Consider the following 72089-nt stretch of genomic DNA (forward strand, 5'->3'; position numbering starts at 1 on the left):
CCAAACGGGGAGAACATGGACATGTTTGGTTTTGGTTTCCGTGCTGGGAGCAGAGACTATGCAGTGAACCAAGGGAGCAGAGACTTTCTTATATCTATTAAAATCTAGTGAGAAATCCCTACATACCCGCTGGTTAACCTTTCACACATGTTTTGTTTCTTAAGCATCCACAAGCATGCTCTCTTTCAAGCAGTAGGGCATATTTTAGTAACATATGTCATTATGGTTTTGGGGCCTTGAGCCAGGGAGCGGATTAGAATTTAGAAGCACACATGCATCACTTTTTTGCATGGACTTTCACTTCATTTGTTTAGTTGCACGCATTAGCGTGTTGCGTTCCAAAGTTAATCCACTGTTGCTTACTTTCTCATCAATTAGAGTAATTTCCATCCCTGTAGACATGCAAGATTTCTTTTTTTCATGTAATTGGCTCAACAGGGAATTAGGACGATCATTACGGTGCATGCATCTATTAGGTAATCTAGCTTCAGAAACCCACTCAGCAGTGGCATGTTTAATTTGCTCTGAACACACGCCATCACAGAAGGAAGAGGACTTTGTTTTCCCTGAAATAATTAAAAATTAATCTGCCTGTACAATTATAAGTCGGTTGGGGTAAGCAATGAGGGGCCAACAATTACATTTTAAGCATGAGAACGGGAAAAGTTTTATCCTTTTTTCTGTTATTCTATAAGAAGGAAGCATTTTCTTTCCTCCATGATAAATGTATGTTAGGGCTGAAAATGGGTTGGCTATTATCCAACTATATGCAGATAGGTATTCATTAATTTTTTAGATATGGATCTGGATCCGAATTAAAAAAATTTAAGGAAAAAAATTCTAAATATTGTCTCTTGTAAGAACAATTATTTCGTTAAAAGCATCTATCAGGTGCCCTAACTTCATAGCCCTCTCAATAGTGGCATCTTTGGCTCTAAATAAATGATATTTCAATTCTGAATACATGCCATATAGAAGGAAGAGGGCTTTGTTTTCTACCTAGGGGTGGCAATCAGGCCGGTTTGGTCATAATTAAATAGGTCAGGTTAGATGTGAGTTAGATCAGAAAATCATAAATCTGAATCCGACCTATTCATTAAACAGGTCAAAATTTATAATCTAAACCTGACATGTTTGATAAACAAATAATCTAATCCAACCTATTTAATCTATTTATTAAATGGATAATCTGTTAACCCAATCCGATCTAACCTATTTAACCTATTTAATAAAATCTAACCTATTTAATCTATTTATTAAATGGATAATCTGTTAACCCAATCCGATCTAACCTATTTAACCTATTTAATAAATAGATAATTTATTAGTCCAACCCGATCCAACCTGTTTAACCTATTTAAAATAAAACTTTTTAGTCCAACCCAACCCGACCCGACCCAATCCAACCTATTTAATATATCAAATAGTAAAAAGAAAGGTAGAAATCTGAATTAGAGGCTTCACTACCTTTCAATTTATTACTCATTTTCTATTTTACACTTACTAATTCATCTTTTCACACTTCATATTGCATTTCCTATTCTGAGGTCAATGTTCTCCCCAACTCCATATGTATAATTTTAAAATCTTTAAAAAATTTTGAAAGTTACAAATTACTATATATAATCAGTTTGCTAGCAAACAATATAAGAAAAACATAACAGCTAATACTGCCTATTGCTAAGAAGAAGTTAAAGAGTGGATGATCCGAAGCTAGAATAAGATGACTACTTTAAAAATTACAAGAGCATCCAAAAAGATACTGATATAAAAAAATAAAAAATCTTCTTAAAAACCTATTAAAAAGGGGGCTTTTTTAATGGGGTATAAGAATCTAGAACTTCCCTACACACACTCACCCCCAAAAGCAACAATCCCAAAAAAGGAAAAAGAAATCAAATATATTAGCAAAAAATTATAGGAATTAATACTAATCTTCAATGTAAGGATTATAATCCTAAAGTGAAGAAAATGACACAAAAAAAATCAAAAAATTTAGGGAGAAAATGATAGCTGGATTGAAATAGAGAGGAGAAAAGAGAGGGAATGAGCATTTTAAATCTTTTATGGTTCTTGATCTCTGACAGATTGATGGAGATTAGAGAGTAGATTAGAATCAAGATTGGATAGATTCTGACTACCGTAGAGTGAGAGGGGGAAGAACAAAGCATTAGGATTGCCGAAGATATTGAGAGTTGAGAAAGAGGTTTGGTTGGGGCGCCGCTTGGTTGGGGCGCCGCTTAGTTGGCGAAGAGCAAAAGAAAGAAAACGACAAAATTAAAAGAAGGGAGCTTAAGGTTAGGGAAAGAAAGCAACCTAATCAATCATGATGGCTGATGAGGTAATTAGAGGGATCGATCGAAATAGTGGCTCACGTGGCAGAGTTTCAGATGTTTAGGTCATGATTCGCAAATAGAAGCTAAGAAGTATCGATTTTGAATTTTAAATAGGCCGTCCCAAGATTTATTCTTCTAGAAAACCATACATTGGTCAAACAAGTTATCCAACCTAATCCGATCCAATCCAAAAATTATACAAATTAAATAGGTTAGACACCTGAAACTTAAACCTAATCCAAATAGTAAAGAGGTTAAATAGATCAACCCATTTATGATTCAAACTCATTTAGCTCAAATTCAAACTTATTTATGGTGGATCGAATATAGGTCAGATTGATAAGTTGGGTTATATTTTGCCACCCCATTTTCTACTAGTAGAAATAGATTTTGTTGAAATAATTAAAATTTAATTTACTTGTTTGTACAATTAAGAGCAAGTTGGGGGCTGGCAAGTATCCTATATATTATTCATATCAAATTTAGATAACAAATTTCAAATCCAATCGTATTTGATAGATGTTCATTAGTTTTTCAAGGTATGGATCCAAATCCAGATATTTAAAATTTAAGAAAAATGATAAAATACCATCTCTCCTTAGAACAATCATTTTATTGAAAGCATCTGTTCGAAGATCTAACTTTATAGCCCTCTCATTTGCGGCATGTTTAACTTTGCATAAATGCCATTATAGAGAAAGAAGAGAACTTTGTTTTGAATCAAAAAAAAGGGATTTTGCTAAAATAACTAAAGGTTAATTTATCTGTCTACACAATTATGGGAAAGTTGGGGAGGGACAGAAGGAGAGAGAGAGAGAAATGATGGGGGACTAGTAGTTTACCTTTTAAGCATAGAAAATGAAAAACTTTTATTTTTTTCTATAATTAGGACTGAAAATAGGTTGGCTATTATCTGTCTATATCTAATGAATTCTGGATGTGGATTTTAAAAATTTTAAAAAAAAATTTCTAAAATACAACAAAGTAGGATTAAATATGCACTCTCCAGCTTCGCTACCAAACACTCAACCATGAAGGCAACTTTAATACTTCTATACATACTAATATTTTATTATACTTGTTTTCTATTCACATCATAGAAATAATATATATTGTATGTCATTGATTAACTTTTTTTATAAAAGTAAACCTTTACACAATGATAAAAAATGAACTATTTCAATTTTCTTGATGATATTTCAAAACTATATTGTTTAAAATATTCAAAAATATTGATGCATATAATATATTCCTATGTCATTAATACATAATATTTTTACAAGTTCTCTATAAAACAGATAACCTTTAACTACTTTATAGTATATATTTTTTATTTAAAATTTAATCCAAATAAACTTTTGATATAATCCAATGAAAAATTGTACCAATGATCAAAATTCTTGGTTGAATTGGTCTCCATGTGACTTTAATAACTATGATTTAGACCCTTACAAGTTAGTTGTGCATCATGTGCAATCTTGATATTAGAACCATATTCATCCTTTACAAATGTATTAGTATGTTGCTTTTTATTATCAAAATCTACTCAAAATTCAAGTTATATTTGAATAATATCCAATTTGCATCCATGTCTATTTATAACATAAATATGGATATAATAAATATATCTGATTTGTATCCACATCTATTTAGAACAAATATGGATATTAATCTTGATATCCACATCCATACCTGTATTCATATCTAAAATATGGATATGGATATAGATATATTAATATCCAATCCATATCTTTTCCATTTTCAGCCCTATGTATCAATGGTAGACTCTTGAAATAAACATACAGAGTATAAGTTGCAATCTATGATTTTCAAAGAATAACTTTCAAGGACAGTTGAAATTTTAGTGTTTCATAATAGAATAGATCTTTATCTTGAAAATTGCCTAAATAATTGATTAGCTTGTCCTATATTGAGGTAGAAAAGAGAAAAGAAATCCTTTGTTAGAGATGTACTAACTCACAATGACAACATTCAAGTGCCCCATTTATTAGCTGCATGGCACTACAAAAAAATTGAGATACACATACATGAAAGATATATGGATAAAGGTCTAAAAAATGTAAGGATATGCCTACACCTATGTTGGTACACATGTTTGGTTAGACATAGGTATATTCGGTATAGGTATAGCTTATACCCACATTCTTTCTTTCCGTGTATATATCCTCTACTTTACCTACATAACATAGAATGTAGGTGAGAGTATATACGTGTGTATAGACCTAGTATACACCTTTCTTTATTAAATGTGGGTAACTAAATATATGAGTCAGAATTCGTAAGAGTTATCAAAGCATGGGTATAAATGGATCTCTACCATCAATAATAAAATGTAGATATATAATCAACTTTTAGATGTTACTGCCTTGTCTAATTTCAAAGTATAGATCATCTGTAATAATAAATAAAAATAGAAATGGTGCATTAGTAACTTATTTAAGCATCCTGTATTACTGAATAATATATAAAGACTAGTAGCTTCAAAGAGATGAAACAACTACAAATAAGATAATCTTCATCATTGTATTAAAGAGAACTGAATATACATAGTGGTAGTCTCAACAAAATTATCCCAATAACCTTTTTAGATTCATCAAAATCTAAAAAATAGAGCCATACACTATCGGATTTCTAAATATAAAAGAAAGTAAACACTAGAACTAAAAATATGAAATAAATAAGTTCTAGCTGATCTTCTACATTTTATAGATAAATTCTAAGCTTACTTTTGCTATACCAAAAAGAAAATAAAATAAACTTGAATTGATGATACCAAAAAATTAACTTTACAAAATCTAAAAATTCATCAACTTATTAAGTCATCAGCAAGACAATCCCTATCTTTCTTTGGCACCATCCATCATATCCCTGACCTGAATCTATGAAAGAAAGAAAACATAAATATATATATATATATATATATATATGAAGCCAGGAGTCTTGCTCTCAGCTCCTCTGCCACTGCATCGATGAACTCCTCAGTGTTCAGCCATTGATCCGAATCACCCTGCAAGAGATGAAAAGGCTCACAAAACATCATCTATTGTTTGATGGTTTAAAATAGAAGAAAGTTGCCATTTAGAAATATAGTAGTGACATGAGAGTCAGGTGGTACTTTGGCCCATGAATGAGGTGGACAAGATCTTTGGTCATCTTTTTAGACTCCACAATTCCAACACAAGCTGCTTCCAGCTTCTCAGTAAAATCAAGTAGTCTAGGATTGTCATCTAGCTTTGTTCTGTTGAAAACCAAATATATTGTGGGATTCAGAATTTTCATCTAAATGATGTAGGGCTGAAACCTAGGCAACCATGGTACTCATGAAGTAGAATACTGTTATTTAATTGGATGACTCTTAAAATTATTGATATGCAGATAGTTTGCCTAGCACAGACAAACAAAACATGAAGACCTTACAAAGTCTTGAAATACATATAATGAAAAATAAATAAACCAATTCTTGAAATACAAATTAGGTAAAAGAACTAAAAAGAAATCTCTCTAATTTTCACTTGCAACTACAACCAGCACATTAATAAAAAGGAAAGCCAAAGATACCTATGTGCAAGCCCTCGTGACCAGGCAAAGATTGAAGCAATGCTATTTGTACTGATTTCACCTCCTTTTTGGTGAACCCTGTAATGACGGGTTACTGTGCCAAGTGTAGCTTCAGCTTCAATAGTTTTTTCATCACGGCATACCTAAAAGAGAGAAGAGTTTCCATCATACTCTAGGTTAGCATCACTTCACACAAAACTAATCCTGAGCATGACATGTTTCTGCATAACCACCACATAGAAGACATGAAATGCACAAATTGTCCAATTCATGGAAAGTTTGATATTATCAGGTTCATTATGTTTCAAAAGACCAAGGCATCTGGATCACTTTGGGGATAATTCGGTTTACAAAAATGACTAACTCCACGAGATGCCTCCTAAACGTAGAAGTCACCCCCCAAATGAAGTCAGGTAAATCAGTAATCCAGAACTCTATCAAGGCCCAACTGAAATTGCTTCTTCAATCAAATAAACATTAGATATGAACAACATAGACTATACAACGATGGTATCTGCATAGAGAAGATAGCAGTTCCAGAAATAAAGACTTAAAATAGTAAACAGATAAGGAATAACATAAACCAGTGATAGAGAAGTTGTGATAAAAACTATCACAAAAGTTAATAACTATGCATTGATGTCCTGAATTCAGAATGCATGATTTCATTTCAATCAAAAAAAGGCATCATGTTTTCTTCTTTACAACCCTCTAGAACCCTCAATATATTAAAGAAGCATAGTTTGCAATCCATATTCTAAAACCACCCATCATGCTATTCCCACCATGAATAGATTCAAATAAAACCAAGATCCATACAAAAATATAAAGATATATTTTCCACAGACAAGCAACCAGATTTGCTAGAAGACTGCATATCAGTACTGATGTCATCAGGCCAAGGGATCCAAAACTTGGAAATACAGGGGAAAAGAATCTGGTGATTAAGACAAACTAATCCCCAGCTTTGATTTGCAAAAGCCAACAGCAAATAGTTTATAAAAACTATTTTTCACTTTTGCATTAAGAACACATTCTTTGTAAAACAGAAGTGCCTAATATGATGGATGGTGAAAAAGTTCAAACCTTGAGCCAAGAAATCACTCTGTACGTCTCCATCATAATTCTTGCAAGCCCATACATAGCCACCTTCACTCTTAAGTGCATAGGCAACCATGTCATCAATGTGGCGATGTTCATACCTGTTAAATATCGCATACCATAACATACAAACTACATGGATTTGAATGTACCAATAACACTAAGCATTTAGAGACAGCTCACCAAATTCCTGCAGCCTCAAACTTGGATTTCCATTCAGCTACATATAGCTCCTGGAATATGTCCTTAAACCTGCAGGATGGAATAAATATGCAACAAAAACGGTAAGCACCAATAACTGGTACAGATTTAGAAGATGATAAACAATAAGGCTAACAGTTGGATGATCCTTTAATAAACACGTCAAGAGATGCTCACTATGATCTGTACCTTCCACCATATTTTTTCAAAATGGTATTTTTGGTGCTAAGATAAAGTGGCCACTTTTTCTGGTAAGCAGTAACCATTGAAGATTCAATAAAGGCATGAATTGACTGTATGAAACATGTGATAGAGAATAAATATCAGCAGCAACAAGATAGTACTTAGTTAATATCATCAGTGAATAAAATGTTACATGTTCACCTTATCAATATTATACATGGATAAGGCAACTCCTCCAGCACTGGTAAAGTTGAACACCTCTAGTTCAACATCCTCATCTTTTCCCTCTAAAAGAGCACAAATAGGATAAAAGAGTTACTGAAAATAATAAAGGGTAGTAAAAGAAGCACTCGCCCCTCCTCCTGTCAATTGGCAAGAGAAGCCCATCCTATCGGACCTTCCCACTTCTCGTTCGAAACCCCTATCGAGTGCGTCGTCGCATACGCCGCGCAATCAGCCGACCACCTATTAGCAAGTTCGGCCCGATGGATGATGATCTGGAGTGAGTTGCTGCACTTCTCATCAATGGAGGAGCGCCGGCCGGAGATTCGCCAGCCATATGGCATCAGGTTCGTTGTCGTGTCATCATCGGTGGTCTTGCTGTCTCGCGATGGCTTGCCTCCACCACCATAAGAGGGAGGGTTGGGGTCCGATCGAGGGACAAGAAGGACATCTTTGGGGTTGACACGGATGCAATAAAGGGAACAGGTGGAGTGGGCATCGAGCTAGGTGTGGACATACTCGACGTGGAAGGTGTGGTGGCACTTGGGGAGGAGTCGGAGCACCTCCACCAGCTCGAACCAGTTCAAGCATACCGCAGATGGAGAAGATCGGGTAGAATGTGCCACAAAGAGATGGAAGGTAGGGGAGGGATTTGGGGAAGGAGCACAAGAAGGAGTAGACGGGATTTTGGTGAGAGAGGAGGGAGTGGGATTGGGATTGGGATTGGAGGGGTTTGGAGAGGCAGAGGCGGTGGTTGGGGGGGTGGGGAGGTGAGAACTTACCACAAAAAATAGAAGAGGAAAAGGAGGGCGACGGAAAAAGAAGGGTCTTGTAGAGCTTACTAAAAAAATAATAATAAAAAATATAAAATATAGATCACCATTGGAAGGGACCAAAATTTACATAGATGGGCTACTTAAATTTTACCAAGAATCTACAGGGCCACAAGCCCAAATAATTTTAAATAAAAATCATAAGCAAGTTAAACAGGTTGGACAAGCTGAGAAATTTAAACACAAATTCGATCTATTTAATAAACAGATTAAATGGATCAATCTGTTTATGACCTAAATTCATTTAGATCAAACCCAAATCATTTTATGACCGATCAAATATGGATCGGGTTGATGGGTCGAATCACTTTTTGCCACCCCTAACGTTTATCCATTATCAGATTTGATTTATCCACGTTTAATTATTAAAACATAAGTTAAAAATTAATTATAGTATTTTTCACCTTTGACAAATATGGGTATATGCAACTTTTTTTTTTTAGAATTTGATCTTTTATCCACATATGTACTTTACGTGACTAAAAAGCATAGGTGCATGTGACTTTTCTTATAGTATGGAGATATTGATTCACTGTCTCAGGCATCAAAAAATAGCGAGCAGATAAGTGACCTCATCTCACTAGTGGTTGCAATGTTTCAAACCTTTTACATGTGCTAACGTACATTGACTTCTTGGATGGGAAGGATTCAAAATAGATACCAGAGAAAAAACATGTTGCATCAATCCATTATTCTAGTTTCAATTTTTTGTATTTGGCAATTCATGATAAATTCATATTTGCACCACAACTTGTGAAAGTATGATGAGAGAAATGGTTTCCAGTGCAATGAGAAAATACTATAATAAATGTTCATGATGTATATATGATTGCTTATTCAGTACCACACATAATAAAGTGGCAACATTGATTGATCAAACTCCTAACTAGACCACCCCATGTAACGTAGAGAGAGTTCTATAAGTTTTCTACCAATAAAATTATGACTCTACTACAAGAAAATAAATAAATAGATAAAGTCAAAACATTAAACTAAAAAAAATGAAATTTATGAACTATTTGTTAGTTACACTTATTGATGTTCATAAAATCCAACTACTTTTCTTTTTCCAGGTAATGTAATTTGCATAGCTCTTGCTTGGCAATGAAGAAATGAACCGAGCAACAATTCTCTCCTTCATTTTCTATCAAGAAATAAATGATGTAAACAAAATGTGATACCTAGCCCAATTAAGTGGCATGAATCTTAGAGTAGCGAAAAAAATACCCGACACCAAGTTTAAAGCATTAAAATATTATGAGTCTCTTTCCTCCCAAAATCACTGGAGAAGTCTGACGCCGAGGAGAACCGGGACTCCTCTCTCCATCCCATTTAAAGGGTATCAAGCCCCCCTTCGAATGTAAGCAGCGATAGCTACTAGCCATCACCATAAGGTATCCATCTTCCTTTCTTCTTCTGGAAGTGTTCCACCTTGTTTTTTGGAAATTGGGACCCAACCACCGACAGAAAGATGAGTAAGATTTCAAGAACTTTAATTAACCCTCTCCTCCCTCTTCTTAAGACTTTAGATATTTTATTTCGATCGACAATTGCTAGAAAACTTTTCAAAAAAATAAACTATATTTTTTATAGTCTTTCTATTTGATTTTTAGTGCCATTCATCACTGTTGATCATCTGGAAGGGAAGCACCGGCTGTCGCTACCAACCCCAGCTACATCGGTCGTGGTCTCCATTTCGAAGAAAAAATGAGGAACATCGATCCCCTATTCCACCAAGGACAAAAAAAAACAGTGAGAGGAAAAAAAAAAGAAGAAAAAGAGAAGAAAAAGAAAAGAAAAGAGAAGAAAAGAGAGAGAAGAAAGTTCTCTCTCCCCTTCCCTCTCTACATTCTCTTCCCTCTTTTCTCTCCCTAGTTTTTTTCTTCCATTTCTTTCTCTAATTTCTTTCTATAATTTTTTTTCTCTAGATTGTTTCTCTCTCTTAGGATTATCTAGATATTTGAAAAGATTCTTAATGAGTTAGAATGACCATAGTGAAAGGATCTTAATCCATCGTCACCGAATAGCATACCAGCATCCATCTTAGCCGGATCATATACCACTAAATTTGATCTCCATGATTTTTATTAAACTATCTATATATTTATTTAATTATGATTTGATTAAATCACCTTGATCAAACCAATCAGATTGTCAGATAGTGTCATCTGATTAGTCCTATTCCATCTTGTTAATTTCTCTCTCTTTTGATGTTTTCTTTCTACATGATTTATGAATCTAATGAACTAGTTCTGTAGCTTTAAATCTAAGTTGACCTAATAGAGAGACTTTAAACCATCCTATTGGTTAGGTAATATATACACACCACCTGAATTCTTATCGAGCATCGAAAAGGTCTGATCTTTATTGAGTCATTATATCTTAAATGATCTTGATCAATTAAATAAAGCTATTTAATTAAATTGATCCCTAATCACCAAATAATATATTGGCCTCTAGTCTAGTTCTTTTCAGACACTACTAGATTTGATCATCCTTGATATTTGTTAAACCATCAATATTTTAGTCCAAACATGATCAGATAAAATAATTTTAATTAGGTCGATTGCGATGTTGGGTGCTAGTGCTTTGCCAGCCCAATGAGGGTGTCAAAACTTATATTTTTTAGTTTTAATTAGTTATGGCTTAACATACAAGAATATATTTTGAACAATAGGTTCTGAAGGACTATCTTGTAATTGATTGAATATGTCCGTTCGTTGTTTCTATGGAGGTAAGCAATGAACTATCTTTTTGAGATATATCATAATTTATTTTGAAAGTAAATAATTAGTCTTTGATTTATATATAATTCATGAAATTATATTTGAATCGAGAGTGATTTGCAAATATTGAGCTTTTTAGAAAATTATAATTTATTTATTTATCATGAAATATGCATATATTGATTGGAATAATGACATATATATTACCTTGCAAAAATATTTTCATTTATGCATCAAATTTAAAGTCTCGACCAAACTATGTTCAGTAGATTCTACTAATGGAGGTTATACATTGGTGTTCAGTAGACTTTATCAATAGAAGTTATATATTGGTATTTAGTGGACCCCTTGCTAATGGAGATTATATATTGGCATTTAGTAGAACCTATCAATCGGGGTTATGTGTTGGCACTCTGATTATTTTTTACTTTAGCCCATCACAAGGTATAAGTGTGGTTATAGTCAAAGGATGCCAACCCAATAAGTGAGTACATCACTTTAGCACCATCAAAATCTGGTGGACCAACCATTTAATCGAAGCCCCAGCATCCGTCATGACTCAAACCCGAGTCACGTGCATGGAAGCCAAGTTCCATTCCGCCAGGCCACTCCCTTCATGGCATGTATATGAATATTTGAAAGAATTTGATTTATACTAATTAGCATGGAATATATTCTTATATTTATTCATGGCATTGAATTTTGCATATCATATCTTATAATAGTATCTGAAATATCTAGTTGAGATATTTATTATTTATTAGGCTATCAAGTTCATTACCTCATGTTTCTTTTCAATTTCAGATTCTTAACTATGAATGTAGGTACTGCTTGAGAGCGAGTTTAGACGTGAGAGTCAACGATATCAATCGAGTTTAGATAAATTTATTATTATATTTTATAAGATTATTATTTAAAATTTAATTGATGTGAGATCTTTTGAATATCATTGAAATTTTGTAAGAGGTTCAAGTTGATTTTAATTAGTTAAATTTTGAACTTAATTTATTAATTTTACTATAATGTATTGATATTGTGTCTGAAATATCTTGTGAAGAGAGTTCTCTATGTATACGGTGATTGCTATGATCTTTAGGCTCGTGATCTCATATCAGAGATATGACACAAAGCTTAGCATGTCTTAGAATGTAAATATGTGCTATCTAAATCTGAAATCTGTCATCCATCTTTGAGAAAAAGAAAACAAACAACAACGATGGCTCCATATTCAGATGCATATTGTAGATGATTTTCACACACGTGCTCCCAACAAATTTCATGCAATAATAGGCTGAATCATAGTCAGTCATTAGAAAAATGGTATCATCTTTTCTTGGATCATCCTTTTCTGTCAAGGAGTCTCAATGCTACCACTGCCATTGTGATAAAGTTCTTCACACACTCTGCTTCCTGTGGCTCACAATCATCAACGATGCCCTGCAGTGAAAAGGTCAACAATGACTTTAGAAGCTTAGAAAGGAAAGGAAGTTTAGCTGATTGATTAAGGGTTGATTGAAAGTGCTTAGAAGAATGGGCTTTTTGACGAAAATAGGCTTAGATTTTTACATGTTTCAGTACACCTCATAAGCAATAGGCCTACATCTTTGTTTTTGAGCAGGAAATTCATATCTTAGACTAGTTTTACTAGGCTTTTGCCTGCTATCTGTGCAGCCTACTTTGACAAAAGCTAATTAGCTTTCTAAAGTTAGAATTATGCCTTCAAGTTGTTTGTATTGTCCCAAATGATGAAGAAAGAAAAGAAAGAACAAAAATGCAAGAACTGTTGCAATTAGTAATATCGGAAAGCTGCTTTGCCTGAGATTGTTATACCACCATTACATAATCAAAAAAACAGCTCAATCATTTGTCATTATCTTTGGACGAAGCCATAATTTACCAAGAAAAAGAGAGGACTATTTTTGTTAATTATAAACTCGAATTATTAGAATGCACAAGTTGTAAGTTCGAACATGTTCGAAATGAAGCATATCTCTTTTTACTGTTCAGATAATGAAGCGTATCTTCAAAGCCTATAATATGCCATATTACCAGCTAGATCCCTTCTTAAGGTTCCCCACTTGTATTTTATTAGTCTCTTTCTTGTTGCCGAAGAGGTTTCACCAAAACCACTGGCTCTCACAATATAATATAGAGAAACCTGCATCGAAAAACCCAGATGGTTCACAGAATCTCTTAGCCTCCATTGAAGTGTTTAACATAATAATAAGACTAAAAGGTGTTGGAAACTAGGACGATTCTATTAGCATCCATATTTGATAATGTTTAGTCATACTTTAAGCTTCTAGAATTTTTGATGCTAATCTCATGATGAGAACAGGTATTCAGTGAGCAAGACTTTGACGATTAGTGAACCATGTACAATCTCGAGTTCTGGCATGTGAACTAAAGTTTCTTTTTTTTTTTTTTTTTTTATGGTTACAAACTAAAGTTTATCATAGACAATAAGACTAAATATTATGGCTGCTTCTGTGATTTCTTTCTGTTTATACAATTAAAAAACATTTATTCTGGGAGATGAAGGTAGCTGGACTAATATCAACAGCACATCACTACCCATTAATTTGAGTCTTGGTTGAGATATTGTTATAAAACATGATAATAGGAAAAAAAAATCGAAGAAAGAAAGAGAAAGGATGAAATCTCTGTATATTGAATTGTGTGTTGACAACAGTATGATCACCGGCCGCTCTAGATAGCCTATGTAGCTAACAAAGGAAAGTAAATCCATACACAATGAATACATTAGACCTGACCTAGCAAATCTCAGCTAATGTTATGTTAACTAGAAATCCCAGCTAATATTATGTGAACACCCTATCTCCCTCAAACTCAAGATGGAATCTAGCTTGAGTTTGGAAACTAAGTCTTGAAAATATCTGAATGGATGACCTTAGTGATGATATCTGCAATCCGATCAGTGAAGGAAATAGAAGGCAGCTATACAATACCATAATGAATGTGTTGTAAAAAAAAATGGCTGATATTATGTGTACACCACACCCCCTTCCCCTCAAACTTAAGATGGAAGCCAACTTGAGTTTCACTGCAAGAAAAAGGGTTTTCTGCGGTGTTAAGAAAAACGTCGCGCTAGCTGCATCGCTAATGGTCCTTTACGATGTTCGCCCCAAAACATCACGAAAAGGACGTCAAAAATATGATGTATTACCAAACATCATAAAATATAGATTGCTTAAGCGACGTTTTAGTAAGCGACGTTTCAGTAACATCGTGGAACAAAGATCTTTCGCGATGTTTCCTAACTGTCACAGAATGAGGATATGTCGTGATGTTTCCCAAATGTCATGGATCATTAATGATTGCACGACATTTTACCAACATCACAGAGCGAGGATCTTTCGCGATGTTTCCCTAACGTTGTGAAACAATTTTGCTAACATTGTGAAATAAGAATGTTTTACGATGGTCATATTTTACTTCATTGACAGTTCAATTATAACCTCCATAAAATATTATACTTTATGATATATATATTCAAATATCAACTGAATCATCCATTTTCAGTCAACGAATCATTCAACTACTAAAGCATGAACTCATATGCAATTCATAACCAAGATAAATCCATACACAAAGTTTATAATCCAAAAATTAAATTATCTTCATCCAAAGAAATGACGTCTCCAACTAAAAGCACCAAGAAACTATGTCTCTACCTGTTGGTGCAAAAATCTGCTTGCGCCGGAGAAGCTGGAGTCGGGGAAGCCGCGGTCGCCGCCGGGACCTGCAAGGGAAGTCTGAACCGGAGGTGGGGTTGCTCCGGCAAGACCCTCCGACGCTCAAGTCAGTTCTCTACCTCAATAAGAATGGAGTGCTCGAACGGAGAATTTAGCAGAGTTTTGAGATAAGAAATGAGCTTAGAGAATAACGTATCTGGGTCCCCCTTTTATAGGTGGAGGAGGCAACGGATTGATGGCGACATTTGTAACCGTCTGGTAGTGGGCCGCCCATGGTCAGGGAAATTTATTGCGAAGGGTAGTGGGGTAGACCCGTGGCTATTGTCATAGCCCGCCACGTAGGGCCTGTTGCAGGTAGTGGAGCGGCGTCCGTTGTCGCTAGTTGTCAGCGAGTAGTGGGATCGTGCAGCACCTGCCGCAGGGAGCGGAGCAGAATCGTGGCCGTTGACACAGCCTGTCAGAGAGTAATGGGTCCGCCGCAGGGGGTGATGGAGCCGCGCGGAATCCGCTACAGGAAGTGGAACAGGATCATGGTTGTTATTGTGATCTGCCAGGGAGCGCGGATCTGTTGATCGAGGCTCGGCAGCGGTCGGAGTCTGGTCTCTGTAGAAGTCCGGGAGGGGTCCTCCTTTCGGTTGGGGTCGTAGGTGGAGTCCGACTCCCGTAGGAGTCCGGACGGAGTTTACCTGCAGTGGATACTGAAGGCGGAGCCCGGCTCCCGTAGGAGTCCGGGCGGAGCCGAGCTGCTGTTGATATCGAAGGCGGAGCCCGGCTCCCGTAGGAGTCCGGGTGGAGTTGTGCCGCTCGAAGTCGAAGGCGGAGCCCGGCTCCCGTAGGAGTCCGGGCGGAGCTGTGCCGCTCGAAGTCGAAGGCGGAGCCCGGCTCCCGTAGGAGTCCGGGCGGAGCTGTGCCGTTGTCGATGTCGGTGGCGGATCCCGGCTCCCGTAGGAGTCCGAGCAGAGCTGTGCTGCTCGAAGTCGAAGGCGGAGCCCGGCTCCCGTAGGAGTCTGGGCGGAGCTGTGCCGTTGTCGATGTCGAAGGCGGAGCCCGGCTCCCGTAGGAGTCCGGGCGGAGCTGTGCTGCTCGAAGTCGAAGGCGGAGCCCGACTCCCGTAGGAGTCCGGGCGGAGCTGTGCTGCTCGAAGTCGAAGGCGGAGCCCGGCTCCCGTAGGAGTCCGGACGGAGCTGTGCCGTTGTCGATGTCGAAGGCGGAGCCCGGCTCCCGTAGGAGTCCGGGCGGAGCTGTGCCGCTCGAAGTCGAAGGCGGAGCCCGGCTCCCGTAGGAGTCCGGGCGGAGCTGTGCCGTTGTCGATGTCGAAGGCGGAGCCCGACTCCCGTAGGAGTCCGGGCGGAGCTGTGCCGTTGTCGATGTCGGTGGCAGAGCCCGGCTCCCGTAGGAGCCCGGACGGAGCTGTTCTGCTCGAAGTCGAAGGCAGAGCCCGGCTCCCGTAGGAGTCCGGGCAGAGCTGTGCCGTTCGAAGTCGAAGGCGGAGCCCGGCTCTCGTAGGAGTCCGGGCGGAGCTGTGCCGTTGTCGATGTCGAAGGTGGAGCCCGGCTCCCGTAGGAGTCCGGGCGGAGCTGTGCCGCTCGAAGTCGAAGGCGGAGCCCGGCTCCCGTAGGAGTCCGGGCGGAGCTATGCCGTTGTCGATGTCGGTGGCGGAGCCCGGCTCCCGTAGGAGCCCGGGCGGAGCTGTTCTGTTCCGTCGTCGATTCCGCTGGAGGTTTCGGCTGTGGGTATTTTATACCCAACACTAGTCCCCCTACTTCCGAGTTTGAATTTCAAATGAATGAAGTACAGAGAGAGAGATGGGTACAGCTGGAACCGTCCCTTCGAATCCTGCGCACTGCCGCCTCCAGATATTTTGGCATTTAATATGCGTACGTCAGAGCCCGCTTTTCGGTGAAGGTGACCTGAAGAGTCTTTTCGGAACCTCCATTGAAATGCGATCCCAAGCGCCGCACCGCTGCAATTTGCGAGCGGTCAACCCTCGATAGCAATGAAGGGGATAAGCGCGACACGTGGCACACACCAGCAGGCCCAGGAATACTCGCCGCCATAACTACACTAGGATCCGTCGGCTAGTTAAACCCCTCAGTCCTTTCATGGCCTCATCCTGGCGCTTTTCTTTCCCCTGAGAGTCTTGCTTCCCTCGCACCAGTCCTTGCCTCCTTCAGCCCCCCAATTCTTCTCTGAGGGTCCCTACACCATGTCCTCCACCTCGGAAGCCGTCCTTGAGGGGATTTTTAGGGCTTGGAGGAAGGTGAGGAGGAGAACGACGGTCGGTGAGAATCTCCGTCGTTTTGAAGGGGGCTCGAGGAAGAATTCCTTCAACAACGGGGGTTTAGTAATGGGGGCTGTCGGTGAAGTTATTCTGCCCGCGAATTTCGGAGTAGCAAGGCGGGGTGATACCGATCAAGAGGGCAGAGCTGCCGTCATAAGCCATGACGGGATCCTTAACGCCGTCGGGGCCGAGGGATCGGAGGCGGTCGGCATCGATGGCGAGGCAGTGGAACTTGCTGCGGGAACGGTGGAAGTAGCGCATGCCGACCTTGCCGGAGCATTTTGGGTGGCGGCTGTTGTGGGGCATTCGGAGATGAGGCACATCTCTGGCGTCGCTACCGCTTCCGAGGTGACTCTGGTTCTTCTTGAAACAGGTCTTCGCTACTGCCGCCGTTGCCCTTACCGCCTCTGGAGATCTATCCCACCCCTTTCCCGCTAAGGCTGGGACTTCGGAAACAGAATGAGGCGAGATGGGGCGAGAGCTGTTACACGCACTGGAGAACGCGACTGAGAATGATAGAGACGGAGAGAGGAGTTCGTAGCTTGGAGCGGCCTCCGGTTCGTCCCGCCCGAACCGAGACTTGCGATGACGTGTATCTTCTTTTTCTTTTTTCCCTGACCCACCGGGTCCTGTAACGTATACTCTTGTTAAATGAAAAAGATATCTTGGTATCTCGTCTGCATCTCGTATTAAATAGTTGTCTGTCGAATTTCTTCATTTTCCTTTCCTGCTCTTCGTCTGTGTCACGTCGTCCCAAGGTCGCCGGCGACTTCTTCAGTTCATGTGGGGTTGTCGTTTGCCGAGCTACTTTTCGGTTCTTACGCCGTTCGAAGATACCCAATTGTCATTCCGTTGATGGTTGCAGGTTTGCTTGGAGCCCTTCGGGCCCGAGATTCCTCCTAGGGCTTGAATTTGGGGATTCGAGCTTTCGTTGCCTTCGGTCACTATTTGCTTTCCTTTTTTGCTTGGATTTTTCTCCGCCGAAGTCGGGGCTAAGTTCGGCTCCCTTGGTAGTCCGAGCGGAGGAGTCCTCCTGAAGTTGGAGTAGCTTGGCTCTCGTAGGGGCCAGGGCAAAGTTTTCGTTTTCCTGCAATCAAAGTTATAGGCAAAGTCCGGCTTCCGTAGAAGTCCGGACGGGGTAAAGTCTTCATTTTGTCGTTGGAACCCGGCTCCCGTAGGAGTCCGGGCGAAATCTTTTTGTCGTTGGAACCCGGCTCCCGTAGGAGTCCGGGTAAAGTCTTCTTTGTCGTTGGAACCCGGCTCCCGTAGGAGTCCGGGCGAAATCTTTCTTGTCATTGGAACCCGGCTCCCGTAGGAGTCCGGGTAAAGTCTTCTTCGTCGTTGGAACCCGGCTCCCGTAGGAGTCCGGGCCTTCATTTCGCTCGAGCCGGTGTGAGGTTCTCCTCGTGTTCCTGACACGGCTGTGGGGGCACATTAGGGCGTTGTAAGGCCTCTCCCCCCATCCGGTCTAAAAGAACCGGGCCTTCGACTTTGCTCAAGTTAGGACGAGGTTCTCCTCCTGTCCCTAACAGGACTGTGGGGGCACATATGGGCGTTGCGAGGCCTCTCCCCCCATCCGGTCTAAAAGAATCGGGCCTTCGACTTTGCTCAAGTTAGGGCGAGGTTCTCCTCCTGTCCCTAACAGGGCTGTGGGGGCACATATGGGCGTTATGAGGCCTCTCCCCCCATCCGGTCTAAAAGAACCGGGCCTTCGACTTTGCTCAAGTTAGGGCGAGGTTCTCCTCCTGTCCCTAACAGGGCTGTGGGGGCACATATGGGCGTTGCGAGGCCTCTCCCCCCATCCGGTCTAAAAGAACCGGACCTTCAACTTTGCTCAAGTTAGGGCGAGGTTCTCCTCCTGTCCCTAACAGGGCTGTAGGGGCACATATGGGCGTTGTGAGGCCTCTCCCCCCATCCGGTCTAAAAGAACCGGGCCTTCGACTTTATAAGATTGCCCTCTTGTTTTTGATACAGTTTGCTTGAATTGTCCCAAGACAGATGGGCACGCATTTTTGATTAAGACGAAATTACTGGTAGTACATCCGTAAGTTTTCTGAGCTCCATGGTCGCGGGAGGTCGGCTCCTCCGAGCTCCTTAAGATAATAGGTTCCAGGCCGGACTACTTCCTTGACCTCGTAAGGTCCCTCCCAGTTTGGGGCAAGTTTCCCCTGGCCCTGTGGTTGCGAGACAGCAGCTCGTCGGAGCACTAGATCTCCTGCTTTAAATGCCTTGTTCTTGACCCGGGCGTTGTAATATCGGGCAACTTTCTGTCTGTAGGCTGCCATTCGAACCTGAGCGATCTCCCGCCTTTCTTCCAGCAGGTCGAGGTTGGCTCTGAGACTTTGTACGTTTTGGGGTTCGTCGAATACCACGACTCGTGCCGACGGGAGTTTAAGCTCGATCGGGATGACGGCTTCCGTACCAAAGGCTAAAGCGAAGGGAGTCTCCCCTGTAGGCAACCTCTGGGTGGTTCGATACGCCCATAGCACATGATAAAGTTCGTCCGCCCAAGTTCCTTTCGCTCTTTCAAGCCTTGTCTTAATTCCTTGCAAAAGGGTTCTGTTAGTTACCTCAGCTTCGCCGTTTGCCTGAGGATGGGCCACTGATATGAAGTTGTGGAAGATGTTTAGATCTTCACAGAATTCAGCGAATCTGGCTCCCGCGAATTGCCGTCCATTATCAGTGATTAGGGTTCTAGGCAAACCGAACCTGCATACGATTGATTTCCAGACGAAATCCTGCACTTTCGCTTCTGTGATTTTTGCTAGCGGCTCGGCCTCGACCCATTTGGTGAAGTAGTCGATCGCTACAAGGAGAAACTTCCTTTGACCGGACGCCATGGGAAAGGGGCCAAGAATATCCATCCCCCATTGTGCAAAAGGCCATGGGGCACTCAAGGGTGTGAGCTCGATAGCAGGTTGTCTCTGGATGTTGGTGTATCTCTGGCATCGATCGCACTTTTTGACATATTCGATTGAATCATGATGCATTGTTGGCCAGTAATACCCTTGGCGGAGTAGCTTGTGGGATAAAGATCTTGCACCCAAATGGTTTCCGCAAGCTCCCTCGTGTACTTCCCATAAAGCGTAGTCAGCTTCTGAGGACCGGAGACACCTTAAGAGGGGCAAGGAGTATGATCTTTTGTACAATTTGCCCTCATAAAGGATGTATCGGGAGGCTTGATTTCGGAGCTTCCGGGCCTCTTTCGCGTCCTGGGGGAGAATCCCGTCTTTAAGATAGGTTGTCAGTGGGTCGACCCAGCTGGGCTCGTGGTCGATCTCCATTATGGACCGCGGTTCTTCCGTACTCGGATGTTTTAAAACTTCAAAGAGGACGCCTTTGGGCAATTCGGCCGGAGCCGATGTCGCCAGTTTGGAGAGAAGATCGGCTCTGGTATTCTCCGACTTTGGAATTTGTCTGATGTCGAAACTGCTAAAGGTAGGGGTGAACTCCTTCACTTTCTCAAGATATTTGGCCATGCTGTCCTCCCGTACTTCATAGCTCCCGCTGACTTGCCCCACCACAAGTTGGGAGTCGCTGTACACCCGGAGTTGGCCTATTCCAAGCTCTTTAGCGACCCTTAATCCCGCAATCAGAGCTTCATATTCCGCTCCATTGTTTGTTGCGGGAAACTCGAAACGCAGAGCGTACTCTGCGACGACTCCCTCCGGGCTGACCAAGATCAGGCCTGCACCCGCGCCTGCCATGTTGGAAGATCCGTCCACATAGAGGGTCCAAAAGCAATCGGAGGGGCTGGCTTCTTCGTTGGGGGAGTTCGGTCGAGCCTTCAGGTCGTCAACTTTGCTTTGCTCAGGTTCGGCTTCCTCGGGGATGGTGCACTCTACTATGAAATCTGCCAATATTTGGGCCTTTATTGCTGGTCTAGGTTTGTAGTTGATGTCGAATTCTGTGAGCTCGATTGTCCATTTTGCCATTCTTCCAGAGGTATCAGCTCGGTGCAAAACCGCCTTGATCGGTTGATCGGTGAGTAGCGTCACCGTGTGCCTTTGAAAGTAAGGTCGGAGTCTCCGAGCTGCAATCAACAAGGCGTAGGTCAGTTTTTCTAATTTAGTATACCTGATCTTGGCGTCCCTCAGCGCACGGCTAATGTAGTAGACTGACCGTTGGACTTTCATTTCTTCTTTGACAAGGACAGCCGCGAGGGCTGTGGGAGAGACTGCCAGGTATAAAAATAGTTCCTCCCCAGGTTCGGGCTTCGCCAGCAGTGGGGGTGAGCTAAGGTAGCCTTTTAATTCTTCGAATGCCTGTTGGCATTCAGAGGTCCAACAGAAGTTCTTCGGCTGCTTGAGGGTTTGAAAGAAGGACAAACATCGTTCGGCCGACCTCGCGACAAAGCGATTAAGAGCCGCAATCCTTCCCGTGAGGCACTGAACCTCCTTGATCGACCTTGGGGCGGTCACATTTTGGATGGCGCAAATTTTCTCCGGATTGGCCTCGATCCCGCACCCCGATATCATGAAGCCCAGGAACTTTCCTGAGGTTACCCCAAAAGCGCATTTGGTTGGGTTCAGCTTCATTCTGTACTTTCGGAGAGCGTCAAAGGTTTCCTCGAGGTCGGCGACATGATTTCTGGAAGATCTGCTTTTCACGAGCATGTCGTCCACGTAAACCTCCATGTTTCGGCCGATCTACTCCTTGAAGATTTTGTTCACCAGTCGCTGATAGGTTGCACCAGCGTTCTTGAGGCCGAACGGCATAACCCTGTAGCAGTAAAGGCCACAATTAGTGATAAAAGCTGTCTTTTCTTCATCTTCCAATGCCATTCTAATCTGGTTATAGCCGGAGAACGCGTCCATAAAAGTGAGGAGCTCATGGCCGAGGTAGCGTCCACCAGTTGGTCGATCCTGGGAAGGGGGTAGCTGTCCTTTGGGCAAGCCTTATTCAGCTTTTTGAAGTCGATACACATCCTCCACTTGCCGTTTGCTTTCTTGACCAAAACAACATTGGAGATCCACTCAGGATAATTGACTTCCTTGATAAATCCGGCCTTGAGAAGCTTATCCACTTCCTCGGCTATTGCCTTCTGCCTCTCCGGGGCATGACTCCGGATTTTTTCTTTCGTCGGCCGATGTTTAGGGTCGACCGCCAGATGATGTTCATGACTTCTGTGTCGATCCCCGGCATATCCGCCGGGACCCATGCGAAAACGTCCGCATTTCTTCGAAGGAAATCCACAAGACGCGTCCGCACCTCCTCCCCCAGGTTGGAGCCAATTAACACCACATGCTCCGTGTTCCCATCATTCAGAGAGATTGGTATTAGGTCTTCAATTGGACCGCCCCTCTCTTCAGCGAGGTCATCGCGGGCATCCAATCCATCGATCGGACAGGGGTCCGCTTGATCGCTTCTTTGCAAGGCAATGTTGTAGCAATGCCTGGCCAGCGCTTGGTCTCCCCGGACTTCTCCGATCCCCTGGCTGATGGGGAACTTCAATTTCAAATGGTAGGTTGAAACAACAGCTCTGAGGGCATTGAGGCCGGGTCGGCCAAGAATTGCATTGTAGGCAGATGGCGCCTTTACCACCAGAAAATTCACCAAGGCTCTGGACTGCTTTGGATGCTGACCCGCGGTCACAGTTAGAGCTATCATTCCTTCCGTCGGAACGGCGTCACCGGTAAACCCTATTAAGGGAGAGCAAATCGGCCTTAGATGGCCGCCAAGAGTGGCCATTCTTGAAAAGACGTTGTAGAACAAGATGTCGGCCGAACTCCCGTTGTCGACGAGAATGCGACGGACGTCGTAATTTGCTATGTTCAAGAAAACTACGACCGCGTCGTTATGAGGGAATTGGACTCCCTGGGCGTCTTCTTCAGTGAAGGTTATGGGTTCTTCAACTTTTTGCCGCTTGAGGGATGCAGCTGATGTACTGATTGCCTCCCGCCGGGATTCCCCCGAGATGACGTTGACGGAATCCGACGGAGACCGATCATCCGGCCACCCTTTATCGGCGACCATAACCGGAGGTAGTTGTGCAGAGACCTCGTGAGAGGGCATCAGACGAGGGAAGGAGGATTGGGCGCCGGAAAAAATGGCCGGAAGCGGGTCCGTCGAGCGCTCCTTTAAGAACAAGGGTGCTACGAAGACACACCCCCTTCCTCTAGCGCCAATCCTGTTGGTGCAAAAATCTGCTTGCGCCGGAGAAGCTGGAGTCGGGGAAGCCACGGTCGCCACCGGGAACTGCAAGGAAAGTCTGAACCGGAGGTGGGGTTGCTCCGGCAAGACCCTCCGACGCTCAAGTCAGTTCTCTGCCTCAACAAGAATGGAGTGCTCGAACGAAGAATTTAGCAGAGTTTTGAGATAAGAAATGAGCTTAGAGAATAACGTATCTGGATCCCCCTTTTATAGACGGAGGAGGCAACGGATTGATGGCGACATTTGTAACCGTCTGGTAGTGGACCACCCATGGTCAGGAAAATTTATTGCGAAGGGTAGTGGGGTAGACCCGTGGCTATTGTCATAGTCCGCCACGTAGGGCCAGTTGCAGGTAGTGGAGCGACATCCGTTGCCGCTAGTTGTCAGCGAGTAGTGGGATCGTGCAGCACCTGCCGCAGGGAGCGAAGCAGAATCGTGGCCGTTGACACAGCCTGTCAGAGAGTAATGGGTCCGCCGCAGGGGGTGATGGAGCCGCGTGGAATCCGCTACAGGAAGTGGAACAGGATCATGGTTGTTATTGTGATCTGCCAGGGGGCGCGGATCTGTTGATCGAGGCTCGACAGCAGTCGGAGTCCGGTCTCTGTAGAGTCCGGGAGGGGTCCTCCTTTCGGTTGGGGTCGTAGGTGGAGTCCGGCTCCCGTAGGAGTCCGGACGGAGTTTACCTGCAGTGGATACTGAAGGCGGAGCCCGGCTCCCGTAGGAGTCCGGGCGGAGCCGAGCTGCTGTTGATATCGAAGGCGGAGCCCGGCTCCCGTAGGAGTCCGGGCGGAGCTGTGCCGCTCGAAGTCGAAGGCGGAGCCCGGCTCCCGTAGGAGTCCGGGCGGAGCTGTGCTGCTCGAAGTCGAAGGCGGAGCCCGGCTCCCGTAGGAGTCCGGGCGGAGCTGTGCCATTGTCGATGTCGGTGGCGGAGCCCGGCTCCCGTAGGAGTCCGGGCAGAGCTGTGCTGCTCGAAGTCGAAGGCAGAGCCCGGCTCCCGTAGGAGTCCGGGCGGAGCTGTGCCGTTGTCGATGTCGAAGGCGGAGCCCGGCTCCCGTAGAAGTCCGGGCGGAGCTGTGCTGCTCGAAGTCGAAGGCGGAGCCCGGCTCCCGTAGGAGTCCGGACGGAGCTGTGCTGCTCGAAGTCGAAGGCGGAGCCCGGCTCCCGTAGGAGTCCGGGCGGAGCTGTGCCGTTGTCGATGTCGAAGGCGGAGCCCGGCTCCCGTAGGAGTCCGGGCGGAGCTGTGCCGCTCGAAGTCGAAGGCGGAGCCCGGCTCCCGTAGGAGTCCGGGCGGAGCTGTGCCGTTGTCGATGTCGAAGGCGGAGCCCGGCTCCCGTAGGAATCCGGACGGAGCTGTGCCGTTGTCGATGTCGGTGGCGGAGCCCGGCTCCCGTAGGAGCCCGGGCGGAGCTGTTCTGCTCGAAGGCGGAGCCCGGCTCCCGTAGGAGTCCGGGCGGAGCTGTGCCGTTCGAAGTCGAAGGCGGAGCCCGGCTCCCGTAGGAGTTCGGGCGGAGCTGTGCCGTTGTCGATGTCGAAGGCGGAGCCCGGCTCCCGTAGGAGTCCGGGCGGAGCTGTGCCGCTCGAAGTCGTAGGCAGAGCCCGGCTCCCGTAGGAGTCCGGGCGGAGCTGTGCCGTTGTCGATGTCGGTGGCGGAGCCCGGCTCCCGTAGGAGCCCGGACGGAGCTGTTCTCTTCCGTCGTCGATTCCGCTGGGGGTTTCGGCTGTGGGTATTTTATACCCAACACTACCAAAAAATAAATAAGTTTTCATTTAAGCTACCAATTTGCTTCTAATCAAAAGCAAACAAACTCATTATCAATTATCTATAATAAAACAAATGAGTTCATAAGCCGACAATCCAAAGCGCATAAGACCCTTCTCCCATACATGTCCTCAAAATCACATCTTCACAAGTCCTTGAGTCATGGGATCTCTGCCAAAAAGAAAAATAAAATCAAGTAAGTGCCTATATATTACACTAACAAAATACATATATTATTCCATTATACTTACAAAAAAGATTTAAGGACGCATTAAAGAAACAACTTAAGTAACTTACGTCAAAATTTGATAAAGAGATATTTTGTGATGCTATAGAGCTTCCAAAATCCTTTGTTGACACTCCATATATATATTTTGAAGCTCTATTTGTGCTTTTTGAAGCTTCATCTACACCTTAATGTCTATAATCTCATTCTTCATCTCTTGGTTATACTTCTGTGACTGCTTTAACTACTTTTCCAACTCCTTCTAGTACAACCTCTTTTCCTTCATCCACTCATGCTCGTGCATCCTACAAGATGAGCAAGCAATAATAAGAATGTTAATTTAAAAATATTTAGGTGATATTGAACACAAATAGGCATATAATCACCAATGTCGTGGAACGAGGATGTCTACAATCAAGCAACAATCATCCATTTTCATTCTCATTAACGATGAATATTTATATAACGAGAAAATTTGTGCAAAAGAGAACCAGATGAAAAACACTGACACGACCATCACCCACACTCTTTATTTGCATTACACATTCACAATGCAATATTATCGTTAAATAATAAATAAAACAATACTAATTGTGATATTACACAAAGAATCAACAACAGGCATCACCGAAACACAAACACAATGAAATAATTAATGAAAAGAAACCGATCCATTCTATACTGCTAATATCGCAAGCAGAAAAGTTGAAACCAAAATCCAAACCATCTTACATGATCAAGGAAACGTTGCTAGACTCTAAAAATCAATTCTCTAGTAACCTGTAGAAAGATGCACAAGAAGATTCCTAAAGATACCTATCCTCATAATCAATCACAAGGTATCAATGATGAATAGAAAACATGCCTAATGGAACAGTGATCCTGCAGCACCAAATTTAAAGAAAAACATATTCACAAATTATTCAATAATAGAGAAACTGGCAAAAGAATAATCTATGCAATTTATACTTGATCACTAGCTGAGGCAAATTTCCATTGGATTTAATCTACTAAGGCCATTAGAAGCTCATGTTGGTAAACACTATTTACTCAGCCACAACTTGAAACAAGATTCTTTCAAAGAAAAGAAGCATGAATTGTCTTACAAAAACTGTTAATGAGAATGAAAATATGGCATTCAGATTACAACAAAAAGGCCCAAATGCTCAACTTTAAGAATAACATGTTGTATAAAAATGCCAAAATGAATTGCCACGTGATTTTTTTTTCAAAAAAAAAAAGCACGTAACTCATGCAGCGAACCAATGAAAAGCATCATAAATCAATCATATATCCCCCAAAATTTTGTCAGCAAAAATCAGAGACAAGATGGCTGACATGGTGAAGTGCAAGGGAGAATAGATGTAAGGGACTGGTTCATCCCTAAGGCTAAAAATGAGAAAGCCAGAGGGGCAGACGTGTAGTCCCGAAGTTGTCAGTATCAAATCAATTTTTCAGATAACAACCATTAACATTGACAGAATCGGATGTCATGAGAAACAGGTTAGTGTTCATAGACTTGGTATCATCATCTAACTGAATCAGATGTAAAGATCAAGTTGTAACATACAGACATAAATGTAAGCATCAAGATTAGTACACAGCCGATCATAAAATTAATGAAATTTAATGAGCTTTCTAGAGATGAATTCCAGGAGCTACTGCTGGCTGATTTCAAATATCCAAGGAAACAACAGTGAACCTCTCAGCCAGCTGCTCCAAGGAAACCATGAACTTGCAGTTACTTGCTGATTTATTTTTAATTAATACTCATAGATGAGAAAATGTCAATTCAAAAGCAACCACTAACTCCACCAAAATTTGCAGGCAACTCTATATGAACATATATTTAAGCATAGGCATCCAAACAATCAGCAAAATATACAAAAACAATCTAGGACTGCTACAACAAACAAAAGCTGATTCTTTATACAGAAATTCCCTTACACATCCGGGATGGAACGTTTCAGCAGCACAAGCTCTCAAGCCGAGGTGAAACCTATCAGATGGCCACTGCAAATGTTTCAAGAAACAAGTCTGAGGGTTTGTCATCATTTGCAACCTCCCAAAGGCACCACAAAAATCAACACCACTAAAATCAGAAACATTACTCGTCTTGCACTGACAGTTTTTCAGACAGATGGTACAAAATTTAAAAGATTATCATATTAAATTGAACAAAAGGGAAAAAATGTTTCAGAGTAGCATTAGCTCCAGCGACTGGCAGGCCAAAAGCCCTTAGGCAGCCACTGCAACTGTTCTAACAAAACCAAGCCCTCATAGTTGTTAACATCTGCATTGTACTAAGTATTTAAAAAAAAAAAAAAAGATAAAAAATAATAAATCATAGCACAGGAACTAAAGAAGAATGCAACAACATAAAACAAATATAAAGGCATTAAGATCCTCTCTGGAAGATTGTAATCACAAAAAAATAATGATTCAATATATAACCAAACACAGGGACTAATCTCATGAACCTATTGCAGCAACACATAACAAACAGAAATGCATTGAGTTTCTTGCATCTGTAATCAAGAGAACAAGAGAAGAGCTTGTCCCAACACAATCATCAAACATAAAACAGATAAAAAATACAGACTATAACCAAATAAACATAAACTTATACATGAGCTCCAGTTAACCTTAAAGAACAACTTGCGAAACATGAAGGCAAAAATATAAGTCCATCAAAAACATGCCATAGTAATTGCATTAGATATTCAATGGAACTAAATAATTAAAGCTTTCTAATTTAATCAAACCTGCCACAAACAATGCACTGCAAAGGCCCATTTTTTCCATCCTACAAATAATTCTTCCTCTGGGTAAGACTCTCATTGATTGTCTTTGAGATCCTGAGGAATGCTTTCTTCAAAGCATGTGGATCCACATCCAAGGCCGCAGCAAGCACATCATCAGGCAGAGTCCTCCTCGAGGGCAAGTCCTGATAGCCTTCCCCTCCCAGCTTTATCTACTTCGGTGACCTTAGATCATCATGATAATCCTGACGCAGTGGGCTGCCAGTCCTGTGCAAGTAGTCTGGCTGATCTCGACCAGATCCCAAAGGGAACCCACTAGGGCTGGCATTGGCGTTTTCATAATGCATCACATGCTGCCGGTGCCATGCGAAGTCATCCTCTTTCCTAAATTTCCTCTTCAGTGAGGATGGGGCCCCTTCCGAGGGAACCCGAGGGCCATCAAGCTCGAGGGAAGCCTAGAAGTCGTGCTGGGCACCCGGGCCATGGCCATACGGTGGCTCCCGAAAGTCCTCGGAGCTTAACCTCCCACCGGTTGGCAGGAAGCGAACCCCAACCCTAGTCCGGGCTCGGGTAAATGGAGGCCGGTGGTGTGGGTGAGAGGAGACGAATGGAGACCGGTGAGAGGAGGTGAATGGCGGTCTGTGAGAGGCTGTGAACAGCGGTGGTGGCGAACTGCAGTCTGTGAGAGGAGGTGAACGGCCGCGGTGTGCATCGTGAGGGTGAGAGACGGTGGCGTCGGGAGAATGACGGTGGTGTGGTGGCGAACGGCGATCCGTGAGAGAAGGCGAACAGCCACGGCGTGTGTCGCGAGGGTAAGAGGTGGTGGCGTCTGGAGAAGAGAGGCGGTGGCATCTGGAGAAGAGAGGCGGTGGCGTCTGGGATCGCCGAGGGTTTATTTTGGGGCACGGGGAAGAGAGGCGCACGGGTTTATTTTGGGGCAGGGGTAAACAGCGGGCAAAAAGAACCAAAAAAATTCTGATGCAAAAGAAGAAGAAGAAGAAGAAGTAAAGATGAGGAAAATTATGTCAAAATACGATGTTTTAATCTCAAACATGGTACATAGATGTTACAATCTATGATATTTATCCAAATATCGTATATAGACTATCTCATTAGTGAACATCGTCAAATAATTTATATTTTCATGATATTTTAATTTTTAAACATCATGAAAGGCTCAAATTCTTGTAGTGTTTGGAATTAACTCTCAAAAACATCTAGATGGATAGGCCCTAGTGAAGATATTTGCAATTTGCCTAGTAGAGGATATAGAGTGCAACTATACAATACCATGATGATTGTGTTCACAAAGGTAAGTAACAATCGATTGCAATACATCTAGTATGTATAGAAAATATCATTACGAGCAATCTAAATGGTACTTCGATTATCACAATAAAAAATGGTAATATCATGATGAGTGAATAACTAACAAATATCTAAGCTAGAGAAATAGATCAGTAACAATAACAATAGCTTTGTATTCAACCTAAGTGATAGATCTAGAGACAACACTCTGGTTTCTACTATACTAAGAGATAGAAGAGTTTCCTAGAGAGAAACAATAGTATATAGTATTATCGACTGGATCACTAGCCCAATTAGCATCAGAGTAAATACTAATCAGGTGCAAAAACAAATTGACAGTAAAATACAAGCTATGGAACAAAGTACCATTGACATAATGTAGAAAGGGCAAATTAGAAGCATAATGAGTAGATCAATGAGTTGTCATAAACTGACTAACAACATAAATTGCATAAGCTATGTTAAAGTGAGTAACTGTGAGATATACATGACCATGAACTTGTTATCTATAATGAGTAGCATCAGAAAAAAGAGTTTCATCAATAAGTGTTAATTTGGCATAAATCTAAAAAGGTGTAGAAGTAACATTACTATATCTTAATCCAGCTCTAGAAAATGAGATCAGATGAATATTTGGTTCCTTATAAAGAATACCCAACAAAGCTAGATGTAACCTCAAGAACCAAGAAGTAACTTGGTCTTCTTTAGCTTTTCATTTCAATTTCTTTTTTGAGAAAATGGAGGAAGTAAGATGCTTCCACTAGTGATTAATGTATTAATTAAAATAGTAATAGTAAATTGTAAGAATAGAGATGTATACACTAGGATGTGGTCTCGTCAGATGGTGTTGCGAACCAAAGCCCATTACAAAAACTCCTCCCCACTATGACTTGGAAGACCTATGATAGAAGGATTATTTACAAGCCTATTATGAAGAATATGTACAGGCCTCTTACAGAGCTACAGAGAGTTCTTTACGGATCATACTACGAAAGCCACTGGAACTTTCGTGCACTTCTTCCCGCCATTCATGCTATACTTTGCATTGAGCCTCTGATCGCTGGTGGCCAATATTCCTGCTTCTTTTACCTTCAAAGGGAACATTAGACAATAATCCTCACTCGATATAAAGATTTAGATGGAGGATATTAGATGATATTCCTCACTCATTATAAAGATTCAGAAGTAGGAGAAGGTAGAGTTTTCTGCTACCACCTACTGTGGCTGAAAGATGATTTACAGGATTAAGCAGCGGCAGATAATAGATTAAAATTCATGATGGCACTTTTCCACACTGAGAAACCCTATCTGGTCATGAAGAACAGTACTTCAGCATTTGCTTCTCACTCAAAAAATGGATTTAGAGGAGTGCTCTAGCTGGTCCCATCAAAATAGAGGTTTGAAAGCCCTTATATTGTGCAAGGTGTACAGAAAAGTTGCTTAATTTTTTCATTTTTTGCTTCTGCTGTCCATTCTTTTAGTAGAGAGAGAACTATTTTTCTGACTTCTGAATAAGCTTTAGCCTCTAACGCGAAAATTCTTTTGTTGCATTCATTCCATGTACACCAACAGAAAATAGTTGTTAGGCAATCCCATGCTTGGTTCTTTTCATTTCAATTTCTTGACTAAGACACTATTTGAAATCACGAATGCCATTAGGATGAGCTTTGGTTATAATCATATCATTCATATTGAGTAATAATAAAATGATATCCTTAGCAGTTTTATGGATAAAAAGCACAAAACTATAATAATCGAATGAAACCAAATCAGGAGATAGTGGCACTTAATTTTGCAAACTAGGAAATAAGACGAGCTGTATAATGCTCAACTGAACTATCTGAACTGGTTTTAATTTTATCAACTCATTTGCATCTCGCAAGAGATTTGTCAGTAGGTAAATCAATCAAATCCCAAGTACTAGTTTTCTCCGAGGCTTGTAGTTCTTCCGTCGTGTCTCGCTGCTAAAGAGGATCAAAATTGCCCTCATTAAATGTGCAGGTTCATAAAAGGAGTTAATAAAAGAAAAATAATAATAGTTGCAAAGATGAGAAGAAAATGCTCTTACCATAGTAGAATGATGTAATGGGTCAATCTCAAAGGATGACGGAAGAGTATGATCTACTGCAAAGCAATCCTATTAGAAGAGGGTGCATCAAAAGTGGCTTGAGTGAGCTCATGAAAGAGCACTGCATCAGAATCTTCAGCCAAAGGATAAGTAAAACATAAAGGAGAAGAAATAAAAAGCTATGAGACAGAAGAAAATATTTTGTGTTTCCAGAAGATAAAATGGCGAAATAAAAATCGTTTGAAAATAGGGTCGCGACACCTATACTTGTGACATGTGCTCAATTTTATAGCCACAAAAACAATACAAATGAGGGTGGGATTCCAATTTGGTATGCTTATAAGATTGAAATTACACAAAGCTGAAGTTATCAAAAGAAGAATGATGGGCTTGAAATAAAATAATATTATATATTTTGAAGGTACTCAAAGGCTCAAAATGCTCATTGTTCCATTACAAAATGACCCCATGGGTATTTGTAGCCACTAGGAGAACTTACTAGACACAATACATCACTAAATATGCATTTATAACACTTCTTCCCAAGGGTCACATCCATATTCTGAGATTAACTCATAATTACTCATGCATATTTTAGATAATGGGAGTTTCTATATGACTCTTGGACTTTCAAAACTCTTAGACTTCCAACACTAATAATAGTATAATTAAGTTTATTTACTAATACCCCTCCTTAAACTTAATTGTATTCCATCCTTCATTCCAAGTAAGTTCTTGAGCTTGTAAAAATGATTTGCTGCAAGTGGCTTGGTGAAGTATCAGCAACTTGATCATAAGTCTTCGCATAAGTTAACTCCATATTCTTCTCTTTTACATGCTCCCTTATGAAATGAAAACGAATATCAATATGCTTACTCCTTTCATGATAGATCGGATTCTTTGCTAATGCCATTGCCAACTTGCTATCTACATATATCTGAGTTGCATCAATTTGAGAGAAATAGATATCTTGTAACAATCTTCTAAGCCATATGCCATGACAAACACATGAAGATACCACAACATATTCTACCTCACAAGGAGAAAGAGTCACAATAGCTTGCTTCTTAGAAAGCCAAGTGAATGTCGTATCACCTATATAGAAAACAAATCCAGTTATACTCTTTCTATCGTTCGAATCTCCTCCCCAATCACTATCCAAATAACCAAAAAGTCGAAAATCATAAGAAGGAGAATACATTAATCCATGAGATATAGTACCTCAAATGTAACGAAAAATTCTTTTTGCGGCCTTCCAATGTATAGATTTTGGTTCCTCCATGAAATAACTTAATAAGCTAACTCCATATAGAATATCCAGTCTTGTGCATGTGAGATATCTTAAGCTTTCAACTAAGCTTTTATAAAGAGTAGGATCCATCATCTTATCTTCTTCAAATTTTGATAGTTTGACACCACAATCAACAGGGGTGCTTATTGGCTTACAATCTTCCATCTTAAAACTCTTAAGAATCTCCTTTGCATATGCTTCTTGAGAAATGAAGATGCCTTCATTATTTTGCTTGACCTCTAAGCTGAGAAAATATGACACAAGTCCCAAATCTGTCATCTCAAACTCTAAGGTCATAGCTTGCTTGAATTCTTCAAACATTTGAGGGTTGCTTCCTATAAAAATAAGATCATCTACAATAAGGAAACAAATAATATATCTTCATTCTTCTTCTTCATATATAAGGCATGCTCTTATGAACATTGCATGAAGTCATTAGCTTTGAAGTATGCATCAATTCTACTATTCCATGCTCTAGGTGTTTGTTTCAAGCCATAGAGCGTCTTCTTCAACTTTAAGACTTTTCTTCATGACCCTTCTTCACATACCCTTCGGGTTGATTCACATAAACTTCTTCTAAAATTTCATTCAAAAAAGCTGATTTGACATCCATTTGAAAAATTGGCCATTTAAACTGTGCTACAATAGAGATGAGCAATCTTATAGTTTTCATGCGAATAATCGGAGCGAATACTTCTTCATAATCAATACCAGCTTGTTGCTTGTAGCCTTTAGCTACCAATCTTGCTTTGTACTTCTTTATATATCCTTGAGCATTCTTCTTCTTCTTGTAAACCCATTTAACATCTATGGATTTATGGCCTTCAGGGAGAGTAGTAAGTTTCCAAGTATCATTTTTCTCTATTGCTTTGATCTCCTCATCCATGGCGGCTTTCCAAATCTTATCTTGTATTGCATCTTCAAAAGAAATATTTTCATTGTTAGCCAAAAACCAAATGAGATTAAGTTTGTTTATTACCTCATATAGCTCTTGCAAACTCCTTGTCTTCCTTTGCATTGGACTATCATCCAAAAGAGGTGATACTCTAGAATGTGAAGATGAAGGTGGTGAAGAAACTTCAAAATGCACCTTTGATTCTTTCTTTTCTTCTTCCTTCTCTTCATAAAATAGCTCTTTGTTTGATTGCCAACTCTACATACCATCTTCATGAAACTCCACATCTCTACTAATATGAATCTTTTTAGTTTTTGGATCAAAGAGCTTATAAGTTTTAGATCGAGCATCATACCCGATAAAGATAAATTTTTTACTCTTTTCTTCAGGCTTCATTCTTCTTTGGTCTGGGGTATGAGCATAGGCGATACTCCTGAAAATCTTCAAGTGTGGACACTAGGTTGTCTTCCACTCCATGCCTCTTGTGGAGTTATATCCTCTAGGCTCTTAGTAGGACATTGATTGAGCAAGTAGATTGCACAATTCATGACCTCCGCCCAAAATTCCTTCGGCATGACCTTCTCTTTAACATACTTCGAACTATATCAAAAATGATCCGATTCTTTTCACCACTCCATTTTGTTGGGGGGAATAGGGTGCCGTCAAGAGTCGTCGAATGCCATGCTCCTCACAAAAATATTCGAACTCTTGGATGTGAATTCACCTCCACGATCAGATCGCAAGGCTTTGATGTAGTAGTCACATTCTTTTTCCACCATAACTTTGAACTTTTTGAATGTGGAAAATACTTCAGACTTCTCCTTCAAGAAATACACCCAAGTTTTTTTGTTAAAATCATCAATAAAAGTTAGAAAATAATGATGCTCTCCAAAAGATATTGGAGAAATTGACCCACATATATCGATGTGGATGAGTTCAAGTGGCTTCTTTGCATGATAGGAAGCTTCTTTGAAAAAACTATTTCTTGATTGCTTACTAAGAACACACCCTTCACAAAATTATTTTGGAGAGTCAATATGTGGTAAGCCCTTCACCATCTTCTTGCTTGATAGTTGCTTAAGGTCACCAAAGTAAAGATGACCAAACCTTAAGTGCCAAAACCATGAGCAATCCTTCACACTTGCATTCAAACATTTAGTATCAACATGTTTGATGTTAAGCATGAATATTTTATTTTTTGTCATTTGAATATGGGCTATCAAATTATTCTTTTGATCTCTCAAAAATAGACTTCTATTTTTCATATGCACATCATATCCTTTCTCCAAAAGTTGTCCCAAACTCAAAATATTGTTTTTCATCTCTGGTATGTAATAAAGATTAGAAATAAATTTATGGCTTCCATCTTTTAATTGAATAAGAATTTTACGTCTACTTTGGAGGAGTCACCAAAAGATACATGTCCATTCACTGATTCATCCAACTCCGTGAATATGTTCTTATAGCCACACATGTGATTACTTGCACCGGTGTCCAAGAACCACATATTTTGCTCATCGGTGTCATTTTGTTTGCAAGCAAGCAATAAGACTTCATCACTATCTTCTTCTTTCTTCTTTGCATAATGAGCCTTCTCTTCAACTTGGTTAGCATCATTATACCAACAATCCGAAGCATAATGACCAAGTTTGTTGCAATTAAAACAACGAACTTTGGAAATGTCATACCTTCTGCCTCTAGATGAGCCTCCTTGTCAATGTCCTCCTTTTGAAATTTGGCTTAACTCCTCTTTGCTATTGTAGCCTCCACGTCCTCGATCACGTCCATGGCCTCTCCATTGGCCACGACCTCGTCCTCGGCCTCTTTGACTCCTTTCATTCTTTGAGTCTTCTTTTTTCTCCTTCAAAGAAACCTTGAATTGAAGAACTTGCTCTAAGGGCTCTTGCCTCCTCTTATTGAATCTTTCTTCATGAACTCGTAGGGAACCCATAAGCTCGTCTATAGTCATCTCTTCCAAATCCTTTGACTCCTCGATGGCAACCACAATATAGTCGAATTTGACATCCAATGAGCGTAGAATTTTCTCTATTACTCTGGTGTCATCCATAGTTTCGCCGTTCCTCCTTAATTGATTGACAACGGCTAAGACTCTTGTGAAATAATCTGAAACATATTCGAATTTCTTCATTTGTAGGGCTTCAAATTCGCCTCGAAGAGTTTGGAGGTGAACTTTTTTCACCTTCTCTACTCCTTTATAAGAATTTTGGAGAATCTCCCATGTTTGCTTTGAAGTGGTTGCCGCCGCGATCTTCTCAAAGGCTGATCATCTACAAATTGATAGATGAAATATAAGGCTTTCTTATCCCTCTTTCGAGACTCACTTTGTTGATTGGTGAGAGCTTCTCCTTCTTTTGGCTCTTGATAACCTTCTTCTACTATATCCCAAAGATCTTGAGACCCAAGTAGAGTCTTCATTTGCAAGCACCTATTTTCATAGTTTGTTTTGGTGAGACGAAGAAAAGAGGGTTGGAGGAGACTATTGGTGGACATTATGGCTTTGATACCACTTTGAAGTTATCAAAGGAAGAATGATGGGCTCGAAATAAAATAATATTATATATTTTGAAGGTACTCAAAGGTTCAAAATGCTCATTGTTTCATTACAAAATAATCCCATGGGTATTTATAGCCACTAGGAGAACTTATTAGACACAATACATCACTAAATATACATTTATAACACTTCTTCCTAAGGGTTATATCCCTATTCCGAGATTAACTCATAATTATTCATGCATATTCTAGATAATGGGAGTTTCTACATGACTCTTGAACTTTCAAAACTCTTAGACTTCCAATACTAATAATAGTATAATTAAGTTTATTTACTAACAAAAGCAAGGATATCCAAAAATCTTAAGTAAATAATAATTGAGAATAATGCTAAAAAGATGCTCATAGAGAGATTATTTATTAGCAAGTAGAGATATTTTGGTTAATAGTATACACTCGTCTCCCAAAAACATTCAAAATAGGAGGTAGAAATAAGTAAGGTACGTACTATTTCTAATATATGCCTGTGCTCATATTTTGCTCTCCTATTTTGTTGAAATGTGCCTGGGTGGGAATGCTGGAGAATGGAATAATTTTTTTTAGAATGGGGACAGATGAGTTGTTCCTTATGCTCCATGGCATTAGCGCACGTGTAGGATTTTAACTTTTTGAGAAAATTAAATTTTCGACTAATTTAATAAAATTAAAGTAAATAAAAAATATATTAGATCTATTTTGCAGAAGATAGATTCATGTAAAATAAGATAAATAAACTACAAAAATAACAAAATAGCATGAAACACCTGTAGTGGCTACAGATAGACCCCAAATATCGAAATATACTAAATCAAATGGTTCATATGCATGTATAAGAGATCAAACAAAAACATTATTAGAAAAAAATAATGCTATTTGTTTTGCATATTGACAAAACTGACACTTCACGTGTTCATCTTTAATAACACCTAATTTACAACTTGAAACTGAAAAATACAATCGACCAAATGAAACATGACCCAAACGAGAGTACTAAAGACCCAAGGTGGAAAAGGATGATGTTAAAGCAGCTGCGGTGGGAGAAGAGGGGGAACCTGAGTTAAGTGAGCTCAAACAAGCATCCAACTTTATGCCCTATCCTAATAGTCTGCTTATTCTATAAGTCTTGGACTATACAACATTATAAGAAAATAACCAGATAAAATATTCAGAATAACTTTAGGAGTATGCATCAAAAATAGATAAATGCGAGGCTATAGAATGAACTATGTGATTAATAGGCATAATAGATCCCTCAATAGTTGAATACTAGGTAAGTGTGATTAGAGATTTTGGAAGAAAATATAGTTGGTCCAAAGGTTTTATGGTTGCAGGAGGCGGCGTAAAAAAAGCAAAATCAAGTTGGGGCACTTGAAGCGGCAAAAATTGCAGAAAAGAACTAATGACCAAAAGCCGTAGAGGATATATAGCTTGGGGGCAATTAACATTCCTAACAACATAATACTTTAGTACTTACTTTAGAAATAAATATACTTCCATATATTCTCACGAATGAGACAATACTATGCTATTTCTTCTACATATTGGCACTATTTACTTTGTTCGTTGGATCAATAGGAGCTATTATCCCCTATCAAATAAATTCCTAATTCTCTTTTTGGGCTTCTACTCTCATATAAAATTTTTGTTTCGATAATTCAAAATTGGATGAAGATTTTTTACTAATAAATTTATATTTAAAATTATTTCATTCGAAATTTTTTGCCCTATCAAAAGGGATGGCGAAATGAATAAAAAAAAAATGATTTAGTCTGAGATGTGTCGTAAATTGACCCTACGAATGAAAGAATCAATATTCATCCGCAAAACCTTTATTTATTGAATTATAATTTTTTGTGCGATTCGATAAAGATAAATAAAAATTCATTATATTATATATTATATTCTAAAAAAAGAAGTATTTTTAAGACAATCTCAAAGACACTGAAAATCTCAAAATATTTCTCATTAGTAGATATATAATTGTTGCCAAAATAGAAACCCAAGGAAAAGCAATAAGAAGTTATAAAGAAACCTGTTTGTAAAGCAACCAAATCAAAATGGAGGCACATGGATCCAAACAAAGTTGAACTGGATCTTCAGTGATTCAGCATGAGCGGGTGCATAATAAATCGGATCAAAATGTGGTTAGGGGCGATGAATAGATCAGCAAACTACAAGATGATAGATAAGATCAAATCTATTGTTGGAGCCTTCAAATGCTGATGGCTCGTGAATAATAGTCATGGAGATAATAATTTTTTTTTAACAAATTTATATTTTAATTACTAAAATTTTTAATCACAGTATTTTTAGCAATCATCTATAGTGTCAATATTTTTTTGTCACTAAATTTTTTTGATCATAAAATTTTAAAATTTTATGATTAAATTTTTTATTTCTAAAAATCTGAATTTTCGAAGTTGGTGGAATAAGCAGCCGTCCACTGACTGGTAAATGACTGCTCCATGACCAACAAGTTGACTGACGGCGACAAGAGGTGGCATGGTCCAACAGCAGTGACGGTGACGCGTGGGCAGTTGCAGCTGGATGTGCGAGTGGGAAACAAAGAACAGATAAATATAGAGATGAAGAAAATTGTTCGGGCCATGGGAGGTGTTTTTGATACCATGATAATATAAAGAAAACAAAAGAAGATAGACGGAGGATTAAATCTTTATACATTGAATCGCATGATTACAACAATTTGTACATCGGTATATATAGCATTACTAGTTTAATGTGTCCATAAATTATTTGGTAGAGCCGGCTAGAACAATTGCACTTCTGGTTGCATGTGTTTGTGCCCTGCCTTGAAACGGTTGTGCTTCTACCGAAAAAATAAAAAAACGGTTGTGTGAGATGCTTTCGTGTCGCTGATCAAATAAAAAACGGTCTGGCGATGGCCAATCGACAAGCGCGGAAAGTGGAGGTTGATCAATGACCGCTAAGACTTGGAATTCTATTATTGTAGACATCATGTTATTTGCCGGGAAGACACTTATCACCTTTCAAGCAGCCTTTTCAAATATTTTAGTTGGGGTATTGTTGTGTTGTGGTACAGGCGACAACTATTTCTTCTACACTTCGCGGGATAATCTTTTTGATTTTGATGGTGATATCATCTACTTTTGCGGAGAGTTTACATGCCTATTTCCTATCCTTCCATTTTTGCATTGCAGTGAACAATAAGGTAAGACATGTGTAATATCTTAGCCCAATAAGACCTCAATTTGAACTGGATTCAATCCATTCGGCTGGCCAGCCACAAGAAAGAATACCAAAGTGCCCAAACAAAATTCATATAACTTTTAAAGCAAAAACAAAAAAATGATAGATAACTTCTGGTGGGAGTGTTCTTCCCCCAATCAACTCCTAATTGGAGTCAAAAATCGACTCCAAAAAGGAGTGGACTCCTTTCCAGGTCCATTTAAAGACAAGAAAGTTTTTTTCTTCTTTTCGTTAAAGATCGAGGCCCTAAATCAAAAGTTTGTCGAAGTTCTTCTCTTTTTCTACTTCTTGAAAGTTATTGACTGTGCTCATCAGATTTGTGAGCCAATCATTGCCGAAAATGAGGTAAGTGTTCAAGACGGGGGAACTATTGCCACCAATCATTGAATACCGGAAGGAATCAAAGATTTTGGATATTACATCAAAGATGGGGGAACTAGTGCCACCAACGACTTCACTGACCAAATCCAAAAGACTAGTTATACTAAAATGTGAGTCGCCCTTGATGCCATGGAGCTATTGAAGCCTAGAGTTTTGATCAAGGGGTAGAAAGCGATTTTTTGACGAGCCTTCATTTATGAGAATATCCTGCTTGTTTGCTACCTTTGCGGCCGACTAGGGTACGCAAATGGTGGCCACCAATTATTCCAAATAGAGCCAAGCTTGGATGGTAGCAACAGCCCTCTACAACCTATCGATTTCATGGATGCCGGCATGATGGGCCGAAGGTCAGGGGTTGAACCTATAGAGGAGAAGGAATCGGAGGTCCAGTCTGTGGATGGCAAGGTCATTACTCCAGTGACCAACAGTCAACCATGATTGGATCCTTGGATCATCACATCCCAAATTCGACAAATGCCGACCCCTAGAGTCAGACTGAATCTAAGGAGGGAGGCTAAGTCATCAGGCCCTAACTCATCCTTCTCCAGATCGAGTTTGTAGAAAGAGATGCTGGGTTCCACCGAGTCACCACCCAACTCAGATGGGTGACAAAAATCAGCTAAGATGGCTTGACGCAAATCACCTAACAAAAGGTTGACTAGCTCAGAACTCAGATGAGTGTACTCAATCGAGTCGGAATAGGGGGCTGGGTCAGCTTTTTCAACTTTTATGGACCTCGGCCCATCGAAGGAGGGGCCCAACTTGAAACAAGAGGGGGGCACAAGCTTGCATAATACTGTGATGAGAGAGGCAGGCTCCTCCAAACTTAAATAGGCTAGACGCATGGAGAAGGCCCATAAGGTCATGGGGGATGTTCGGCTCGGGCATGATCGGGTGTCTGGGCCAGTCAACAACTTGGATTATGTGGCATCTGGGATCAAATCGAGGACCACATCAACCATGGAGGGCAAGGATGTGGTGATGGCATCGAGGTGTGGCCCAGGTACAACCAAGTCAGAGCAGGAGGAGAAGGGTGGCGATCAACCATCATTGGAGGGAGGTGAACTAATGATGGATGCTATCTCTATCGACTGTCGGAAGGATTTGAGTGTTTCATCTTTCGAGCCGCAGTTGGCCTTGTTCCCACCACCAATTGGTGCCACCGGCAACTTCGGGGCCCAGCAACCATCCTCTCAGGTGGAGGTAGGTGAGGGCGAATCTTCCAAGGAGGAAACCCAAGCTAGTGTGGTCGACATGGGGAAAAAGCCTGAGGGTGAGGGCATGGTTGGTGGTAGGTTGGGCCTTCAATCGCAACTAGGCTAGGAGCTGGTTGTGGCCAAATTGAAGGCAACCTTGGAGAAAGATGGGCCAGATTTCAATGCTTGTTCGGAGGAGTTGGATGTAGGCTCTAATGATTGTACTAGGGGGAACGGGAATGCGGCACCTCACCACTGATTGATTTCCATGAAGGTGCCAATGTGAAACACTCGAGGGGTCGAGAAACCCTCCTTCATCTCTATGTTTAGGAGAGTTATGTATCTTTATGGTCTTGACCTCTATGTACTGCTTGAAAGCCGCTTGTTCGATAGTAGCCTCACCCATGCCAGACAAAGATTCCCAAGAACGTGGGAGATCTATGTAATCGAGTCTCATGGGTTATTTAGGGATATCATTGTGTCTTGGAGGAATGGAGGGCTAATATGGATGTCTTCCATAACTATGACTAGCATGTGATCATTGTGCTCTCTGAGAATAATAATCCTCCTTGGCTTTAATTTGGTATCTATGTGAGCACAGATTATAGGGAGAGGTGTGTGGACTGGAGTGAGGTGACAAGACTGATGAGCAAGATATTCTTTCATTGGTGAAAGGGGCCTTCAATTGCATTGATAAAGCCTAGGAGAAGAGGAGAGGCAGGCCTTTCACTAACAAAATTGAGACAAAAGAATTCTATGATTTCATCAAGGTGAATAGCCTAGCAGACCTAGTCTTCTCTAGCCCTAGATTTATCTTGTGCAATAATTGTCAGGGTGGTGTGAGAGTCTGGGAGTGTATTGATAGTGCCTTTGGCACAGCTAGTTAAATCCAGATATTCTCGAGTTATCAGGTCTGCCATCTCTCTAAGATTGCATCAGATCATTATCCAGTGTCAATATCTAAGGACTTGGATCTCTTAAATCGGAGCCCCTTTCAATTTGAGAAGTTCTGGCTATTCTACCCCCATTCCTAGCATATTCTGTGTCAGGTATGGTAGCTTCTGATATGGGATGATATGATGTACTGCATCACTCAGAGATTGGAGCTAATGAGATGCAAACTTCATCGGTGGAACCAAGAAGTATTTGGTGTCATCTTTCAGAGGTTGGATGATATCGAGGCTACCATCACTGAGCTTCAGAGGAAGGAGGACTAGGATAGGGGATTGATTGAGATGATCTTATGGAATTATGGAGGAGACTCACCATGCGCCACTCCCTTTTGAGTCAACAGAGGTATTCTAGAGGCAAAAATCTAGGATCCAGATGATTAAAGAGGGTGATAGAAATATCAAGTTCTTCCACTAGTTAACTATTATCAGAAGATAAAGTGTTGACCCTATGATTGATTTTGATTATTCTAAAATTTTGAGTATAATTGATAGTAATCATATATTTTAAAGATGAATGTAAGATTTTTTAAATATTTAAATTGAAGAATTCATCCATAAAAAAAAATTTCTTAAGGATGCCTAGCCAAAGCACTTCAAAGAATAAAATTCTACAAATCTGACTTAGAGGAGTCGACCCTAGAGAAGAATAGTCGACTCTGGCATGTTAGAAGAAGACTGACACAGGCTTGAGTCGACTCATAAATAGAATGAGCTGACTCTCTTAGAGAAGACAGAAGACTATATTTTTAGGATTGCAGCTCGATTCGACCCTTGAAGAGCTGGAGTCAACCTCAGGATTGCTGAGTCGACCCCAAGCAGGGGACTGTACCAATGGTTAGTTTTCTATACTTTTTCAATGGCTAGTTTTTGATTTCAATGGATAGCTCAAGCTTTTTAATGGCCAAAACTTATTCTTCAGTAATTTCTAAACCTATTAAGAGCTAGAGAATTAATTAAGAAGGCAACTAAGTAGATTAAAAAGAGAAAATCATCAAATAAGGTGAGATTCATTGAATATCCTTAAAAAAAAAAAAGAGAGAGAGATTAAGTACACAGATTTGAGAGCTTTCAAAGGATGATCTTTTTCAACATTATTTATATCCTCTCAAGCATCAATTAAAGAAGAAGTCAAGCTTCAAAAGAGCGAATCATCAGCTTCTTCTCAATGCCCAAACAAGTTTATGTTTTCTATTTTTATTTTCTATATTAAAAATTATATCTTATATTTTATTTTCTTTATAAGTTTTTTTTGTAAGAAAAAACTTGAGAATTAAGCCCATCCAAGTTTGAAATTAGACTTGTTAAATTTTGATTGGTGAGCTTGTAAAATTAATTGGATTGATTGTGAGCTCAAAAAATAATCAGTGTATAGTCTAAAAAATCAATTAAATTGATTGTGAGCCCAAAAAATAATCGATGTATAGATTATGATTGATGATCCTAAAAAATTAATTAAATTTATTTATGATCTCAGATAAAATAAATACACTGTAATCAGAGAGATTACAGTAAAATTTTCAAGGGGCTTTTAGGGAGTGGACATAGGTGCGGAGTTACACCGAACAACTATAAATTGGTTATGTTTTGTGTTATACTTTATCTTCTTACTTTTCTTGTTTGTCTTATTTATTTTAATTCTAGTTTTGCTGCTTTTAATATCTTAATTCTACTGTAGCACATTGCCTTCACCTCATAATCATATGAGCTAGATTAATTTTAAGCACATATTTATTTGAGATTTCAAATTTAGCTAAAATTTTTAAATAACCCAATTCATCCTCTCTCTTAGATTGCTATCTTTCTAGACAACACAGAGGAATCAGATTTAGATGCTGAGGGATGATGGGGGACACTGGTTGGAGGGTAAGGAGGACATCAGATAGGAGGTCCTTCGGTTCTTTCGAATTAGGTGGATTGAGCACCTTGGGGGAGGTGAGCTTTCTGTTATTCCTTCTCCCACTGACTAAGTTTTGATGCAGGATATCGAGATGCTGATTAGTCTGGTAATGGCAGATGAGGTCCATAGAGCTTTTTATGCTATATTGGAGGATAAGGCTCTTAGACTGAATGGATTTTCATATCTCTTCTTCAGACAATATTGGATGATCATTTGGAGTGAGGTGGTGGACGCTGTGCAGTAGTTTTCAACATCCGAATCCATGCTAGAAGCATGAAAGGAAACCTCGTTGTCCTTTTGAAAAGATGGGATGTAAAGTCTGGCCACTTCAGACCTATCAATCTCTATACTATGTTTTACAAGGCCTATGTGAAGATTATGTTTGGATGGATGAAAGTGATTCTCCCTAGACTTATCAATCTGAAGGAGGGTGCCTTTGTCTGTGGTTGCAGCATTTCTGACAATATGATGGTAGCACAGGAGTTCATGCATGACTTACAAAGGGCCCCGACTTAATGGGCATCAAGTTCAACATAGAGAGAGCTTATGACTGCATCAGTTGGTAGTTTCTTGCACACGCACTAGAGAGCTTCAGATTTCATGGATAGTAGATCAGATGGATCATGGGTTGTTTTGGGTCACCTTCTTTTGCAATTCTGATCAATGGCACCCCAACAGACTACTTCCCATTTACAGTTATCCTCCGCCAAGGTTGTCCCTTGTCCTCCTATCTTTTTGTACTCTATGTTAATACTTTATCCAGGGCTCTGTGGGTAGCTACCATGGATTAGGATCTCAACCCCTACAAGCCTGCCCTAGGAGCTAGATCAATTTTGCACCTCTTGTTTGCAGATGACTAACTCTTGGTAGGTCGGGCTACTGCATGGACTGCGGCCTGCTTTAGACAGATTTTGGAAGAGTACTATTCTAGGAAGAAGGTGAACTTACTAAAGTTAATCCTATATTTCAGTTCAAAGATCGGGGCCATTTGAGGTAGATGATCAGAGAGTGACTAGGGATTGTGGAGCACACTAAGTCCTATCATTACCTCGGGATCCCGATCACTAGGTGTAGGCTCTGAAGGGTTGAGTGTACTGGGATGGAGGAGGTGATCCAAGGTCGACTGGAGGGCTGGTGGGCTAGGTGCCTTTCCAAGATGTGTAGGATCACATTGGTGAGATTAGTGTTGAGCTCGATCCCTATCTACTTGATATCGCACTCTATATTGCCGAAGACCATGTTGATGAGGTGCGAGTAGCACTTTAGAAGCTTTCTATGAGACCTTCTAGCATAGGACATGATCTATTAGCCAACCAAGGATGGGGGCCTAGGTATCCAGTCCCTAATGACAAGACATGAAATGTTAATTGATAGACATGCTGCTAGATGCTTATTACAGTCAAACAGTCTTTGGAGTGAGATGATAAGGGTCAAATATGACTTGTGGTCCACTAGCAATGACATCCAACCAGCTCAGTGTAGTTTCTTTATGTGGAAAAAGATCTGCTCTGAGACCCAGATGATTCTGAACTGAGTTAGATAGCTTGTGAGTGATGGTCTGATGATTGTCCTCCTATGATATCCATGGATTACTGAGCTACCTTTGAGTAGATGGCCCACCTGAGCATGGAGATCATCGAGTTGAGGCTCATGTGCAACCTGTTCTAGTTGGGGGAAAGTGGGTAGAATGTTGATTTAGTATCTCACATCTTCAGCGTTGATCTAGCAGAGAGGAGGCTTTCTATTATGATACCTATCCATGCCAACCCAAATGTGAGAGTATGGGGATCATCCTATATTCTGAGAGTGGTGACTAGGGACTTATACGAGGCATACAGCAAGTCTCCGACCAGGAGATTGGATAGGGCATGGACCTAGAGGTTGCATATCCACCTAAGAGTTAGTTTGTTTATTTGGAAGGTGGCATGGCACTGTCTTCCGACTAGAACATTCTTGAGGGCTAGAGGCATGGATCTCTCGATGATTTGCCCTAGTTGTAGCATGGAGGAGGAGATTGTAGACCACATCCTCTTCCTATGCCTTAGAGCCAAACAGGTGTGGAGGAGGGCCGGACTTCTCACTTTGACTATTACCCCTATGGAGCGAGCTCAATCCTTCTTAAAGGTTTGTCGAAGGACCATACAGAGTGACTCATCTAGGGCTAAGGGCATCTGGGTGGTGTACATCACCTACAACATCTGGTTGACTAGAAATAGGGGTATTTTTTAGGAGGCAAGGTAGTCAGGGGACTCACTCTTGAAAGGGTGTTAGTCCAGGCTATGGAGGTTATTTATTATCTATCGATTGGTTTGACCCTAGCCACTTGGGACATCTGAAACTCCCTAGCTACTCTAGCAGCAATTCGATTGGTGTTCATCACATGGGATCCTCCACCCCCAAGTTATCTCAAGGTCAACTTCCATGGTAGTACTAGTGGCAGTAGGGGGGCATGGGATTTATGATTCATAGCCCTAACTCTAAATTTTTGGCTACTGGCAGATGTTACCTTATTGGTAGTATGGTTTCAATGGCCGAGCTACAGATGGATTGGGCAAGCATTACCTTTGCGAGGCTGAGGATAGCAGTAAAGAGGTCATTGATTCTAGGAGACTTCGCCACTATGGTAGCCTAGCTATAGGGCAATCGTCAGCAGCGGTGATGCACCCTCTTATTCATGATATCCAGTGTGTAGTGGGCAATTGCTCTTCCATTAAGATTCGTCATGTCTATCGTGAGGCTAACAATGACGCCAACTAGATGGCCTCTTATATGGCAAAGCACACCAGAGGGAGTAGGGGACCTTCCCACGGTCTTTTGAGACACTCTTTTTTTTGATCTTCTTGGATGTATTCATATTAGAGTTGTATGAACAATCTATTTTTACCAAAAAAATAAATTGCATATTTTTTTTCTTTTGACTAATTTTTTTTTTTAAAAATGTGTCAAAGTCACTATTTCTTGTATCAAATGATCTCTTCTGTTCTAACATGATTTATTCTAATAAATTATATTAGCTAGCCATATTTTGCTTTAAAAGTGTGGCATTAATATGGAAAACATCAAAGAAAAAAATCATATCATTTAAAAAATAAAAGGATTAATAATTGAATAATATCTACTTTTGCATCCTTTTAAACTTTAGCATATTCTTCTATTTTTGTAATTAGATATGCATACTTTGTAAAGTGTTGCAATATTGGTATGCCGTCAACTGCCATCCAATTTTGTCATTAAAGTGCCTCCATGGAAATAACATGGAAAAATTTTAGAAATGACATCAAAAATAAAAAAAGCTTTCATTTAAAATTAGAGATAGGGAGGAGGACAAAATTGAAAGAGAAGAAGGGAAGGAGGGGCGCAGCCAACTCCCGTTTCGCTTTAGCCATCCTCCTCCTCTCTCTCTTTTCCTCTCACTAGTCTTCTTCTCCCCTTTCCCTCCTCCTCCTTCTTCTTGTTCCAATGACTCCCAGATGGTTGAACCTAAGGCCATGGGAATGACAATCGATAATGACACATCGATACTAGTAAAGTGGTTGCTCAAAGTTAACAATGAAAAAAACATACCCATTCATACAATTGCCAGGATCGATAGGATTTGTAAAACAACTCTTGCTTGAGAAATCTTCGATTAGGAGTTTACTAGCTTCTCCAGAGCTAAGAACAATATATTGAAAATTATGTTCCAAAATCAATCGTCAGCCTATTGATAGTTGAGCTAATCATTATAATTGTATATGAATTGTTGAATTAATAAATATTATTTAATTTTTTCATCACTGTATACATCTTATTTGAACTCTTGTATTTTGTGATGAAGTCCTTAGGACTATTTGAATCGATATAGGAGGATATATCGTTGAGTCCTTAAACGTTGTTCATGACCAAATGATATGCTATTATTAGGACGATAGCTATATCAAGTGTAGGTCGTTGTGTGCTATGTGCATTGATTGTCCTCTTAACCAAAAAGTATGGAGGCACTGACATGGCATGCAAATGAGATGTAGGAGTACTGTTGGTATAAAGTACAAGATTTCATGCATGAATTTTAAAATATTTTTGAAATATAATGCAGCGGAACATATAAATTAAATAATTTAATATATAAATATATGTAATCAAATTACTAAACTCTACAATTAGGACCTATAACATGTCATATTGTATTTATAAATCAAAAAATAAAAGCTTTGATATTGATCAAATCAATACCCTAGATCTAAAATAGTTTTAGATCTAAAACCTAGATCACATCTAGATAAGAGAAGAGTCAGATCTCTTACCTTCACGCGGGTCGAAAACTTTATGGTTAATTTTTTTTATTACTTTTGAAGCCACACATGTGTCCGACCTCTACAGGTGATCGACACGAGGCTGCAACAAAATCGAAGGTTCATCGAATGAAGATTTGCTCGAAGTGCTAGCTTCTTGCAGATCCTTCTGGATGGTTAATCTAAAAAAATATTCTTTGAATCTCTTGGATATTCCATGAGATGAAGAATATGAAGAGGAATAAGGGAGAAGTCAAACCTTTTGATCTTCCTAAAATCAGAAATAAAATATAATAAAAAAGATCTTAAAAGAAGACAGTTCTTCTCTTTCAGGTCATCAATGATTAATGTCTCGAGAACATCTCTATGCTAGGACATGAGGAGACCTTCTTTTCTAGATATTTTCCAAACTTTCAAATCTTATGATATCTGATTTTTTTTATAAAAAAATTTCATGATTGATGAAGAAGAAGGGTTCTAAAATAAACCTTAAGAGAAGACCTTCTTTTCTTCTTCTTCTCTCATCGGAACATGATCAGATCATGTCTAAAATTAAATCACCATACCCCAACTCATTGGAGCATGAATCCACCATGCCATCTCTCTTTCTCTCTCAGATTTTTATCATATAAAAATATAAAATAAAGAGAGAATAATCTGAAAGAAAAATAATAAGAAAAAATAATCTTCTCTCTTACCTTTCTTTCTCTACAAGACATCAACTTTTGGTCTCGTGATAGAAGACTCTCCTCCATGGATATTGGTGCCTCAAATCACCCATGCCATCCTCTCTCTCCTCTGGTTTTTCTATCAATAATCCAGTAATTTTTGACTCCTTATTCTTATCATATGGGGTGGCAACTTTATATAAGGTAGACTAGGTCATAAGACCTAGTCTAATAAGGAGTCCATGGGGCGTCCAACTCTTGGACGCCCCTTGCCTTTTAATTTTCATGGAGAGCCTGATAACAAGCACAAAAGGGTGACAAAAAAGAAGGGATAAGCATGGAGGAAGTGGGCGCATGAGAGGAGGGAAGAGTTTTTGTGAAGAGGGACTCTTTCAAAAAAGAAATGAACCTAAACCACTTTACATACTAAACCATATTACTTTCCATATTAAACCAAATCAAATCTGATCTAAATCTCTAGAATAAGTGGTGTGAGATTACTTTCCTTAGATGTGCATATCACATAAAAATTATCTGAAATTGAATATGTGGCGTAGGCTTGGAGTTTCTTAGGTGGCGCAAGATAAGAGATGGAATCCTAGTCTAACTAGGATTCTTATGTAGACTAGGTCAAGCTCTTTGAACCCAATCTAAATTAATTACAACCTAATTAATGGTGATCCTAGTCCAACTAGGAGTCTAATTAAATCAGATTAAATCATATTTAATTTTGATTTAAATCCTAACTTAATTAAGAATTAGGTGCATACAAGTCCTAATCAAACAGGGACTTGTTCTCTCTTGCAATTGGCTTATTCAATAAACCAATTAGGCTTAATCCAATTAAATCTAAACTAATTCTAATTGAATCAAATTCAATTAGACTTGATCTCAGCCTAATTGCTCAATCGAATTGAGCCTATTAGCAATCCAATTGCTAATTGATCCTCCTGCAACACTTGTATTAGGTCAAACATCAATCACATTGATTGTTTAACCTTAGAACGATTCTCAATCATCGATTAACCATCTGATTATGTTACAATCTCTTATGTGTGTGATTCTATAGATTCAAATCTAAGTCATTAGCACAAGAATCAATTTCTGTACCAGTCGAAGTAACCATCTAGCAATGATTCCCGACGTCCAGATAGGTCGAATGTATGTAAAGCAACATTCTAAGAACCTTGACCCATGGTTACCGTATAATTCATTTTTTTGATCAATAATACTCAAGATGACTTCAAGTATACTGTCAATCATTCATATAAGTTATCTCTATTGTGTTTCAAAATTTTATAAATCCCGTAACTCCTCAGGAGGATTATCCAGGCCTAGGTTTTGCTAAATTGAAACACGGTAAGATATTCTCTATCTGAAGTTAATCAGGAGTGATCAATCCCATCTTGACTCATACAGAGACTTCACAAGTACTTGACTATACCCTAAAACTTTTCGAACCTATATTAAAAATACAGACAGTCCGGCACCAAAGCACAGTGAGTTGCTTGCAAGTCACCGTGGTGATCTCAGATCGGAGGGACACTTATACCCATTGACCTTAGCTAGCTACTCTTGATAGTAGAGTGTTCATTGGTCACGTTTAGTGTAGATGTACTCCTACATCTCATCTGGATGCTATGCCAGTGTCTCCACATCACTTGGTTACGAGGACAACCAATGCATATGGCATACAGCGACCTACACTTGATAAGTTATCATCCTTGTTAATAACTTATCACTTGATCGTAAATAATTTAAGAACCATCCGATAAATTCTTCTTTATTGATTGATTATGGTTCTAAAGACTTCATCATAATTTAAGAGTTCATTTAAGGAAGATAGAACTTTTATGATGAACCTGCCAAATAACTATTATTATTAGATAATTCATATACTAATTTCAATCATCTACCACTTAGATGATTGATTTTAGGATATATTTTCTAACAACTCCCACTTGTACTAAAGTCAATCAGAATGATATCAAATATCCTATCTTCCATTTGAGTTCGTAGAACTTCTTAGTTCGAGGCCTTAGCAAATGGGTCGATCAAGTTCTCCTTTATCATCGATCTTTGAAAGATCGATGTCACCCTGATCTAAAATCAAAAGTGATAGCAATACAGAGTATGCTGGTCCTTCAGTTCTTTAGCCAGATTTATGGCTCCAGTGCTATGATAGGACTAGACCATCAGTAGAGGGTGCCACTCCCAACCTGCTAATGAAGCTCAGCAACTACACAGCTTATATGGCAGCATCATATGCTACGATGTATTCTACATTACTAACTGAGTAGACTAAAGTATCCTGCTTGGAATCTTTCCAGTAAATTGCTGCTACAATTAGGATATGATCCGATACTTTCTTGTTATCATCTTGATCTGACTGAAATTGAAACATCCACATATTTAAAGTTAGTATTTTCATATTTGAATCACTGGACTTTAGTATTTTTCAAATACTTAAGGATTATCTATACAATCTTTCAATGGTTCTTACTTATATTAGACTGGTATTTGCTCACTACCATTAGTGAGTATACCATATCTGGTCTTAAACATGGAGAAATTAGATGACACCCAAACTTTTATTCTTTGCAATGCTAGAATGCTATTCTCGATTAAGAGAATTTTATCCACAAACAACACAAGAAATAACACTACAGAATATTTTGCCCACTTATAAATGCAGGGTTCCTCTTTATTCATAACAAAAATATATATTTAAAATGTATGTTCCAACTTTAGGATAATAGAGAAAATGAGCTTTATAGGTCTCCACCTTCCCATCTGCGCTACTCTGATCCTTTTGAAAATCTATTCACATCTAATGGGTTTTATCCCTTCAGGTGAATCATCTAGTATCTATACACTATTGATTTCTATGGACTTCAATTTGGATTTAATGGCTCCAGGCCACTTCTCAGAGTTAGACCAATGCATTGCATCCCTATAGGTGATCGGATCCTTGTTAATCTCATCGAGCTCAATAGGATCGCCGTCCTAGACCTAGACAATGAAGTGTCTGTCCAGCTAACGCGGTACTCTACCAGATCTTCTTAAAGATGTTACTTTAATGGGCTCCGAGTTTGCTCTAATCAAATCTGGTTCTGTAGGTTTACTAGATTATGTCGGTTCATTTTCTACCAGTCAAACTTTCAAGTTCAACTTGATAGGCATCAGTTTCTTCTCTAAGAAACTCCTTTCCAAAAGGAATGCCCTAGTGCTTATGAGCATCTTATGTTCTTCAGCATGATAGAATTAGTAACCCTTAAATATCTATTGGACCAAGAACCAAGTTTATCTGTATGCAAACCTTTGACATAGGCCGATCAACTCCAAATCCAAAGGTGAGAGAGTCTAGATCTATGTTCATTCCATATCTCATATGGAATCTGCACAATAGACTTACTCAGTATATTTTCAGAGTAAAACAAGTAATCACACAAGAGCACAATCTTGAAACAGGTAGAGAAGTGAACCCTATTATGGATTGAACCATGTCTAACAAAGTTCAACTTCTCCTTTCAGATACACTTTGTTTCGAAAAAGAATCCACTGAGAGAGAATCCAATTCTCTCCTAGATATGTCACAAACTCACTGGATAAGTATTCGCCTCCTCGATCTGATCGAAGAGTTCTAACACCTTATCCAGTTTGTTTCAATCTTTTATTATTGAATCATTTGAACATTTCAAATGATTCAGGCCAGATGCACCCATGCCCAGATAGGTCATCTGTAATGAAATATTAATATCTTTCTCTGACACTTAAGTTCATAGGTCCACATACATCACTATATATGAGACTTAGAACTTTATCAGCTCCTTCACCTTTTCCATTAAAAGGTGACTTTGTCATCTTTCCAAGAAGATAAGACTCACGGCTATCAATGATTCACAATAATTAATGTGAGATTTTTCTCTCAAACTAATCCATTTATTCTGTTCTTGTCAAGGTGACTAAGCCAAAGATAGACATCCATAATATTATCTAACTTGGGTGTGTACATTACACTTAATAGGCGGTGTAAATGTTAAATATTATTTTTTTATTATCCATATATTATTGTAATATTATTTATAATAATATCACAATAATCTTATTTTATTAATGAATGATAATCATCTTTGGCCAAAAGACCAACAAAGATTATATTTATCATAAACAATGGACAATAGTAATAATTACTCTAAATGATAATATTTAAAAATAAGCTCTACAATTCCTAAAGTAAGGATTGGAATAAGACTTCCATCCCTAACATTCAAGAATTTCTCACCATTTTCAAACATTTCACTTACTTGTAGTCGTAGCAATAAATTGCATAAGACCATCGGTATCTAATACCTAGGTAGTAGAATTTCATAGAGAAACTTTAAGGTGTTATTATATAACATCCTTGATGAGCAACTCTTGCTCCTTTCTCTTGTTCAGCCTATTATGGTCAAGGGAAGCAAGATAATTCTTCTTCCTATGACCTTGCTTCTGACAGTAGAAGCAACATGCCTGATTTGGATCGATTTTGGACTAATTATTTTGAATGGACTAAAAAGCCTCAATATGAATCCATTCGTATTGCTGAACCAAGTTCAACTTTCGATACTAATTAACGAAGTTGGATCCCATAAGTCATCACTGTCTAACAGCGATTGGAGCAATTAAGGTTTAGCCTTGTTTTGAGAAAAGAGAACAATGACCTAATGTATATGAATTATTTTAAGCCTAGAGACTTGAATTTTAGTCTCAAGGTTCTCCCACTATTTTGTTCAAATTGGTAGCCTCTACCTCCAATTCAAAAAATTACTTTAATTTTCTAGTAGGTACTAGAATCCACATAGACTAAAGACAAGCCCGACTTTGGTCAGCCAACCCATCTACATCTACGGATAGGTTCATTAAATAATTATTTCTCTAAATAATTTTTAGTAATTTAATTTTTCCCTAGAAACCTAATCAGTAGGCTTTGGCCTCCACTGTAAGGATCCGGTTAGGTCTAACCATTAACATGACCATACTTGATGCATCTAACCAACAAATGATTAAGTCCAACTTTGGTTGGCTAACCTAACCACCATTAGAGAGACACTTTCAAGTCATCATATGATGAGTGATAATTCCATTAGTCAACAAGCACTAGGCCTTTGGGTCTGCAATGATTATTGAGTTAATGGATCCATTATCAAATACCTTAATGGGAGGTTATGACTCAGTTATCTCCATAACTTTATCATTTTAAGGATCTAATAATTTTAGAAGATTTAAAATTTTAGTGATTTAAGGATAGAAAGGACATGGACCAATTTGCTCCCACTGACTTCATCAAGTCAAGTCCTCCCACTGACTTCTCAAGTCATTAACAAGGACTGGGATCAAATTTGATCCATGGGCACCTAGATCAGTCTCACTGAATGAAATCAGACTCATTGATTTTTTATGTGACATGGGTTAGCACAAATCAATGAGCAACCTAATCAAGACCTGATTAACCATATTGGCCAGGTAAGTATGATCGATGAGAGGGTCTGCCAAAGCTTGCCTTAGACACCATCAAAAATGGTCAGGTAAGCGAGCTCCCAGTTAAAAATCATCGATCAGGTTTACCTTAGACACCAACTGGTTTATTAGTTTTGATTTGGTCTGCCTAAAGACTCGGGCTCAGCCGCTGAGCCACGATCAGCGTCCATTTGTTAGATATATGGACTTTGATCAACTACAACTATTGAAGTGATTTATAGGAATGACCTAATCCTAATTAATTTTTAATTAGATTTGATTAATTTTTTAACTTAGTCCATATTTAATCTAACCTTAGGTCTAACCCAGTCAATGATCTGATCAAAGCTAACCCATTACCCTTTAACTCATGTTTTATGAAATTATCTTAGGATCTTTAAATCACAAACTTAGATCCTAAATAATCACTTAATTCTTTTAATTAAGTTCATGGCTGAGGGTTGGGGTTCAGTATTTCAAAATTTATTTTCAACTTTTGAAAGATTTAATACAATCTAGTGTTGTTTCACTAAATAGGTCGACTCATTTCAAAAATGGATCGGCTTATTTCACTAACAAATATTAATTATAGATTAAAATAATTAAAATTAGTCAGAAATATAATTCAACCAACTTTTCAGTCGAGCTGGCATGCTGGTCGAGCCGATCTGATTTTCAGACGAGCCGGTTCGATTAGCAAATAGAACCTTCGCAAGATCCTGTTCTTGGCTAATTTTAATCTATGTATATTACATAAAAAATTATGAAATAAAATAGACTTAATTTAAAATATTCATGACAAGATTTATTTAAACTCTTTTAAATTTTTTAGATCTCAACGTACCAGGACAACCTTTACACTACAAGGGGTAAACCTTACAGCAGGACAACCTACAGTCCGTGTGATCATTATTTTATTTTTTAAATTTATTTTAATAAAATTATGAACATATTATAAAAGAACCTAGATGCTCTGATACCACTGTTGATATAAAGTACAGGATTTTATGCATGAATTTCAAAATATTTTTAAAATATAACACAGTGAAATATGTAAATTAAATAATTTAATTTATAAATACATGTAATCAAATTACTAAACCCTATAATTAGAAACTTTAATATGTCATATTATATTTATAAATCAAAAAATAAAAGTTTTGATATTGATCAAATCAATACCCTAGATCTAAAACAGTTTTAGATCTAAAACCTAGATCACATCTAGATAAGAGAAGAGATCAGATCTCTTACCTTCACGTGGGTCAAGAACTTCATGGTTAATTTTTTTTATTATCTTTGGAGCCACACACGCATCCAACCTCTACAGGTAATCCACACGAGGCTGCAACAAAATTGAAGGTTCATCGAATGAAGATCCGCTCGAAGTGCTAGCTTCTTGCAAATCCCTTCGGATGGTTAATCTAAAAAAATATTCTTCGGATCTCTTGGATATTTCATGAGATGAAGAATATGAGAAAGAATGAGGGAGAAGTCAAACCTTTTGACCTCTCTAAAATCAGAAATAAAATATAATAGAAAAGATCCTAAGAGAAGATAGTTCTTCTCTTTCAGGTCATCAACGATTGATGTCCTGAGAACATCTCTATGCTAGGACATGAGGAGACCTTCTTCTCTAGATATTTTTTAAATTTTCAGATCTTATGATATCTAATTTTTTTATAAAAAAATCTCATGATTGATGGAGAAGAAGGGTTCTAAAATAAATCTTAAGAGAAGTCTCTCTTTTCTTCTTCTTCTCTCATCAGAACATGATCAAATCATATCTAAAATTAGATCATCATGCTCCAACTCATTGGAGCATGAATCCACCATGCCATCCTTCTTTCTCTCTCAAATTTTTATCATATAAAAATATAAAATAAAGAGAGAATAATCTGAAAGAAAAATAATAAGAGAAAACAATCTTCTCTCTTACCTTTCTTTCTCTACAAGACATCAACTTTTGGTCTCTTGATAGAAGACTCTCCTCCATGGATATTGGTGCCTCAAACCACCCATGCCATCCTCTTTCTCCTCTAGTTTTTCTATCAATAATCCAGCAATTTTTGACTCCTTATTCTTATCATATGGGGTGGCAACTTTATATAAGGTAGACTAGGTCATAAGACCTAGTCTAACAAGGAGTCCATGGGGCATCCAACTCTTGGACGCCCCTTGCCTTTTAATTTTCATGGAGAGCCTGATAACAAGCACAAAAGGGTGATAAAAAATAAGAGATAAGCATGGAGGAAGTAGGCGCATGAGAAGAGGGAAGAGTTCTTGAGAAGAGGGACTCTTTCAAAAAAGAAATGAACCTAAACCACTTTCCATAATAAACCATATTACTTTCCATATTGAACCAAATCAAATCTGATCCAAATCTCTAGAATAAGTGGTGTGAGATTACTTTCCTTAGATGTGGATATCACACAAAAATTATCTAAAATTAAATATGTGGCGTAGGCTTGGAGTTTCTTAGGTGGCGCAAGATAAGAGATGGAAACCTAGTCTAACTAGGATTCTTATGTAGACTAGGTCAAGCTTTTTGAACCCAATCCAAATTAATTATAACCTAATTAATGGTGATCCTAGTCTAACTAGGAGTCTAATTAAATCAGATTAAATCATATATAATTATGATTTAAATCTTAAATTAATTAGAAATTAGGTGCAAATAAGTCCTAGTCAAATAGGGACTTGTTCTCCCTTGCAATTGGCTTCTCCAATAAATCAATTAAGTTTAATCTAATTAAATCCAAACTAATTTTAATTGAATCAAATTCAATTAGACTTAATCTCAGTCCAATTGCTCAATCAGATTGAGCCTATTAGCAATCCAATTGCTAATTGATCCTCCTGCAATACTTGTATTAGGTCAAACATCAATCACATTGATCGTTTAACCTTAGAACGATTCTCAATTGTCGATTAACCATCTGATTAGGTTACAACCTCTTATATGTGTGATCCTATAGATTTGAACCTAAGTCGGTAGCATAAGAATCAATTCTTGTACCAGTCAAAGTAACCATCTAGCAATGGTTCCTGACGTCCATATAGGTCGAATGTCTGCAAAGCAACATTCTAAGAATCTTGACTCATGGTTATCGTATAATTCATCTTTTTGATCAATAATGCTCAAGACAACTTCGAGTATGCTGTTAATCACTCATATAAGTCATCTCTATTGTGTCTCAAGATTTTGCAAATCCCGTGACTCCTCACGAGGATTATCCAGGCCTAGGTTTTGCTAAATTGAAACACAGCAAGATATTCTCTTCCTGAAGTTAATCAGGAGTGGTCAATCCCATCTTGACTCACACACTGACTTTACAAGTACTTGAATATATCCAAAAATTTTTCGAACCTATATTAAAAATACAGGCAGTCTGACACCAAAGTATAGTGAGTTGCTTGTAAGTCATCGTGGTGATCTCAGATCGGAGTGACACTTATACCCATTGGCTTTAGCTAGCTACTCTTGACAGTAGAGTATTATCTTGATCATGTTCAGTACAGATATACTCCTACATCTCACCTGGATGCCATACCAATGGTCCACACCACTGGTTACGAGGACAACCAACGCATATGGCATACAGTGACCTACACTTGATAAGTTATCATCCTTATTAATAACTTATCATTTGGTCGTGAACAATTTAAGAACCATCCGATAAATTCTCCTTTATCGATTGATTATGGTTCTAAGAACTTCATCATAATTTAGGAGTTCATTTAAAAAAGATAAAACTTTTATGATGAACTTGCCAAATAACTATTATTATTAGATAATTCATATACTAATTTCAATCATCTACCACTTAGATGATTGGTTTTAGGACACATTTTCCAATAAGTACATCTCATTGAATATGATCAACTGCTGAACACTCTGCTGTCAAAAGTAGCTCGTGAAAAAATGGGTATAAGTATCCCTCTAACTTGAGATCACCACGGTGACTTACAAGCAACTCACTGTGCTTTGGTGCCAGACTATCTAAAATTTTAATTTAGTGATGAAAAATTTTTGGACACAATCAAGTACTTGCAAAGTCGGTGTATGAATCAAGATAGAATTGACTCCTCTGAATAAGTAGGAGTTAATTCATCACTGTGTTTTAATTCAGTAAAATCTCGATCAGGGTAATCCATATGATGGATTTAAAAAATTGAAATACAATATGGATAACCTTTTCAGAATTGACAGTTAAATCTTAGGTCACCTTGAGCATTTGGATTAAAGAGATTAATTATATGGTAACCATATATCAATAGATTCTTGAATATTGTTTTGCAATATTTCAACCTATCCAGATGTTGGGTACTATTGTTAGATGGTCACTTTGATTGGTATAAGAAGATTATTTTTGTACTACCAGCTTAGGTTCAAACCTATGGGATCACACTCAAAAGAAATTTCTAACTGATCATGTGGCTGATCGACGATTAAGAAACATTCTAGGATATAATAGTCGATTCAATTGATGATTAACCCTGTGCAAGAGTTGTAATAAATTAATTTACTAATTGTTGATGAATTATAGGAGAATTGACTAGTGAATAGATTATTAATTAGTCCAATTTGATTAAGCATTAAAGTTTGGATCAAATCTAATTGAATTGAATTCAATTTGGTTTGATCCGATTAGGTTATGAGATGACCTAATCGCTAAAGATATTTGATTCCTGATTTGATCAAAACTTGAGCTTGATTAATTTTTAATTTGATTAAAATTTAATAAAAAATATTTATTATCTAATTAGATTAGGTTCAGTAATTTAATTGGGTCTAACCTAATTTGGTTGGGTTAAGAACCTAATTGGATGAAGATTTGAATTCAAATTCAAATTGAACAAACACTACGGCACCTTTCTCTACGCCCTTCTTTTCTTCAACCAAGAAAAGTTTTTGCATGAATTTTTTCTCACACCTAGAAGAGGATTAATGCCCACTTCTGATCTCCTTCAAATTAGGATGAGGTTGATTTTAAATTTGAGTTCAAAAAGGTTTGAATTTGAATGAGAAGTTAGTGTCCAAATCAAGTTGGACTCTTCCCTAAAATGTCGACCATTCTTCTCACACATGAATTGGTTCTTTTGTAAATTTTTTCATCCCATTCAGATGTTTGTCACCCACTTTCTGAGTTCTATGAATAAGGATGAAGTTTGGTTCAAGTTTAAATTCAAATTTGATTTGAATTGGTGAAGAGGATAAACCATCATTTGAACTTGAATCAAACCACCTCAACTTATCCTTATCTTTCATGGGATGCCACCTTAAGAAGGGATAACTTTTTGTGTGACAAAGAAGTTTTAGTTTTTGTGTGAGAAACTTCTGGGTTGGGGTGTGAAAAAATCTAAGAGGGGGCGGGCTTCTATGCATGAGAAATAGAGGAAGTAATCTTTCTTTTGGGCATGAGGTCTCGGGTGGGTTCTAGGGTTTTTTTAGCTCTGGTTTTTGTATGAGAAAAATATAAGAGGATCTTGTTCCTGTCTCCTACACCACCACCTCCTCGAGTAGCTCCATCTTTTGATCCAAAAGTGTTTGGACGATCCAAAGGAAGGAGCCTATTTTAGCCATTCAGTGCCTTCTATGTGAGCTAACACTTTTAGGAAGTACAATCCATTCGAGACTTTGAGTGGACTATCTGTAGAGGTCGGACGAGCTGTGCGGCTGCTTGATATCAAGAAGAACCTCATATCATATTTATCAACAGTGACGATCATCGATCCATGATAAGATAATGAGTTCTGAACTCATTTGATCAGATCTAATGGTTAGATCTAATTCAGGATATCGATATGATCGATGTAGTTTTTTATTTATATCAGATTTTTGTATGTAATATTTTGTATCATAGATCTTTAGTGGGTAGTTTAGATCTAATCTAAATAATGCATAGGAGATTAAAATATTTAATCTACTATCTTCCACTAAAAAATTTTAAAAATGCATGCTTTGAACTGTCTATTTTTCTTTCAAATGATATCAGATCTTCGTTGCTTTTGACATGAATATTTTACATATAATCTGATTTTAATTATTTAAATTAGATCTAAATAATTAATCTAAAATATAAATAGTATAGTAATCAAATTGGATAGATCTCCATAGCCATCTGGTCATAGAAGAAAGTAGGATTTTATAGCCCTCTCCCCCATTCGATGGAGTTCTCCTATGTCGTGTAGGGGTGCTGCACAATCTTTCTCATGAAGATAAACAACAAAAAGAGTTAAAAAAATAATTATTTTAGATTTGATATATTGTATGTTAGATCTAAAATTAAAATTTATTTGATTATATGATAGTTTGTAAAAATATTTTATAAAATTTAAAACTGTTTTCAAATATCAAACCCCAACTCGTGTTTGTCCAAAACTTAATTGAGAATTAAGTGATCTAGATTTAAGAATCAAAGATCTAAGGCATAAATTTCATAATTCATGGGTCTATGGATTAGCTCGAGTCAAATCCATTTAACTAGATTAGACCTAAGGTTAGAAATCATTGATAATAGATTATATTAGTAATTAATTAAATTCAATTAATAATTATTCTGATTGGGTCAATTCTTCTCTTGATTAATTCTTAATAGTTATAGTTGGTCAGAGTCCATGTTTTTGATTAGACTAAGATGGATCTTGTTCGTAGCTTTGTAGTCGAATCCAAGTCTATAAGTTGATCAAATTAAAACTATTTAACCAGTTGGTATCTAAGATAAGTATGGTAGTTTTGATCGGTGGTCATTAATTGGAAGCTACTCGCATAGATTGAGTCTATGATGAGTTAATGGCATATCTCTCCCATCGATCTCACTTACTTGGCCAGCATGGTGAATCATGTTTTGATCAAATTACTTAATGATTAGGATTGACTCATGCTTACTAGAAATCGGTATGACTGATTTAGGTGCCCCTAGTTTAACTTATCTATAGTTCTCTTCATGACTTGGTGAAGTCAATGGGAGGATTTATGACTGGTTGGTTGGGTCAGCTTTTGCTTAATCTCCTTTGATCTGACTTGATGAAGTCAGTGGGAGGATTAAGATTAGCAGATCGAATCTTATCTTTTCTTTCATTTCATCTAATTAAATCATCTAAAATTATTAGGTCTCTAAAAATGAAATAGTTATGATGATAACTAGATCATAGCCTCCCATTAAGTTAGATGATAATAGATCCAACAATTTAGATGATCATTGGAGGCACCACACGTCTGGTGCTCATCTGACTATCAAAATTAACATTCATAATATATTAATTTAGTTGTATCTTTTTGATGATGGTTAGGTTGGCCGAGCCACACTCAGACCTGATCACTCATTTGTCAAATGCACTAAATTTTGATATGTTAATAGTTGGACCTAACCAGAACTTTTAGCGAAGATGCCACACACCTACTGAAGAGGTATTCGGGGCAAAATTGAATGCTGAAAATTATTTGATGAAATAATTGATTAAGAACCTATCCATGGGTGCACAAGGATTGGTCGAGCCATACTCGGACTCATGTGCAGTCTATGAGGATTCTGGTACCTACTAGAAAATTAGTGTAGTTTCTCGAATTGAAGACAGAGGCTACCAATTCGAATAAAATAGTGGAAGAATCTTTAGACTAAAGTTAATATCTTTAGGCTTAATCAATTAATATACTAATAAATTTTTGATTTTTTTATAGTTATGGCCACTACCTTGTCGCTCCGATCACTATTAGATAGTGATAAATTGATAGGAATAAATTTTGATAGTTAGTATCGAAAGTTGAAAATAGTCCTGGAGCATGAATAAATCTTATACATGCTGACAGATCCGGTATCCGAAGAGCCAGCTCCGAACACCTGCAATATGGTTCGAGACACTTATCAGAAGTGGCTCAACGATTGAACTATGATTCATTGCATTATGCTGGCGGCAATGAATGATGAGTTCAGCCATCAATTCAAGAATGCTCAGCCTCATGATATGTTACAAATATTGAACGAGTCCTTTGGCACATCCAATGATGTTGAGAGGTACAAGACAAGTTGCGCCATCTTCAATGCTTGAATAAGGAAAAGAGCATCTGTTACTAATCATGTACTATACATGATCATGATGATTGAGCGCTTGAGCAAGCTCAATTTTTTTTTGCATGAGCAGTTGGAGAAGGATGCCATTCTAAATTCTTTACCTAAATCTTACCTCCCTTTTCTTACTCATTATCAAATGACAAAACCTACAGTCAACTACCATGGTTTGTTGGGGTTGCTACAGAACTTTGAAAAGGATCACCTGCTCTATAAAGAGTTGGTGACTATGGTGAGAGGATCTTCTTCTGGGCATCGACCCTTTAAGAAAGAAAAGAAGAACAAGAAGAATAAGAAAAGGGTGTAAAGTGCTAGGGCACCCAAGCTCGATCAGATCAAGAAATCTAAGTCTGATCAGAGTTAGGTGGAATCCTTCTAATGCAAGAAGCAAGGACACTGAAAGAAGAACTATCCTCAATACATTACCTCTCTAAATTCGAACAGATCGAGAAAGAAGCAAGTTGTTGTTGGATAAGATAATTATATGATAACATCTTGTAATTTTTTAATTTGTGATTCTACTACCTGGATATTAGATATCAATTTTTTTTTTAATATTTATAATTCATTGTTGGGTCTGCAGGTCAGTAGAAGATTTGAAGAAGATGAAAGATTCCTTAATATTGGAGATAGAAGATCAGTTCTAGTTTTAACGTTAGGGATTATTAAGCTTGTACTCAAGTCCAATGTAATTGTTCTTAGTGAATGTCACTTTTGTCCTTCTTTTTTTATTGAATATTATTTTTGTAGGCTTTTTGACCATGTACGATTATGAAATTTCAATAAAAAGAGATCTTTTTAATATCATTATGAATGATGTTAATGTATTGAATGGACAGCTGAATAATAGAATTTATATATTATCACAATCTATTAGTGTAATGTACACGTCTGGCAAATATTCTAAAATTGATGATATCTCTGATATCTTTCTTTGACGCTATAGGCTAGGTCATGTTAACAAAAATAGAATAAACAGGTTGACTCAAAAAGAAATCCTCAAAATTAGTAATTATGAATCACTTTCAATCTGTGAGTTCTGTTTACTTAAAAAAATGATCAAGTCATCTTTTACTGAAAATGGGGAGCAAGCCAGTAAAGTTCTAGATCTGATACATACTGATGTATGTGGATCCATGAACAAGAGTGTCAGAGATGGGTATTATTATTTTATTATATTTATAGATGATCTATCGAGGTATGGGCATGTCTATTTAATGATACATAAGTCAGAATTATTTAAAATATTCAAATAATTTCTTAATAAAATAAAAAAATAAACTGAAAAGAGTATTAAAACTCTTCGATCTAATCGAAGAGATAAATACATCTCTAATAAATTTTTGACATACTTAGAATAGAATGAAATTCTTTTGTAGTGGACCCCTCTTGAAACTGTTGGATTCCGACCACGTAGTGGAAAGTAAATTTTAAAATTTTTTAAAATACTCAAATCAATAGCTTTATCAAATAAAACTATCAAGCCAAATCTAAAATCCTAGAAACACCTTGCCGAACATGATCAAAGCAAATTCAAGCATGCAAAGAGATAGAATATTATACTTTAATCAAAATAAAAAAAAATGACATATTAGTATTCTCCATAAGACCCCAAGGTAAAAGTCCTCCAACAGTGATCCACACAAAAGTTGGCTAAAGTCCTTCACAACCGGTGCGCTGCCACAGCCTTGTCTTCTCAAGAACATTACCGGCTTCAAACTTACGTCACAATCGCACCAAAATCCAGTTGCTTTTGATCTTACCATCAAAACGATACCAAGAAGATATTCTTTAGATATCATATAACCTGAGATTTAATTTTTAGCTCCAACATATGAAAAAACCAAATCCTAGGGCACTCTAACAATACTTGCTGAAAATCTCACCACCCTTGTAGCAACTTTTGCCACTCAATTTTTTTTTTTTTTTCTTAAAATTTTTTCAAATTCTTTTTTATAATTTTCACATCCCTTCTCTCTAGCTCACCCAAAAATCTTAGTTAGAAGCTATCTGGGGCATCCCTTATAAATAGAAGACTAGGGGATGTTACATAAGATGAAGGGGTACCAACTTTTGGCGCTCCAACTTCCCACATACCAAATAAATTCACTGAGTGAATTTTTAATAATTTAGATATTTGGAGTAGAGGAACTCTTCTTTCTCTATATGCAATAAAAATTTTATTAATTTTTAGCATTAAAATATAAGATTGTTGATTTATCTTCTAAGGCAATGCATTTAATAAAGAGCTTTCTTTAAGGACTCTTTATTTCTCACGCTGATTTGAGATGGGCGGCAATTATATGTTTGTATGGCTTTTGGTGAATGTGGAGGAATCCTTCTCCACTTGAAATTGGTCCAAGCTGGATAAGGATCCAATCCAAATTGACCCAATCCTATTAGGTCAAAGCCAACTGGTCTAGGTTAGCTCAAATACTTTGAACCAAGCTAATTTGGAAACTTGGGTTAATACAATGTGCTAGCATATCAAATTAATCCATTAAATTTATATTAAACTCTAATTAAATCAGATCAAGACTAAATTCTAAAATGTGTGACCTATTGAGTTTCAAATCTAGCCAGCAGTGGACCCGAACTTTCGATGTAACCCTAATCCGATGAGATTAGGTCACCCAAAGAGTCCCAATCAACTTGGACTCTTTCAAATTGATTTGAGAATCAAATTCTTTCAATTTTTGTCAAGCCCATAAGTCAAGATTGACATCTAGCAACATATCATGACTCTCTGAAAGATTTAAAATTTTGATGAAAAATTATCAAAATATCCTTTAGTGGTAAGTTTCTATGTAATTCAATCCTTCAGTCAAACAACATCTTAGATGAGCTGTGGGTATGAAAATATATCAAACTCAATCACTTATCTTTATGTATCTCAATCTGAAGGTGATGATTTAGTTGATGATACATTGAAATCTTTTTCTAATTATCACCCTGCTTTGGCCAAAGACTTCCAGAATCATCATCCTATGAGATCACATAGGATGTTCGCTCTCCTTATTAGGAGTGACTGATCCCTTATTGATTACTCACAACCTCTATACATACTTCACCATATCTAAAACACCCCATATAAGGATCAGAGAATCAAGTTAGGTAGTAAACCAAAATATGGATCCATATACACAAGGTACCATAGTGACCTCAGGTCAAAGGAACACTTACACAACTTTCACTAGAGAATTATCAGTTGATATGTAAATAAGACTCCATCTGATTATTCTCTCACAGATCAATTCAGTGAACTCATTCTCTAATGAGCACCCATATCTTTGTATTAGTATCACCACACAAGTGGTTGTGAGATCAACCATCCTCATTTCTGAGTATACATAGGATATGCCAGTCTTACCGATATCATTGATCTCTGACTCAATATATCAATGATTAAAAATATTATAGATCAGGACTATCAAAGATTTAGGTATCACTGATGTGATCTAATCACGATTGTAAAACTATTGTCCAGACCTATGGAGTTCATTATAATCTTAAAATTAATAAGATGCAGCATATAATGAATCAAAAATATTAATTTTATTAATAATATTAATGTTAATTACATGAGTTTAGAAGATAAATTACAATAAACATCCTATCGCATCCCATATGCGATTGGATTGTAGGGCATAATTCTTTCAATCTCCCACTCGCACTAAAGTCAATCACCCCTATACTTGATACGTATGCTATCAAGGTGGCGGTCAAACTGCTGCATTGACAAGGCCTTAGTGAACGAGTCTGCTATATTGTTCTTGGTGTCAACTTTGAAGTGAATTTTAGTGCAGGGATAAAATGATAATTTTAAATTTTTTTTAAAATTATAATTTTATAGTAAAAATTATTAATTAATCTAATTAATTAATATGTATTAATCCTACACAAAGATCTAAATATGATATATATAGCATGTATTTAAATTTAAAATTTAAACATCTACAGTAAATATTTTACTGTTATGTGTTCAGAACACATTACCTTCGTACAGGTAGTCGATCGTCGCAGTCTGATCACTGCCAGGATGGTCTGATCATCACAATATAGCCACACAATATGTCTGGCCTCTACAGATCATCCACACAAAGCTCCCGATCTGATCGGCTCCTCACGAATGCTAGTTCATTGCAGAATCCTTTCGACGGCTGATGCTGATCGAACTTCTTCAATCGGTGTCTGTCGATTCTTTGAATACTCCAAATCATTAGCAGAGATACTTGAGAGGTTGATGAAGCTCTCTATGAAGTTTGGTGGGCTCACGACACTCGTAGCTCACCTTCTCACTTCCCAAACCCTAGGCAGAAACCCTTAGGTACTCATAGAAAACCCTGTGCCCATTTTCTTTCTTTTCTTTTCTCTTCTCTCAAAATTTTATGAACTTCCAATCTCATGCACAAGGCCTTCTCACGCAGCCTTCTCTCTCAGATAAAATTGTGTGCACACCCCACCTTCTCTTTCCTTTTAAAATAGTGTAAGATCGTGTCTTCACCGTGTGAGAGGATAAAGCTAGGTGGTTGCTCACTTGAATTCAAATCGAATTTGAATTCAAATGCCAACCAACTTATCCTTATCCACTCAAGGCATGAGAAGGGAGGGGTGTGGGCTTCTTTGTGCATGGAGAGTTTACATGAAAAACTTTTTCTCATGTAGAGGAAGTGGCGCACAAGTGGATAAGGTGGTGCATGGGATTAGTTGTCCATTCAAATTCAAACTTCATTTGAATTTGAATGGCCAACCAACCATCTTTATCCACTTAGATTGCGCACACAGGAGGGGCATGGGAAGGATTCTGCATGGGAGAAAATTCACGAGAATTTATTCTCGTGAATTCAAATAGGCGCAGGTTAGGTGAGGTGGCGCAGGGAGATAAGTCAAGGTGGTTTCAATCCTAATTGAACCAACCTTATTAAAATAGGTTAGGCACAATTAGACTAAATTAAACCCAACACAATTAGGCTTAATTAGGCTCAATAAAATCTTAATCAAATCAGGAATTGACTAAGCCCAACCCCTGATCAGATCAGGGACGAAACCACCTCGGTGATTAGGTCAACTCTTAACCTAATCAGGTCAAACCCAATTGAATCCAATTCAATTGGACTTGATCCAAAAATAATTACCAATCAAATTAAGTTAATTAACAATAAAATCACTAATTAAACCTCTCAAAAATATTGAGTCCAAATCGAATGGGCAATCGGACATCAAAGTCCATCGATATGAAATCTTGATCGAAGAGTCCCAAACCAGTGGGACTCTTGACCCCGATACCCAAAATGTGTGGAACTCGTGATCAGAAAATCTTGATTCTCAATCACAGAGTCCCAGACACGTAGGACTTAGAGTCCTCGAGCATTAGGACTCTTTGTCGAAGAGTCCCAGTCCAGTGGGACTCTTCACCAACCATCAGATCAGATAGGAACCTCTAATGTGTGTGACCCCATAGGTTCGAACCTAAGTCGGTAGCACAGGAACCAATTTCTGTACTAATTGAAGTGACCATCTAGTAATAGTACCCAACATCCAGATAGGTCGAATAGTTATAATCACAACATTCAGAACCTATGCGAATATGGTTACTATATAATTCATCCCTTTTGACCCCTATGTATAGGATGACTCAGGGTTAAACTGTCAACCCTGATCAAATCATCTGAATCGTGCTCAACTCAAACAATCCTGTGACTCCTCACTAGGACTACCCTGGCCAAAATTTTGTTAAAATGAAATATGACTATACACAGCTCCTGAACTGGAGTGGTCAATCCCATCTTGACACACGCACCGACAAGTCAAGTACTTGACTACACCCAGCAGCCTTCCGTCACTGAATTAGAAATTCAGGTAGTCCAGTGCCTAAGTGCAGTGAGTTGCTTGCAAGTCACCATGGCGGTCTCAGGTTAGAGGAACAGTTATACCCATATCCCATCAGAGCAAATCTTGACAGCAGAAAAAGCTCCGGAGTCGGTCACGTTCAGTGTAGATGTACCTTTACATCTCACCTGTTTGCTATACCAGTGTCTCCACACTCCTTGGTTAAGAGGACAACCAACCCATATGGCACACAATGACCTATGCTTGATAAACATTGTTGTCCTTGGTAACAACGTATCATTTGGTTGCGAACAGGTTTAAGGACTAAACGACAAATCTTCCTTTGTCGAGTCTAAATAGTCCTAAAGACTTCACCACAACACAGGAGTTCATTAGAAGATATAACAATTTGTGATGAAAAATATCAAAATAATTTTTATTTATTTATAATTCATATACTAATATAAAAAAGAGTACAACCATTAACAGGCTGATGATTGGTTTTGGGATATTATTCCCAACAATCTCCCACTTGGCTTAAAACCAATCGGTGCAGTATCTAATACCCATCTTCGACTTGAAGTAGTCGAACTCCTTCACCGCAATGGCTTTAGTGAATGGGTCGGCCAGGTTCTCCTTTCCGTCGATCTTTTGAAGGTCGATGTCACCTCTATCCATAATTTTTTAGTTAAGATGGTAGTGGCGCAGAATATGTTTCGTCCGCTGGTTTGTCTTCGGTTCCTTCGCCTGAGCAATGGCTCCAGAGCTGTCACAGTAGAGCAGAACTGGACCAACAAGGAAGGGTGCTACTCCGAGCTCGGTGAGGAATTTCTTCAGCCACATCGCTTCTTTGGCAGCATCTGATGCAGCGACATACTCTGCCTCGCAAACTGAATCAGCCACAGTGTTTTACTTAGAACTCTTCCAGCAGACTGTCCCACCATTAAGGGTAAAAATAAATCCCGACACACTCTTGCTGTCATCATGATCAGACTGAAAACTAGAGTATGTAAACTCTATAAGTCTCAAGTTTGATTCACCATAAATAAGCCACTGGTCCTTAGTATTTCTTAAATACTTCAGGATGGTTTTAACAACCTTCCAGTGATTCTCCCCTGGATCAGATTGGTATCTACTCACTACCCCTAGTGAGTATGCCACATCTGGTTGTGTACATGTCATGGCGTACATGATAGATCCCACTGTCGAAGCATATAAAATTCTATCCATACGCTCTCTTTCTTGAGGTGTTGTCGGACAATTCCTCTTCGAGAGAGAAATTTCATGGCCTATCGGTAGATAGCCTTTTTTGAAATTCTCCATGCTGAACCTCTTCAGCATAGTATCAATGTACGTGGACTGGGATAAGCCAAGCAACCTTTTAGATCTATCCCTATAGATCCTCATCCCTAGGATGTAGGAAGCTTCTCCCAGATCCTTCATGGAGAACTGTGACGACAGTCAAATCTTTATTCCTTGTAATGCAGGGACATCATTCTCGATTAAGAGAATATCATCCACATACAATACAAGAAATATCACTACTGGACCATTAGCCCACTTATAAATGCAGGGCTCTTCTCCGTTCTTAACGAAGCCATACGTCTTGATCATCCTATCAAAATGTATGTTCCAACTCCGGGATGCCTGCTTAAGTCCATAAATAGACCTCTGTAGCCTGCACACCTTAGACTCATCTGTGGATGTGAAACCTTCAGGTTGTGTCATATACACCTTTTCATCCAGCTCTCCATTTAGAAAAGCTATCTTCACATCCATCTGTCAGATTTCATAGTCCAGATGGGCAGCTATCGCAAGCATAATCCGAATAGATTTGAGCATTGCCATAGGAGAAAACATCTCGTCATAGTCTATACCATAATGTTGACGATATCCCTTGACAACCATATGGGCTTTATAGGTCTCCACCTTTCCGTCTACGTCCCTCTTCCTCTTGAAGACCCACTTACACCCTACGGGTTTTACTCCTTCGGGTGGGTCAACCAATGTCCACACATCGTTGACCTTCATGGACTCTATTTCAGATTTTATGATCTCTAGCCATTTCTTAGAGTCAGGTCTCTACATTGCATCCATGAAGGTGATCGGATCCTCATCGTTTTCATCAAATTCGACAGGATCGCCATCACGAACCAAGAAACCATAGTATCTGTTCGATTGACGTGGTACTCTACCAGACCACCTTAAGGGTGCAGGAACAATGGGCTCCGGATCTGATCTAACCAAATTCGGTTCAGGTTCAGAAACTTGTGTCAGTTTTTTCACCTGCCAAACTTCCTCAAGTTCGACCTTAGAGGCAACGGTCCCTTCACCAAGGAACTCTTTTTCCAAAAAGATTGCCTTAAGGCTGACAAACACCTTATGCTCATCAGCTAGGTAGAAATTATACCCTTTGGTCTCTTTTGGGTACCCTATGAAATAACACTTGTCAGACCTAGGTCCAAGCTTGTCCGTAATTAAATATTTAACATAAGCCGGACACCCCCAAACCTTAAGGTACGAGAGTACTAGCTTACATCCTATCCATATCTCATAAGACATTTTGGTTACAGACTTACTCAGAACCCAATTTAGAAGGCAACAAGTCGATTCGAACGCATATCCCCAGAGAAAGATCGACAGACTAGCAAACCCCATCATGGATCGAACCATGTCCAACAAGGTCCGATTCCTCCTTTCAGACATACCATTATGCTGTGGTGTTCCGGAGGAGTCCACTGAGAGAGATTCTCATTCTCCCCAAGATATGTCAGAAACTCATTGGAAAGATATTCACCTCCTCGATCAGATCGAAGAGTTTTAATACACTTCCCAGTTTATTTTTCTACCTCATTTCTGAATAGTTTGAACATTTCAAACGACTCCAACTTATGCTTCATTAAGTAGACATACCCATACCTCGATAGGTTGTCTGTGAAGGTTATGAAGTAGAAATATCCACCTCTTGCACTTGAGCTCATGGGTCCATATACATCAGAATATATCAGACCCAAGAGTTCACTGGTTTGCTCACCTTTTCCAGTAAAAGGTGATTTGATCATCTTCCCAAGAAGACAGGACTCACAGGTTGGAAGTGATTCACAATCACCAACTTCAAGAATTCCTTCTTGAGCCAACCTGTTTATCCTATTCTTATTGATATGACCTAGCCTACAGTGCCAAAGGTAGACTTCTGACATATTATCCATTCTAAGGGGTTTACCGGAGGTTTGAACCATATTAACAGGCTGTGATAGTAAGTAAATTTCATTATTTAGTTATCCAACAAATATTGTAACACCATTCAAAATAATATTGCAAATATTTTTTTTTATTAAAAATTCATAACTGTACATGGCCAAAAGGCCTACAAAAATAGTATTTAATAAAAAACTTGGACAATAGTGACATTCACTCAGAATTACATTACGAGAGTTGATTACAAGGTTCATGATTCCTAAAGCTAGAACTGGAACTTTGCTTCCATCTCCAACGTTCAGGAACCTCTCACCTCCATCAAATCTCTTACTGACCTGCAGATCCTGTATCGAATTACAGATATGATAAGGGCTTTCAGTATCCAATACCCAGACAGTAGTATCACAAATAAAAAATTTACAAGGTATTATCATATAATTACCTTGCTTCTTCTTTGGCCTGTTCGGGTTTAGGGAGGCAATGTATAGAGGATAGTTCTTCTTTCAGTGCCTCTGCTTCTTGCAAAAGAAGCACTCTGTCTGGCTCTAGTCAAGCTTGTGCTTCTTGGTCTGACCTCGTGCAGACATCCCTGCATGCGGCTGCACCTTCTTATTCTTCTTCTTCTTGTTCTTCTTTCCTTTCTTAAAGGGTCGACGACCAGAAGAAGACCCTCCACAACATTCACCGACTCCTTATGGAGCTGG

The 72089-nt window shown here is 38.8% G+C and overlaps 1 protein-coding gene, 1 long non-coding RNA gene and 1 other non-coding gene across 3 annotated transcripts; all 3 read right to left on the bottom strand.

Moving 5' to 3' along the window:
- Positions 1-5100: 5100 nt before the first annotated feature.
- On the bottom strand, positions 5101-8412 carry LOC105061353 (isocitrate dehydrogenase [NADP]-like). The gene is made up of 7 exons (XM_073248843.1): positions 7798-8412; positions 7602-7687; positions 7407-7510; positions 7200-7268; positions 7002-7117; positions 5916-6058; positions 5101-5364 (listed from the first exon to the last, which is right to left on the bottom strand). The coding sequence occupies exons 1-6, from the start codon at positions 7964-7966 to the stop codon at positions 6048-6050; spliced, it is 555 nt and encodes a 184-aa protein (XP_073104944.1). The 5' UTR covers positions 7967-8412; the 3' UTR covers positions 5101-5364; positions 5916-6047.
- A 16438-nt stretch (positions 8413-24850) lies between these two features.
- Positions 24851-29047, bottom strand: LOC105061341 (uncharacterized). Its single transcript, XR_012136954.1, has 3 exons — positions 28082-29047; positions 27264-27329; positions 24851-25621 (listed from the first exon to the last, which is right to left on the bottom strand). It is a non-coding gene; the product is annotated as an uncharacterized lncRNA (long non-coding RNA).
- Positions 26605-26708, bottom strand: LOC114912762 (small nucleolar RNA snoR99). Its single transcript, XR_003798594.1, has one exon. It is a non-coding gene; the product is annotated as a small nucleolar RNA snoR99 (small nucleolar RNA).
- Positions 29048-72089: the final 43042 nt, after the last annotated feature.

Source organism: Elaeis guineensis, chromosome 14, assembly GCF_000442705.2.
Source record: "Elaeis guineensis isolate ETL-2024a chromosome 14, EG11, whole genome shotgun sequence".
NCBI classification, from domain to species: Eukaryota; Viridiplantae; Streptophyta; class Magnoliopsida; order Arecales; family Arecaceae; genus Elaeis; species Elaeis guineensis.

Coding starts and splice junctions, on each gene's coding strand:
- LOC105061353 (XM_073248843.1), bottom strand. CDS start 7,966: ATGCCATATGGCTGGCGAATCTCCGGCCGGCGCTCCTCCATTGATGAG. Junction 7,511..7,601: donor CCATGTATAATATTGATAAG/GTGAACATGTAA, acceptor TGTTTCATACAG/TCAATTCATGCCTTTATTGA. Junction 7,118..7,199: donor TTTGAGGCTGCAGGAATTTG/GTGAGCTGTCTC, acceptor GATATTTAACAG/GTATGAACATCGCCACATTG.